Source organism: Cololabis saira, chromosome 3 (genome assembly GCF_033807715.1).
Source record: "Cololabis saira isolate AMF1-May2022 chromosome 3, fColSai1.1, whole genome shotgun sequence".
In the NCBI taxonomy this organism is placed as follows: domain Eukaryota; kingdom Metazoa; phylum Chordata; class Actinopteri; order Beloniformes; family Belonidae; genus Cololabis; species Cololabis saira.
Genome location: NC_084589.1, coordinates 46,916,020 through 46,983,022, shown reverse-complemented (window position 1 = coordinate 46,983,022; position 67,003 = coordinate 46,916,020). Strand labels below are relative to the sequence as shown.

Below are 67,003 nucleotides of genomic sequence, written 5' to 3'. Positions count from 1 at the left end.
GAGAGAGAGAGAGAGACAGAGACAGAGACAGAGACAGAGACAGAGACAGAGAGAGACAGAGAGAGAGAGAGAGAGAGAGAGAGAGAGAGAGAGACAGAGACAGAGACAGAGACAGAGACAGAGACAGAGACAGAGAGAGAGAGAGAGAGAGAGAGAGAGAGAGAGAGAGACAGAGACAGAGAGAGAGAGAGAGAGACAGAGACAGAGACAGAGACAGAGACAGAGACAGAGACAGAGAGAGACAGAGAGAGAGAGAGAGAGAGAGAGAGAGAGAGAGAGAGAGAGAGACAGAGACAGAGACAGAGACAGAGACAGAGACAGAGAGAGAGAGAGAGAGATTTATTTCAGCCAGTGGTAATTCTCAACAGAGCTGCAGGTTTCTCCCCCGGGACGGTGCAGCGCGATCAGGTCTGTACTCCGGCTGAGGTTGCCGCTGCTGCTGCTCCGCGGTCTCATCATCGCCGAAAACATCAGATCAAATTTCTTAAAAAGTCTATTACAATATTTGGATAAACTGAGCCCAGGTTGGGGATCTTAACGGTTACTTTTACGCCTGAAAAAATATTAAAACTTAATAAAGTGGCATATTAACAGCGCTACAGCTGAAATTAAAACAGCTTTTAGCTCTCAGCTTCCTGTTTAGGGTAGGGATGAAAACGAGGGGTAGTGGGAGTATTGGGACAGACCCCTGGGAAGATTTCAAGTGCCCTAAAATCTGTCCCTTCTTTTGGGTTAGTAAAGAAAAGAAGGGCGAGTGAAGAAAAGTAGGGGGAGTATTGGGATTGGGCCTATACCTTTAAGGATTCTGGTAAAACATCAAATTGTCAGTATTATTTTGTGAAATAAAGTAAACATAAAGAAAACATAAAGTAGGAACAACAATGTGCAGCATGTGCATATGGAACTGTGGAGACTCTGTGGAACAGTTTGGAGCTGGAAATGAAAAGTACTAACATAAATCTGTTTAAAAAGAGATACAAACAATTATTTATAAACAGGTATATGGAAGAGGAAATGGGGTAACGAGTGTGAGAAACAAATAAAATAGGGAAAAATGGTATATTATACTTGCTTAAGATATGTTTAGATATTTATGTGGATATTTATGTAGTATATATTATATGTTGAGAGGGAGTTATAATTATGTAATAGATGTTATGTATTTGTTAGGTATGTAGCATATATATATATATATATATATATATATATATATATATATATATATATATATATATATATATATGGATATTTATGTAGTTATATAGATTTATAAAATATTTGTATTTTCTATATATTTATATAATATTTATGTAATATTTATATTTTCTAAATACTTATATGGATAATTATGTGGTAATAGGCATGTTTACGTAGTATTTATATAGACTATATTTATATAGATATTGTGTAGATATAATAATAGCAATAATGTAAATTCATAGAGTTATAAAGGGGTAGGAACTAGGAAAAAGTGTAGACTTCTTCTACTCCTTTTTTCCAACACATGTGAATATGAAGATGTTACTGTTTATTTTTTATTTTTTATATACATATTCCAAATAAAAATAATTAATTCATTGATAAAGTGTGAAATATGAGTCTGGTCCAGAGTGTGAATGGAGCATGAAAGGCAGCACCAAGTAAACAGAACAACAAGTTAGTTCGGGATGTTTCCGAATCCCACATCAGCAGCTGCTTGAGCTGGGGAGTTTCCCATTTAGTTGGTTTGCTTCATCACCACGGCTTTTAACTGGAAACAAAGGGATCTTGTAGGAGTCATACTCATGTGTTCATTCATTCAACTTTCCAGGGTTACGTACCGACTCTGTGGAGTCTGATTTCAGGTTTCCAGGCGAGGTCCAACAGTCTGCGCTGACGGTCGAGCTCTTCTTCATACTCCAAGATGCTTTTTTCAAACACTGACAATATTTCTACAGCAGCTGCTGTTAGTCGCTGACCGATAAACTCTCTCAGATGATTCACCTTAGACATTGTTGAAGAGGAAAAAGAAAGGAAACAACAGAACCGTCCTCTCCTTCTTCTTCTCTAGGTTTAATGGCGGATCACAACCAACGTTATTAGGTTCTACCGCCACCTGCTGTACCGGAGTGTGTAACATCAGGATCATTATTACACCAGGTTACAGTCTAACTTAAAGGGGGGAAAAAAGGAAATACCTAAATAAAATAAGATAACCACATTTAAATCGTATTATCTATCCCTGCATCTTTAAGAAAGACAAGGATTTCCTTATAACAATCCCTCATCACCTCACTCCTCCCTAATAACCTACTAAACTCCATTCCCGTCCCAGCTCGTACATCCTGTCTCTTAAAGCGTTCCTTTCTACCTCATACTTGCCACATTTAAGAATCACATGCTCTACATTCTCTGTGACATCACACTCATCACATTTATCAGACACAGACTTTGACATTAAATACAGAGTTGATTTTAAACTAGTATGACCTAATCTTAATCTAGAAATGATGACTTCCTCTCTCCTACACTTTCCTTTGAAAACCTTCACGTTAATTGACTTCTGTATGTTATAAAAATGTCTCCCTTTTACACCGTTGTCCCACACCTTCTGCCATGAATCCCTCACTGCCTTTCTAATTCATGATTTTGCTTCACCTTTACCAAAAGGAATTTCCATAATTACCTCACTACTCAATTTCAATGCTCTTTTAGCAATATTGTCTGCTTTCTCATTGCCATCAACACCCATGTGGGCAGGAACCCAACAAAACTGCACAGTAATTCCAGTTCTGCATAACCTCCACAACACCATTAATATTTCCAACACTAGATCTTCTCTTATTGTTTTATTTGAAGTCAAACTCTGAAGGGCTGCAGTGGAGTCTGAACAAATGACATAGTTCCTTCTCGCAGTCACAGTAAGTATTTCATTTACCAACTAAAGTAATTAGAACAAAATGCATACATTTTTTCACTGGTTTACTACGACTTCTGTCATTTAGCAGACGCTTTCATCCAAAGTGATTTACATCTGAGAAAACAACACAAGCAAGAAGGTTTAGAAGGAGTTTTATTTTTTATGACACAATGAGAGCTGACACAATTTATATGATAAGCTTCTGATTGTTAATATCAATAAATAAAAGAAAAATATTTTTTAATTCATGTGTTCTTTATTATTTGTCATAAAAAATGTATGTTGTTAAGAAACTTTTATTGCAATGGGCTTCAAAATAATACACATGGTAAGTATTTGAGACATCAAATCATTTAAATATCAAACTGATCAAACTATCAAACTATCAAACTGATTTTGGTGTGAAATATATAGATATACAAGACACATTTAAAGCTGCAGTTTCCAACATTTAACCACTAGAGGGAATAAAGATCCCAAACTAACCCCCAAACTCAGAATGACGGTTCATTCATGCATGAATCACCCACAGGTTTTCTGCAGGGGTTTGAAGCCTCTTTTTCCTCGTATTGTGGCAGGTTGGAATTATATAAAGCAAGAAGTTTAATGCGTAATTAGGGGCGTGGCCTTTTGATTGGCATTAATTTGTCCAACCTGTAAATAAATACGTTTTCTAAGATCTTAGAAAATGTTGGGAGTAAAGAATCAGGCCTGTAATTAGTGAATTGGTGTCTGTCTCCAGTTCTGTACAGTGGGATGACTTTTGCAGTTTTCATTTTTTTTGTAAATGTCCCAGTTCTGAGTGACTGATTACAGCTGTATGTCAGTTAACAATCCATCAATAACCTTTTTGACTATTGTCATATCACCACAGTCAGTTGACACCTTGTTTTTACATTTACTTACAATATCTATGATTTCTCTCTCCTCCACAGCTGTGAGAAAAATTGAATCTGGATTTCTACTTATTAATGTTTCCTTCCATCCATCAGCTGATCCAGGATCACACATTTTTCTGCTTTGGTCCAACACTCACAAAATACCTGTTAAAATTATTAACCACCTCATTCATATCATTAATGACTTCATCCTTATTGGTTAAATATTGTGGATAATTAGTCTGTCTTGAACTTTTCCTTATGGCATCGTTGAGTTTTTATTATTATTATTATTATTAAGACAGATTGTTCACTCTTGGGTTTATGTTGAGCTTTTATAACTCACCACCAGGGGGCACTGCTGCTCTTTCTACATATGGAGAGTGTAATATTCCAGAATTATAAACAATAAAATAATTCATCCATCTAAAATGAAAACTTAATTACATTTTTCATGATTATTTCTAACTAAATATGAGTTGAGGTAAAAAGACATTTACTTGTAAACGGATGTCTGATATAAAAGGGTTAAATCCAAAGTGTGTCCTCTTCCTGGAATCTGATCCCGATGATCCTCCCTCTTCTTCCTGCTCTCTAACCTGCAGATCTGCAGCTTCAACACGGATCTCAACATCAGCTTTAGAATAAATCATGTGTCAGACGAGTTGTAAATCTAGTACAACTTGATTTTATACATGTGATTCAATAATATTGTTAATTTCATATTATGTAAATAATGTGAAAAACGTACACAAATATGTTGTAACATTAGCTTGTATAGTTACAATAACACAGCATGGATCATTTGAATTGCATTGTTTTGACTAGATTGTCCCATGAATTATCACGATAATCTGATGTACGTGCAGCTCAGATTTTAAAATGGATGAAGCCTTTCACAGTTTTCAGCGAACTATGTATATTATCACAATATATCGCAAAATCTGGATACTGCAATATCGTATTGTATCGTGACTCAAGTATCGTGATGTTTATCCCACATCACACTCATTTCCTCATTCATTTAAACCAAATGTTCTTGTTTTCTAAATCAATAAAAACATTTTAAAGGGGAAATAAAAGCAAACCGTATCTGACTGCACTGACTTCTGAAATCTTCAAGGTTTTTTGTTTAATGCTGCAGACATTAAAGTTTATAAAATGGGGACAGATGGTTGGCTGTTCTGTTTCTGACGTGTTGATGGTTGCGTTTCTTCTTTTGTCCTCGTTTCTCTGAAGATTCTTCATGTTTTTCAGAGGAACGTTGTAAAAACTCAACACGTAAAAATATCAAACTTGGACTAACCCAGTGTTTCTCAATCCTGGTCCTCGTGGGCCCTTGTCCTGCATGTTTTAGATGCTACCCTGCTTCAGCACACCGTGATAAAAGTACATGTGTCATCAACAGAGTTGTGCAGACCTTGGTGACAAGACAATTAGGACCATTAATTAGAGTCAGGTGTGTTGGTGCAGGGAAACATCTAAAACATGCAGGACAGGGGCCCACGAGGACCAGGATTGAGAAGCACTGGACTAACCTCAGAACAGATTAGATGGAGAGAGTTTAACAACATGGAGCTGCAGATTAACTTTACAAAGAGAATGTGAGTGAAGAAGAAACAGAAGGGAAAAAGGACGTGTGAGAGAGGCTTTGTAGATGAACGAAATAAACTGTCAGGTTTAAAGAAACTTCAGCAAATACTAACAGCTCTTTATTTGCACCGTGGAGACGGCAAGTTACCAACAGCAACAAATTCTAATGATTTTAAGAAGGAACAGGGATTCAAACAACCTCAATGCAGAACTTTAAAAAGTGTACACAACCACATCGTTCCCTCTGCGTCAAGTTGACGGAGAAGCATAAATCCGGGTTGAACCTGCAACCCTTGTGGGGAGGGGATTAGGCTCATCAGCCACAGGAGGTGGTGGTTGGACTTCTGCGGGTTCTTCTTCTGTGGGTCAGACAGGAGTGGACAGCTGCCCCCGGAGGACGACAACATGAACTTCATATGTCACGAGTCACCAGACTTCTCCGGGTGATTTTTCATGTGACTCAGCAAATCCATTCTGCGGCCAAAACCTTTGTTGCACGTCTTGCACAAATATCGCTTCCCACCCGTGTGCGTGGTTATGTGCTGTTTAAGAACTGATGATTCAGTAAAGGTTTTTCCGCAGGTGTTGCACAGGTACGGCTTTTCGCCGGTGTGGGTCCTCGAGTGAACCACCAGGGCGGAACGTTCTGTGTAACTTTTTCCAAATGTTTCGCAGATGTAGGGCTTCTCGCCTGTGTGCGTGTTTATGTGGCGGTTAAGAAACCGTGAATCAGTAAAGGTTTTTCCACACATGTTGCACAAGTACGGCCTTTCGCCGTTGTGTATCCTCGTGTGAATCACCAGGTTGGAATTTTTCTTGTAACTTTTCCCACATGTTTTGCAAACGTAGGGCTTCTCACCAGTGTGCGTGGTTATGTGCCGGTTAAGATCCGATAAATTAGTAAAGGTTTTGCTGCAGGTGTTGCACAGGTACGGCGTTTCACCAGTGTGGATCTTCGGGTGAATCACCAGGAAGGAAAGTAGCCTGCAACTCTTTCCAGATGTTTTGCAGATGTAGGGCTTCTCGCCCGTGTGCGTGTCCATGTGGTGGTTAAGATCCGATAAATTAGTAAAGGTTTTTCCACAGGTGTTGCACAGGTACGGCGTTTCACCGGTGTGGTTCCTCGAGTGCCTCACCAGGTAGGAATTTTTCTTGTAACTTTTTCCACATGTCTTGCAGATGTAGGGCTTCTCGCCTGTGTGCATGGTTTTGTGGCGTTTAAGATGTGATAAATTAGTAAAGGCGTTGTTGCAGATGTTGCACAGGTACGGCCTTTCACCGGTGTGGATCCTCGAGTGAATCACCAGTTTGTAACGTTCTCTGTAACTTTTTCCACATGTTTTGCAGATGTAGGGCTCCTCGCCCGCGTGGATCCTCGAGTGAACCACCAGTTTGTAACGTTCTCTGTAACTTTTTCCACATGTTTCGCAGATGTAGGGCTTCTCATCCGTGTGCGTGGTTATGTGGCGTTTAAGATCTGATGATTTAGTAAACGATTTTCCGCAGGTTTTGCACAGGTACGGCCTTTCACCAGTGTGGATCATCATGTGATTCTTTAAACTACTACTTTTACTGAACTCTTTCCTGCAAGTGCTGCAAGAAAATACCTTCTTCCCCGTGTGGGTCCTGGTCAGCTTTGATTTACAGTTGCTGTCTGACGGGACAGCAGCATCTTCGTGGTCACCGTGTCGTCTCAATGGTTCCGGATGTGCAGTTTTACTGGAGTCTGAGCGTAAACTTTCAGTCCCTTCCTCATCTTTGTTTTGAGCTTCAGGAGAAGTGTGCAACAGCAGCTGGTCACAGTTTGGTCCTGGTTCACCATTTTCAACTTTCACATCAGCGACATTGACCAATGAGACATCCACCTCTACGTCCTCGTGCTTCATCTCCTGACCGCTGGAGTCTTCCTCCAGTTCTGTAGTCTGTGGATGCCCTGGTTCCTCCTGGTCTGGGCTGCAGATCCTCTCCAGGTTATCCAGGTGCTGGTCACTGAAAACCCCGTCCTCCTCCACCTTACAAACATTTTCTTGTGGGAGTTCTGGAATAACAAAAAGGGACAAAAAGATAGGATTATAACAAGGCAAGGCAAGTTTATTTATATAGCACAATTCAACACAAGGTAATTCAAAGTGCTTTACATTGACATTAAAAGCGGCAAGACATAATTAGACAGTAAATAACAAATAAGATTGAATAAAATTATGAATAAGATGATAAGAAATAAGTAAAATAATAAAAAGCACAAGCTGTTAAAAATAAGGGCAGTAGAGTCCAGCAGATAAGTATTTAATTTAAGAGTACACTTGAGTAAACAAAAGCGTTGCGCGCCGTACATACTGCATACCCTGCGTTGGTGTAACGCGGAACCATAAATCAGCTTTAAATCACACCTGCAGCCCATCAGGAGGAGAGCGGGGCTGCGAGTTCATTGCTGGTTCGTTTTGTTAACTCTGAGCTTTGTTGGTTTGTTTGTTAGTTTGCTGGTATTTTTTTTTCTCTGTGATTTTTGAGTTATTTGTGAAGAAGTTCTGAGTTTCCTGTGAGGAAGTTTTTTTTGTTCCCTGTGGGAGTTTTTCTGTGTTTTTCTATTAAACTACGCCTCGTTTTGGCTAAAGTTTAACCCGGTTTGGTGTCGTGCGATTGGGTTAGAGGTAAAGCCAGTACTCGAGTTGTAAAAAAAAAAAAAAAGAAATCAGGGGGATGGTGGATTTTATCATATTGGGACAGATAATTTTTGCTGATTACAAATAATATAATATATTACAAATAATAGCAGTGACCAAAACAGTTTTCTGAACTTATCAATATGACTCTGTCCTTCACAGGATAAGTAAAATAGATCACTGCAAAAACTCAAAATCTTAACAAGAATATTTGTCTTATTTCTAGTTAAAATGTCTCATTTTAGTAAAAGAATCTCATTACACTTAAAACAAGACTCATCACTGGAAAAAACAACAATTTTCACCTGTTTCAAGTAGATTTTCAATTAAAATAAGTAGAAAAGTCTGCCAGTGGAACAAGAATTTTTTACTTGTAATGAGAAGATAAATCTTGTCCCACTGGCAGATTTTTCTACTTATTTCAAGTGAAAATTTACTTGAAACAGGTGAAAATTGTCAAATAAGTTATTTTTCTGGTGTTATTTTTCTGGTGATGACTCTAAATGTTGAAATAGCAGTAAAACCACATTCATTGATGAAATGACATAAGGGATGGAAAGGGGGGATGGCAGTTTTACAGGGGGGATGATTTGGACCGTTTTTATTTCAGGGGGGGATGATTTGGACCGTTTTTATTTCAGGGGGGATGATTTGGACCGTTTTTATTTCAGGGGGGATGCCACCCCCTCATCCCCCCTCATCCCCCCTCAACTCCAGTACTGGGTAAAGCCACAGATTTGTTTTCTTTATTGTTGTAATCTGTGCTTTAAATAAATCTGACATTGTTTATTATAAAACAGACCAATTTATTGCTTGTGTAGTTGAAAAATACATGAGAATAGGACCTTGAAAAAATAATCGCATATTAAATCGCAATCGCAATATTGAGGAAAAAAATCGCAATTAGATTATTTTCAAAAATCATTCAGCCCTAGGGACACACAACAAGCCAGATCCAGAAGACCTAAGGGGTCTGGGAGCTTCATAAGGAACTAACAGATCAACCATGTATTTTGGTCCAAGACCATTCAGTGCTTTGTAGACCAGCAGTAAGATTTTAAACTCTATCCTTTGACTCACTGGAAGTCAGTGTAGTGATTTCATGACCAGTGTAATATGGTCCAGTTTACTGTTGTTTGTAAGGACTCTGGCGGCAGCGTTCTGGATCAGCTCCAGCTGCCTGATTGGTTTCTTGTTAAGGCCTGTAAAGATGCCATAGCAATAATTCAACCTACTGAAAATGAATGCATGAATAAGTTTTTCCATGTCTTGTTTAGACAGATTTTTTTTTAGGGGCAAAAATGATCACCTCTGTCTTTTCTGCATTTAGCTGGAGAAAATTCTGGCACATCCACTCATTGATTTGGTGAATACAGTTAAATTCAGATTCAGATTAAGATTCAGAGAAACTTTATTTAACCCTGAGTGGCAATTGCAAGAACAACTGAGCAGCAAGACGTTGAAAGTACCAGATAGAATAATATAATAAAAGCAGATAAATGAGGCATGTCTCGTATGTACAAAAAAATATATAAATATAAGAATATCACAAAAAATGTAAAATAGAGTGACTATAGTGGTATAAATTAAATATAAAGTGTCAGTGTAAAGTGTTGACAGTGGATGTAAACAATGTAACAGGAGTATGGAGTAGTCCGGGGGGGCGATGCAGCGGAGGCGCCGCCTGGAGGGGAGCCACTGAAATGCGGGGTGAAGTATGTGGGAGGGGTCGTTGATGATTTTGGCTGCCTGGCTGAGGGCCTGTTGGTTAAAAACCTGAGACAGAGTTCTGACCGGCAGGCCGATGACTTTGGAGCATAATGATGCAGTGCTCTGCAGTCTGTTCCTGTTCTGGTGCTGAGGGAGTGGAACCAGCAGGTCATGGAGAAGGTCATGATGCTTTCCAGGAAGGCATAGTAGAAAGTCATCATGATGTGAGTGCTGACTCTAAAGGAGTTGAGTTTCCTGAGGAGGTACAGCCGTTGGTGACACTTCCTGAGAATCTCCTCTGTGTTGGCGGAGAATTTCAGGAGGTTATCAAAGATGGTGCCCAGGTGGTAGCATATAGATGTTGAATAAGCGGAGAATGGACCCTTGAGGAACCCCACATGTGATCTTGGTTCTCTTAGACTCATGGTTTCCAATTGACACAAAAAAGGCTGTTATAAATTCCCTTATAAGTAAGCTGATACCAGAATATAAGCTGTTAATTTGTTAAACATAAAGCTGTTAATTTGTTAGATATAAAGCTGTTAATTTGCTAAATATAATGTATATTAATGTTTGATTTAAACAGGTTAATATTATATTCAGGTATGTTTAGTTCAGTCTGTTTGAGTCAGGCAATTACAGGGCAGCTAAGTCTAGGTTTTGGGGTCCTCGGAACGTCGGGTGTGTGCGCTCAGAAGAAAAATGTGTGTAACTCCTGGCCGGCTGCAGAAAACTTTAGATAAAGAAAAGTAAAAATGGAAAAACGGTGTCTTTATGCCTTAACCGGAGTACGTCCACGGGTGAAGGGTCCCTGCACATCAGTAACATATAGTTCTTTAATAAAGGCCCTATCTTGCAAGTAATATTTAAACCATTGAAGCACAGTGCCGGTAAGTCCCACCCACTTTTCCAGTCTGCTGAGAAGAATGTTATGATCAACTGTGTCAAATGCAGCACTGAGATCCAGTAATACCAGAACAGAGGATTTTCCTGCATCATTATTCAGATGAATATCATTTAAGACTTTGATGAGTACAGTCTCAGTGTACAAGTCAAAAGTTCTTCCCAGTGTTGATTGTTTGGTTGTATTTGTGAGGTTTAAAGTTTGTCCTGAATCTTCGGTCTTCCCCTTCATCTATGTAGTATATTTGAAAACAAGTGCATTACTCTGTGTGACCATTAGGCGGCACTGTGACAGTACTCGTGTTACTGCGTTGGTAACGAGACAGTTGAAGAATAAAGTTGTTGTTCTAGAAATGGCTTCTTCAGCGTCATATATAACATGGTGGAGTCAAAACTTGAAGTAAAACAAAGATAGGAAGGCAAAATGAAGCAGATGAAATCTCCGATCTCATTTAGTGTAGAAGGAAATCTAGTGGAAAGTTGGAGAGTCTGGATCCAGAGATTTGAACCGTTTCTCTTCACCAGCGGAATCGACGAAAAGTCTGATTCAGTGAAAAGAGCCACGTTCCTACATGTGGCCGGGGACGAAGCAATTAAACGGTATATAACAATTTTGACTTTGATGAAGACGTAGATGACTATGATACACTGAAAGAACTTTTCCGCCAACATTGTGAGCCAAGGAAAAATGTGACGTATTTGAGACACCTGGGGCCTTATGTACTAAGAGTGCGGCGCACAAAAAACGTGCGTACGCCACTTTCAACGCTCACGTCGGATGTACAAAGAATGACGTGAACGTAGAAAGCTGCGGTCTTTCACTCACACATTAAGGCTGGTGAACGCACTTTTCTGAGGTTTTGTCCGTTGGGTACTCTCACTGGTGATGCAGTGAAGTGCAGAATATGAAGGAAATGTAACGTCAACAATAAGTTTACGACCACGTGAAGGACACGACAGTCCCGACATCACCAGATAAATTACACAAGAGTGGAACTGCAACAATCTCACAATCAACCACATGATCTGAACAAACAACTAAAGGCAGGAGCTCAACGATGGAACCTGCAAATCCTGATGGAGCTTTGGCTCCGTTAGAGGAACCTGCTGATGCAGGATCAGGAGCGAGTCCTCAGGCACCACACCGACCTGCTGGTCCAGGACTAAGACTGGACCATCAGCTGGTTCAGGTACCAAGAGGATCTTCTGGATCTCTGCCCTGAACTGGACCAGCTGCTCCGGTTCAGACCAACATGATGTTTCAGCTGGAGCTGCAGGTCGGACATATCCGTCGTCATGACGACCGTATGGGACGAGTACTGGAGATAAAAGCCAGATCCTAAACATCCCATAACTGTGTCTGGACAGAAATACATTAAAATACATTTTGCAGCAAAAACCGCTTCTGTAAAGATGTCTTAAATAAAAAAAAAGGTGTCACGGAAAGGTTGGTTGCGAACTGATGTGATTCAGCATGAAATAAGTTTTTATTGAATGTTTAGGCAACTTTCAGAGTCTGATATGGAGTCAGCTGCAGGTGCTGCAGCAGTGTTTCCTCTACATTCATTCAGCAGTGGCGGCCCGCCACTGCTAAATCATAGCCGCCATTTTTTACATTTTCAACTGGTTAGAGTTGAAGTTGAAGTAACATTTATTTTTTGTTCAGGGATTGTTCTTCAAAAGTTCAGGGATAAAAGCAAATAAATAGGTTTTGAAAGTTACATTTGCTGTCAAGTGGTTATTTGTGTACGCCGTACATTTACGCCGCCGCCACCCCCCCGGGAAGCATGCCCCCACTGCTGAAAAAATTCCTAGAGGAAACACTGTGCAGGATCCAGAAAGTGTCTCTCCGCTGATGGACCGGTGTTGTGCCAAAAAGTGATTGCCTGCCAGAATCTGATTTCTTCTGATTTGTGGCCGCGGGAGCGCGCACAGCAGCCCGCTGAACGACAGCGCTACAACGTCAGAGTTTCAGATTATGAAACTCAAGAATGAGATCAAGTCAGATTTAGGCAGAAAAAACTTTTCATTAACTGTATTTGGCCTTCAATCAATATTTGGCAGGTAAAAAGACCCATTTTCAGGGGAGAAATCAGATTCTGGGAGGCAATCACTTTTTGGCACGACACCTGTCTCTCCTCCTGCGGATGAAACACTCGAGTTACAGCAACTTTGCTCTTTATTTCTCACGTTTGCACCTCGATAATCCCGTTGGAACAAATTGTCTTTATTTCTGCAGCAGAGGAATCAGATCGTGATGCTTCATGTTTTAAATATAAATTGTATATTGTTCACATTGTTATACTTATGAGAGAGGTGATCGCGGACATCCATATAGGATATATTATATCCCTTATAGACTCAATAAACGTGTGCATTGGTCTTAATCCGTTAGTATATAATATGCATGACAATAAAGCGGAACGAGGAGCCGTTTTTCATCCACCAAAAATTCTGGTGTCGGTTCTTAAATTACAAACAAGAAAAGCAGAGTGTAATGATTCACTAAAGCTGCCCATAAACATTCACAAACCCGTAATAAAACCAAAACTCTTCACGGAACGCAAAGCAAAGAACACCATAATGTAGGCGTCAAAGTGAATCCCAGAAGGGCCGGTGTCCTGCATGTTTTAGATGTTTCACTGCTTTAACACACCTGATTCTAATTAATCATCGTCACCAGCTTGTCATCAAAGTCTGGATAGTTCTGTTGATGACACAGTCATCATGGTGCAATGAAGCAGGGAAACATGTCAAACCTGCAGGGACACCGGCCCTCGAGGACCGGAGTCCGACACCCAGCTCAGAGCCGATGTTTTCTTTTTTTATTTGTTTTACCTGTTTTTGCACATTTCTTGTTAGGATGAGCGGTTTTTAATGGATAATTATCTTCATTATCATATTCAAACATATTTGAGGGAGGAGACGGGGCGGAGTGTTGTGCTCCCGCATGTGCGCTCAAATCCACGCTGATTGGGATGTACAGAGAAACCTGCGTGGATTTGGGCGAACGCACAGCTTTGTACATATGAATTTTTGCGTTCTTGTTAATTCCACGCACGGATTCAAGTTGAAATACACGCACTGTTAGTACATGAGGCCCCTGTTCTTTATTCGAGTGCAAGGAAAATCAGAGACTGTCGATGCATATGTGACTGATTTAAAAAAACAAAGTGAAAGACTGCGAGTTTGAGCACCTCCCCGACTCACTGATACGAGATAGAATCGTGTGTGGAATCACAGATGACCAAGTGAGAGGACGACTACTGAGAGAACCGGACCTCACGCTAAATAAAGCAATAGACATTTGTAGAGCCAGTGAGTTGAGTCGGAGTCAGCTAAAAAGTCTACATGAAGAAGTTGAAATTTCTGTCAATAAAGTCACTAACCAAAAACAACGTGACAAACAGAAAGACAGTCGTGCCACAGCACAGAATGTAAAGATGAGAACTCAAGGAAACTGCACAAGATGCAGCTACAGGCATGAGCCAAGGAAGTGCCCTCCCGTGTGCAAAGCCTGCCACAGGAAAAATCACTGTGCCAAAATGTGCAACTGACGCAAGCACACATATAATCATAAAGTGCATCATGTAAACAAGGCCGAGGCAGATGATCAGGACTTCTTTATTGGGACAATCAAAGCAGAAAAACAAGTCTCACAAATCAATGCAGTGGATGCAAAGAAAGAAAAGTGGCGTGAAGATCTGATTGTCAACAAGAAAGTTTTGAAAGTCAGGCTGGACACTGGGGCTGATCGCAAAGTCATGTCTATGAAAGACCTCAGAAAGCTGAGACTGGATAAAAAGGTGAGCAAATCTCACTCCAAGCTTGTTGCTTATGCAGGACACCACGTTCCAGCTTAAGGTAAAGTCATGTTGACATGTCAGTACAAAGATAAAAAGTATGACATGGAGTTTGAGGTCATAAAGAACAATGCACCTATTCTAGGAGGAGAGTCATGTGAGAAAAATGGGGCTTGTCAAAAGATTGCATGCGCTTAAAAAAGAGTGACATTCTAAGTGAATATGAGGATTTATTCAATGGATTAGGCTGCATACCAGGAGTATATCACATTGAGACTAGGGATGTTAACAATTAATCGATTTTCGATTAATTGCCGTTATGAAATTACCCGATTAAAATTAGCGATTACAATTAATTGACAATTTCGTTTAATTTCACCAGCTGGTATTACGCCCGGACCACATTTAATGCGACACAACGCGCTGCGCCGCGCACATAAAGTTAGAAGAAAGAGACGGCGGATATGTTTGGTTTTAGTAACATCATGCTCAGGCAATGAGTCTGCAATGGCCCAGACGGGAGACACATGTAGCTCAGTGCTTAACATTTATTTTTAATCCACTCTATATTCTTCTGGTTGTTCTCCGATATGTTCCCCTAAAGCCTGAATTATGGTTCCGCCTTAAATCGACGCAGAGCCTACGCAGTAGCCGCCGCCGTAGCCTCTGCGTTGTTGTAACGCGGAACCATAAATCAGCCTTCACCCGGTACATACATAGGTTTCTCTAAACATCTGTCCCCGCTACAGTTTTAACTAAAAGAAAATGTGCTCCAATACAGCAGGTCTCATAATTTTATTTTGAACACTGCCAAAACTCTAACTTAAAACGTAACTAGAACTTAAAATTTGCTTGACACAAATGAAAGTTAAATTTTAACACGTGGGAAAAACACCTAACCTTTTAAGTGATGTGTGTTATCAGGTGTAATGGCATTTTTAGGTTAGAAATAAGAATATTTCTTGGTAAGATCCTTAGTTATTTGAGTGAAGGCAGTGAATTTGGTCAACTGGTGTAAGTTCAGGGTTTTAGTAAAGACACAAGTAGGGAAATGTTATTGGCCAGTACCCCCAATATTTGTACATTTGTTAAGTACTGTGTTTAACAGTTACATTCATGGCTGAAAGGTTACTAAGCACTTTGTTACCAAGCACTTTTTTATCATGTGAATGTATGTTTTTTTTTTATATATATAATGACAGCAATGGTGCTGTCAGTTTACTTTATGTATATATAAATCAAGCTAGCTATTATGGCTGCTGCTACTACTAATAGCCTTGAAGTGCACTTTATATTATATTCCTTGTGGTACAAAAATGTCTTTTTGTTACTTTTGTATCAAATAAATATTTGATTAAGGAATAGATTAAAATGTCCTTTGTATTTTATATAAGCAAAACAAATTATGTTTGTATCTCAGATGGGGGAAAAATGCCGCTAATCTAGCTAAACTAATCGATGATCGATCGATAAGGTTATCAACTGTCAATTAATGAAATAATCAATAATTTGCATGAATATGAAGATGTTAATGTTTATTTTTTACTTTGTTTTGTTTGAAATTTGTTCGAAATAAAAATTCATTCATTCATTCATAAAGTGTGAAATATCAGTCTGGTCCAGAGTGTGAATGGAGCATGAAAGGCAGCACCAAGTAAACAGAACAACAAGTTAGTTCGGGATGTTTCCGAATCCCACATCAGCAGCTGCTTGAGCTGGGGAGTTTCCCATTTAGTTGGTTTGCTTCATCACCACGGCTTTTAACTGGAAACAAAGGGATCTTGTAGGAGTCATACTCATGTGTTCATTCATTCAACTTTCCAGGGTTACGTACCGACTCTGTGGAGTCTGATTTCAGGTTTCCAGGCGAGGTCCAACAGTCTGCGCTGACGGTCGAGCTCTTCTTCATACTCCAAGATGCTTTTTTCAAACACTGACAATATCTGTACAGCAGCTGCTGTTAGTCGCTGACCGATAAACTCTCTCAGATGATTCACCTTAGACATTGTTGAAGAGGAAAAAGAAAGGAAACAACAGAACCGTCCTCCTCAAAGGAATCACTGCTCACGTGTTCCGTTCGCTCCAAACTTTCGCTCTTCCGCCAGGTGTTACAATCTGGAGTTCCGGTAGAAATCACGGTTCTACGTATAGTTCCTTCTCGCAGTTACAGTCAGTATTTCATTTACCAACGAAAGTAATTAGAACAAAATGTATACAACATTCTTTCCATCACTGGTTTACTACGACTTCTGTCATTTAGCAGAGACTTTTATCCAAAGCAACTTACATCTGAGAAAATAACACAAGCAAGAAGGTTTTAGACCAGGGTTCGGCAACCCGCGGCCCTTTAGCGCCGCCTAGTGGCTCCTGGAGCTTTAAAAAAAAGGTTTGACCTTTTTTTTTCCTTTTTTTTCTTCTTTTTTGTATTTTTTTGTCTTTTTTCCTTTTTCTCTTTTTTTCTTCTTTCTTCTTTTTTTTCCATTTTTTCTCTTTTTTTCTTTCTTTTTCCTTTCCTTTTTATTCTCGAAATTTTGACTTTTCTCTCGACATTTCGACTTTTTTCTCGAAGTGCATAATGAAAAAAAAATCTTCCCCCAGTTCTAACTACACACAGCATGTGTTGCCTTCATTCTAAGGCTGATACAAGACTTTTCATTTTTTGCGGCTCCAGACATATTTGTTTTTTGTGTTTTTGGTCCAATATGGCTCTTTCAACATGTTGGGTGGCCGACCCCTGGTTTAGAGTTTTAGTTTTTCCGACACAAGGAGAGCTGACGCAATTTATATGATAAGCTTCTGATTTTTAATATCAATAGGCTAAATGAAAGAAAAATGTTTTTTAATTAATGTGTACTTTATTATTTGTCATAAAACATTTATGTTGACAATATAAACTTATATTTAAAACATGAAGCATCACGATCTGATTCCTCTGCTGCAGAAATAAAGACAACTTGTGCGGGCGGGATTATCGAGGTGCAAACGTGAGAAATAAAGAGCAAAGTTGCTGTAACTCGGAGTGTTGCATCTTCAGGAGGAGAGACCGGTCTAGATCCCGGTCCATCACCGGAGAAACACTTTCTGGATCCTGCAGCACCTGCAGCCGACTCCATATCAGACTCTGAAAGTTGTCTAAACATTCAATAAAAACTTTATTCATCATTACTGAATCACATCAGTTCGTACCAATCAACCTTTCCGTGACATCTTAGTTTTATTTTAAAAGACAACTTCAGAGAACCGTTTTTTCGCTGCAAAATGTATTTGAATGTTTTTCTGTCCAGACACAGTTATGGGATGTTTTAGGATCTGGCTTTAATCTCCAGTAGTCCTCCCATACGGTCGTCATGGTGACAGAGATGTCCGACCTGTCAGCAGCTCCAGCTGAAGCATCATGTTGGTCTGAACCGGAGCAGCTGGTCCAGTTCAGGACTGATATCCAGAAGATCCTCTTGGTACCTGAACCAGCTGATGGTCGAGTCTTAGTCCTGGACCAGCAGATCCAGACTAAACCAGCTGATGGTCCAGTCTTAGTCCTGGACCAGCAGATCCAGACTAAACCAGCGGATGATCCAGTCTTAGTCCTGGACCAGCAGATCCAGACTAAACCAGCTGATGGTTCAGTCTTAGTCCTGGACCAGCAGATCCAGACTAAACCAGCTGATGGTCCAGTCTTAGTCCTGGACCAGCAGATCCAGACTAAACCAGCTGATGGTTCAGTCTTAGTCCTGGACCAGCAGGTCCAGACTAAACCAGCTGATGGTCCAGTCTTAGTCCTGGACCAGCAGGTCCAGACTAAACCAGCTGATGGTCCAGTCTTAGTCCTGGACCAGCAGGTCCAGACTAAACCAGCTGATGGTCCAGTCTTAGTCCTGGACCAGCAGATCCAGACTAAACCAGCTGATGGTCCAGTCTTAGTCCTGGACCAGCAGGTCGGTGTGATCTGATCATCAGCAGGTTCCTCTAACGGAGCCAAAGCTCCATCAGGATTTGCAGGTTCCATCGTTGAGCTCCTTTAGATGTTTGTTCAGATCATGTGGTTGATTGTGAGATTGTTGCAGCTCCACTCGTGTGTAACTTATCTGGTGATGTGGGGACTGTCGTGTCCTTCACGTGGTCGTGAACTTATTGTTGACGTCATGTTTCCTCATATTCTGAACTTCACTGCATCACCAGTGAGTGTCGCCAACGGACAAAACCTCAGAAAAGTGCGTACGCCAGCCTTGGTGTGTGCGTGAAAGACCGCAACTTTCTACGTCCAAATCAATTTTTGTATATCCGACCGTGAGCGTAGAAATTGACGTACGCACGTTTTTTGTGCGCCGCAGGTTTTGTACATGAGGCCCCTGGCCCTCACACAGGCTCAAAGGCCTGTGTGGAGAGTACTGTATAAACCTCCATTAACCAGGAGAGTTGTAAATGTAATGTAATGTAAACTTTATTTGTATAGCACCTTACATCGACCTCAAGGTGAACCAAAGTGCTTAACATAACATACAACAAAATAAAACAAGAATAAAACATATGAACATATAAAAACATCAAATATAAAAAGTGTCGCCACACTACTGGGTATTAAAAGCCACCCTGAATAAATAAGTTTTAATTTTAGATTTAAAAAGGCCAAGGTCAGAGATGGTGCGTAATTCACAGGGGAGCTTATTCCAGAGCCTGGGGCCGGAAACTGAAAAAGCTCGGTCCCCCCAGCGCTTCTGCTTTGACCTGGGCACTTCCAACAAACGTTGGTTGGAGGACCTCAGAACTCTACCAGGCTCACGCACCGTTAAAATCTCTGATAAAGAAGGAGGGGCAAGGCCATTAAGAGCTTTAAAAACAAACATTAAAAGTTTAAAATCAACTCTAAAACGAACAGGCAGCCAGTGAAGGGAATAGAGGACCGGGGTGATGTGCTCTCGTCTGGGTGTGTTCGTTAAAAGACGGGCAGCTGCATTTTGTACCAGCTGAAGACGGCTAAAAGAGGATTGGGCAATGCCAACATAAAGTGCATTGCAATAGTCCAATCTGGAGCTGACTAGAGCATGGATAGCTCTCTCCATGTCGTGACGGCTCAAAAATGTTTTGACTTTGGTTAAAAGACGCAATTGATAAAAACTTGTCCTCACGACATTGTCCACTTGTCGGTCAAATTTTAAAAAGCTATCAAAAATAACTCCCAGATTCCTAACTTTGGGACTAAAAGATCCGGACAAAGAGCCAAAGTCAGCCGTCACTGTGTCACCAAACAAAATGCACTCCGTTTTGTCCTCATTTAAATGTAAAAAATTGTGTGCCAACCACTGTTTGATGTCAGCAATGCATTCCAACAGGGAGCTTTGTGCACTAGTGACTTTAGGCTTCAGTGGCAGATAGATCTGTAGGTCATCTGCATAACAATGAAATGATAAGTTATGTCTGGCTATAATGGACCCAAGTGGCAACATATATAATGAAAAAAGAAGTGGGCCTAGAATAGAACCTTGCGGGACACCGCATGAGAGGGAGGCACAGGAGGAGCAGCAATCACCAAGCATAACGGAGAAGGTTCTATCTGACAGATATGACGTAAACCACTTGAGTACAGTGCTGTGAAGGCCAACATAATGTTTCAGGCGGGACAGAAGGACTGTGTGGTCGACTGTATCAAAAGCTGCTGTGAGATCTAGCAGCACTAGGACAACAGGGCACTTGACATCAACAGACAGGGCAATATCATTGTGCACCTTTAACAAGGCAGACTCAGTGCTGTGACGAGACCTGAACCCAGACTGAAACTTTTCAAAAACAGAGTTGTTCTCCAGAAATGATCTTAACTGGGTAAAGACAACTTTTTCTAAAACCTTAGACAGAAAAGGCAAATGAGAGACTGGTCTAAAATTTGACAAAACTGAGGAGTCAAGATGCGTTTTCTTTAAAAGGGGCCTAACCACGGCATGTTTAAAGGCAGCTGGGACTGCTCCTAAATTAAGACAGGCATTGATAAGCATCACAAGACTGGGCCCAACAGTATTAAAAGAACTCTTTAAAATTTTGGCCGGAATAACATCCAGAGGACAGTTAGTAGGCTTCAAAGACTTCATGATGTCAGCAAGGGAGGAGAGAGAAACCAGTTGAAAGTGGTCCAATACAGCGGAATGGGCCGGGGAAGCAGATAAATCCGTACCCGAATAATTGCTGGTAGCCTGCCTGACAGAGTTTACTTTATCAATAAAAAAGTTGAGAAACTTCTCACAAGTAGCAGTTGAGAAATCAGTCACAGGAGAGGTAGGTGGGGTTATAACAGAGTTGATTGTATTAAACAACACCCTGGAACAGTGGCCACTTCTGGAGATGATATCAGAGAGAAACTGAGATTTTGCCTCCCTCACAACTCTCTGAAACTCAGCAAGACAGTCCCTTAGAATCTCCAGAGACACATGTAGTTTGTCCTTTTTCCATTTTCGTTTTGTCTGCCTGCACCGCCGCCTAACGACCCGTGTGGTTTCGTTTAGCCATGGCTCTGTTCTTGGCTTTGCAATTTTTTGCCTTAGAGGGGCCACAGAGTCCAAAATCCCGGAGCAAGTGGTGTGGAAGGAGGACAGAAACTCATCTGGACAAAGAGGGGGGACCATGTCATTCAACGCAAAAAACTGAGAGTCCCTGAATGCAGCAGAAAATTCTTCAGCTGCAGAAGATGTGATGATGCGACGCTGGCGGGATGGAATGAGAGGCTTGCTGACTGGTGAAGGGGCTAGAAATTCAAAAATAACGGGGAAATGATCTGAGATGGCAGTCTCAGAAATCTCATAAAGGGAGATTGACTGCCCGGAATAAATAATTAGGTCAAGAGTATGCCCAAGATGATGTGTAGGTTTGTCCACTAATTGAATTAAATTAAAAGTTTCTAAAAGCCTTTTAAAATCAGTGGCGAACTGATCAGGAGCACAACAAACATGAATATTAAAATCCCCACAAATCAGTAGTTTGTCATACTTGGGGAGAAAGTCTGCTAAAAACTCAGAAAACTCATGAATGAAGTCCTTATTATATTTGGGAGGGCGATAGACAACAGCGCATAACACAGGACTTGCAAACTCCAACACAAATAATTGTAGCTCAAAACTGGAGTAAGTATCTGTGTGGAGAAGCCGACATTTAAAACTGTCCTTAAACACAGCAGCAACCCCGCCCCCTCTACCCGAAAGTCGAGGCGAGCTGAAGAAGGAACACCTAGGTGGGAGGAGCTCTGAGAAGGCGCTGTTGTCACCTGGTTTCAGCCAGGTTTCCGTCAACAAAAGGAAATCCAGGGAAGAAGAGGCAAACAAGTCGTTCAGGATAAAAGTCTTATTTGCCATGGACCGAGTGTTCACCAGAGCCATGCGAATTAAACACTGGTCAGATTGTCGGGAGGCACGACCGACCGGGCGGAGATTCTCCAACACACAGCCCCGTCTGTGGATTCTCACGGGCCGGTGACAGGGGAGCGGATACCCGGCCTCCGGGACTGCCGGCAACAGCCATCGATAGCAGTAATCCGTGGAGCCTTGCGTGCTGTAGCCGGGTTGACGACCATAGTTATGAGTGGATGTCGAGGCCAGGTAAGCTCTCAGCCTATACACTACTCCACCTCTCCTTCCTCGTCTCCTGCGTCGGCCGTTGCGTAGCAACCCGATGGATGAACGCCATATGCACGGTGGAATAGACGCCAGCAACGGCGGCGGCGTCTTTGGCTGTCCATTAAAGTCCTGGATCGGTAGCTTGACCACAGAATTGCGGATATTTAAAAGGGCCAGACGATCATACACCAGTAGCGGTGACACATTATGGACAAAAAACGCCCAAAACAGGACAATACAAAGAAAAAGTAACAGGGGCAGACGGCCAGCCACACACAACGGCGCCATCTTCCCTCTTGTCCTAGTTCTAGTTGGGGATTTACAGTGGAGGCTCCTGCACGGGGTGCTCGCTGTGAATGCCTTTGTTTCTGTTATTAATCCAAATGTTCAGTTTGTTCCTTCTGTGCACAGAGAGAGACGGTGTTTCGTTGTTTCTAAGAGTGTGCTCGTCTTTCTGCTCTGTTTCACCTGCTGAGTCGAATGTTCTAGATGTTTGGTGAGACTTTTTCACACCAGGTGTTCATTTTATGTGTCAGGCACAGTAAAACGAAAAAATCTAAATGTCAATTGTTAAATTTTGTCATTGGTCAAGCCAAATTGGTAATTTATGTCAGCAGGAGAAGCAGACTGGAGGGTTCTGTGGATACTGATGTTGGATACATTTTTTTGTCGAATGTTGAAAGTCAGACTCAGGACTGATTTTCATTTCTACTGTCTGACTAACAAAATAAAGGAGTTTAATGACATGTGGTGTGTTGACAAGGTTCTGTGTTCAGTGGAGGGCAGCATGCTGCTCTTTGGAAATATTCTGAGTTTAAATGTATTGGTTTTGTATTGTTTTTGTTTGTACTGAAAGTTTTTGTCTGTGTGTTTGGTTGGACACGTTTTTGAGTAAATAAAAGTGGTTTGAAAAACAGAGAAAGAATTTCCCCATTGTGGGAGTACTAAGGGAATCTTTCATTTCATTTCATTTCATTTCACACACACACACACACACACACACACACACACACACACACACACACACACACACACACACACACACACACACACACACACACACACACACACACACACACACACACACACACAGTCATTAATATTCATTCATTAAACCACAGTATTCTTTCTTCATCTCATTAATGTAATGTACCATTGCTGTGGATCTTGTCTTTTATAATAATAATTATTAAAAAAGATAACATTTCAAACGTTTTAATGTATTATAATTGTTTTGGGGTTTTCTAGATAAAGAGCACACATATTTGGATATTATACAACTGATTCTGAGAAATCGTTTTTATATTGACATTGATGAACATTTACAATGTGAACATATGACCTTGGTGCTAACTCCTGTCTAAACTTAATTGTGTTTTGCTGCGGGCGGGGCTCCCTTGCTGAAGGGGCGGTGTGGCCTGCAAGGGTGGTGGTGACAGAGGCTGCCTTTACTGGTCTCCGGGCTGTGGATGACGTGTTCCCGGTGGTGAAGGGAGCATGGGAGGTTGGGATGGAGGGGCCTGGTGTCCTCTCCTCCGGTAGGAGTCGGCCTCTCATGTGGATGGTGCAGCAGTGGAGACTAAACTGGGAGGGGCTGCACCACTACTGTCCATCTGACGTCTCATGTCCATCACCATCAGCTGCAGCCTCCGGTTCTCTTGTATTTGCTGCAGCACATACATCATTGCAGGTGGGCCCTGATACGGCTGTGGCCTACCCACATACACAGGTGCTCCAATGTGAATGGGAGATGTCTCTACGAGCTCAGATGATTCTGACCTGGGCGCCGGGTGAGGGGTGTCATCTCTGCAAATCCCTCTCTATACCTCCATTCAGTCTCCTCTATCACAGCGGGGGTTCCTGTAGGGTAACTGAAGCCTGTGGGAGGGTGTTCCCTTCATAATCTTCCATCAGTCTTGGTTGTTGCATTCGTCGGCGTGGACGTCCATCTTCACTTGGGGGAACATTAGCCATTATCACTTCTTAATGACCTTATCCGGCTCCAAGGACCATATGTTTTGGAGGCTTAATGATTAACAGTTGTACACTGGCTTTCTCTGTATTTTAATCATGAAGCGCATGTCAAGACTTAAATGAAGAGGCAGGAAGCGGTCAATTTCCTTTACAGTGCTTTAATCCAGTTTAGAGAGAGCACTTACAGTTATGGTGTGTGTGTGTGTGTGTGTGTGTGTGTGTGTGGTTCTGGAATAAACCATAGAATAATAGAAATCAATAAACAGCAACAAACATATGTTTAACCATAGCACACAATCCAAATAATAATTTTATAAGCATGAACATTATATACATGAGATAATATCACATTTAACTGGCAACAAAGAAAACAATCAGTGACATTCAGATAACATATCTAATTACTTTTCAACGATTAGTGAAGTAAATAACACTGCTGGAAATACTCACCAGCAGAATTATAAAATATAACGCATATGGATGTTCTTAAATCAACCACTCTGTCAGGCAAACCTTCAGACCAGTGCTACATATTTGATTATTAGTACAAATGTGGGGATTTTGAATATCTGATTATATTTAAACCAGATATCTACAGATGTGGGACTTCATGATTTGCTACAAGTATTATGCTGCTTAATTTCATATAAATGGGACTTGATTTGAAGATGTTCATGATTTGCTACTAAAATGTTACATAAGCAATCATTTGAAAATTGGAACAAACTAAATGAATTAAGAATGAAAAATGTTTTGTGTTGAAATATGTTTCCTAGCATGATAAATCAATTTGATAATTATTGTGAGGAAATGTTGAGGCAGCGCTTTTAATGAGTGAATATCAAATATTGTCATCAAAGGGGAACTTTATTCAAAAAGTAGCCCTTCTTAGTACAGTGTAAAATCAACAAGGCCGACGCCCGGGAACCTGAACATGAAGAAGCAGTTCTAGATGATGGATGGATCATCTTATTCATCTTGGTGAGAGCTCACACATAAACAAACCCTTTACCATGAAAGAAACCTGACAGTCCAGTAGTGATGTCATGGCTGGAACAGGAAGTGGGTGAGAATAAAGACCAGGATGAACCCTGGCTGCACAGCAACCTTGTTGTCAGATCTGTCAGCAGGTTGTAACTTCATCTCGGCTGATTGCAGCTCAGTGATTCCTCTCTGACATCACAGTTGGTCACATGTGCAGCAAACTAACTGCAGCTGACATGAAGTGAATGATCTCAGCTGAACTGAGCTGCAGAGAAACAACATGCTGCTGTTCACTGTGAAGCTCTGACTGGAAACAGACAGAAGAACAACATGTGGATCCTGGAATAACAGCAGCTTCCACCTTTAAAGGACTGGAAGAGGAAGACGTTTCAGCAACATGTGATTCAGGTGTTCTGATGGAAACAGAGACAGACATGTACAAACTCAACTATCTGTCCAACAGAGACAGTTTCTCTGACAGGAGGAGACTCTTGAGACTGAACTCAACACAGAGACACTGAAGAACCCGGATTGGACCTGAACCACAACCCAGGATAAAGAGGTTCAGTGAATGTGGTGTTGAAGGTGTGGATGTGGATCAGTCTGTCAGAGGAGATGCTGTAGAAGGACAGAGTTCCAGCAGGAACGTCCACATAGACTGCTACTCTGTCAGAGACTGAGGAAGAGGAGGAGCAACGTGTTACTCTGGTATTGTGCCAGACACAGTACCGACCATCATCAGAACATGACAGACTCCAGGAATGATCGTTCATTCCAAAGCAACAGTCTTTAGAGTTTCCTTTCCTGCTGATTCTTCTGTAACTCACTGATACAGAAACTTTTCCTCTCCTCTGGACCTCCCAGTAACAGCGACCCGTAAGAACTTCTCTAAACAGCAGCTGACACCAGATATCAAACCTGTCTGCATGATCAGGATATGACTGATCCTCCTTCACATACGTCATCTTCCTGTTGTTGTCAGACAGTTTGATGCGTTTGTAGACTGTTTTTGGGTCGATGGTGAGTTGACAGGAATCTGATGGAGAGAACAAACAATCCAGCTGCAGTTATTGTTGATCTGTCATTGATCATTGATTGACGCATGAATGAGTGATGTGACAGTGTGAAGATGGTTGAATGTGTGAATGAAATAAAAACACACTTACACTTCCTCAGACCTGGTGTCATCCATCGTTGTCCAGCAGGCTCCACCCTGAAAGGAGGAGGGGGGTCAGACCAGCTCAGTCTCTTTCAGCAAACATGGACATTACGTGGCTCTCACACACTGATGAAGGAACAGTCCAACACTTGGACAGGTGCACTTGAATGCAGCATCTCTGAAGTCCTGTCCTGTGGTCGTCACGTTCCAGCACAGTTTGAACACATTCTTTTCATCTGATTTCATCTCTGCTGAATCAGCAGCAGGAGGAGACCATGTCATGGATGAGTGAAGGTGCAGCTGTTATTGTGCTGTGATGGGACTGAAAACCACACTGCTGTGGTTCTGGGATGTTTACTGGTTAAGAACGGATCAGAGTTGTGAACTGCATCTATCAGCTCTGCTGCACCAGATGAGCTGCAGCAGCTCCATCTGCTCAAAGATCTCTGCTCAAAGTGTCATGGAAAACATTCAAACATCATATGGTTTGTAACAAAAGGCCAACAGCTTTAAGGAACAGGATGAGAAGAGGGGGATATAAAACATGTAAATGCAGATGAAAGGGTCACATCTCTTTTGTAATGCATACCTTCCTCTACGAGGACTAGCATCCACATGTCGGGTGCAGGTATCTGTATTTTATCTGTGCAATTAATAAAAATTGCCACAACAAAATCCAGAGAGCCACAAAGATGATGTCCACAACAACACGATGAAGAGTCCAGCCACTGATGTCCTTCTGTCTTCATACCTGAGATAGTCCAGTCTCCAGCGGGGATCCTCCAGTCCAGCAGACAAAAGCTTCACTGACTCTCCTGGATGGTTGTAACTCAGGTCCAACTCTCTCAGGTGGGAGGGGTTGGAGCTCAGAGCTGAGACCAGAGAAGCACAGCCTTCCTCTGAGATCACACAGCCTGACAGCCTGCAGACACACAACACAACACACATGCAGAGACTCTGAGAGAACTGCTCTGAGACTGAAGCTGACTCTGTCCTCGTGTTCACCTGATGATGGTGCTGATGGAAAAGTCAGAAGATCAGCAGAAACACATCAACAATCTTTCAATATCAACCACAGTTCTAACGGTCAACAGTCTGACACTTGGTGGATTCTGACCTGAGAGACTCCAGGTGACAGTGTGGACTCTCCAGTCCAGGACACAGCTTCTTCAGTCCTGAATCCTGCAGGTCGTTGTTACTCAGGTCCAGTTCTGTCAGACTGGAGGACTGAGAGCTGAGAACTGAGGACAGATCTGCACAGATGTTCTCTGAGAGGTTACAGACACTCAACCTGCAGAGGAGATTAAAGAGAGATCATGAGGCTATTTAGGAAAGTTTCTTTATAAAATTTAGGGCCAAATCCACAAAGAACAGATTGCGCCCGCAAATAGCGCTGTGAATTGCGCCGCATTTGCGCCCGCAATTTTCTCCGCTTTAAGGTCCTCTTCACAAAAGATTTTGCTCTAATGATATGCCGGCGCAAACACGCCCATAAAGTTTTGCAGCTGAGTGCAATTTTCCCTTGTCTGAGTAAGTGAGCGGAGCTGTTTCCAGTGTTCTCCATATTTCAGCACACAGATTGGTCCATAATGAAAACTGCAGAGAGCACAACAGCCTCAACTTTCACGTATTTGTACTTCTCTAGTATTTCGCATGTATGACATAAGCTAATGAAATGTCAAATGTTAAGAGGCTGTGCGCATTTACGCACAAGGCACAGCACCAGTAACTACATTAACACTGGATCGGGATCAGATCAGGATCTAATGGTAATTCATGTTCTTTGTTTTGCTACACACACCTACAGGTCAGCTGTTAAACACACACATTCTAGATTTATATATTTAAATGGTGGAATTGTTTGTAATAAAGCAGCCCATTACTGTATGGATGAATCCTGAACTCCGTCCTGTTATTTTTATTTTTAAATCCGAGATAAGTCCACAACCCCACTTGATCTGACTGTCTACAGTCATGTCTGACTGTATATTTCACCCTTAATATCATTCAGTATCACACAAGCTTGAATGATATTGAATAGAGAGAGAAACAGAGACAGAGGGGGAGTGAGGAGTGAGTTTGCGCGCAGTTAATACACGCTTCGAAAAGACGGTATTTGCTCCACTATTTTTGCGTGTAGCAAATAGCGCTGGCCTTTGTGAATTAGACGGTTTTTGCAATGAGGCTTATTTGCATAGAAAGGCGGATGTAAAATTTTGCGCCGAATGTATGAATATTACCTAATTTACATGCATGCAAATGGCACCGGCGCACCATGACACTATTTGCTTGGCAGCGCAGTTTGTGGTGCAATTCTCCCTTTGCGGGTGCTTTGTGAATTAGACGCTCTCTTTTTGTCTCATTTGCACCGGTTTAGCGGCCGCAAAAGCCGCAAAATCCTTTTGTGGATTTGGCCCTTACTGTACAAGACAACTCAAAGGCAAGACAACTTAAAATAAAAAGATTTTAAAAAAAGAATAAAAAAATTAAGAATTTAAAAGCAGTAATTAAAGACAGACAGACATAAGTCAAAGAGTTTTTCAACTTGACTTAAGGCTATAGAGAGTTTCAGCATCCCTGATGCATTCTGGGAGTTTGTTCCACAAGTGAGGAGCAAAAACTGAACGCTGACTCATCATTGGTTTTATCTCTGGGTATAGAAAGTAGGCTTGTTCCTGACGACCTGAAGGTTCTGGTTGTTGGTTCATCATGGACCAGGAGATCAGAGATGTATTTTGATCCGAAATCAGGTGAAGAGAAAGTGTACTGTTTAGGTTTAAAACATTTATTAAGAGAATACCCTGTGCTATGCTTAACTGTGGATGATGTTTGATAGAGCAAGTAACAGAAGTGAAGGTATAAGGGGATGTTGTAGAGAGTCAAATGACCTGGAATAGACAAGTTGACCAAATAGTGCAGAGAATGGGTAGAGGTATAGCTGTGATTAAACACTGCAGGAAGTTTTTGCCTAATGATTTGATTAAACAGGTGATCCACGCATCAGTCTTGTCAAATGTAGATTATTGCTCTGTGATTTGGTCCAGTAAAACCAAAGTTAACCTGGCCAGACTGCAGGTAAATCAGAACAAAGCAGCTGGTTGAGTCATTCAGCGCTTTTATCAGACCAGTGGAAGTAATGAATCCCCATCCATCCTGGTGAAGTGGAGAATGTAGGATGCAATATTCATAGATGAGTTTAATCAATAAAGTAGTACTGACGAAAACATCAGAATCATTTTGCAGAAGATTATCATTTTTTTCACACAACAATAATTGGTCGAGTCGGACATCAGCAGGTAATTTTCTGTTGCCTCCATGTAGAAGTAACTTAAACAGAAGACAATGAATCACAGAGCGATGGTGGTGTTGAGTGAATTACCAAACCTTTGGACTTTAAATAATATGATAAGCTTTAAGAAGAAGCTAAAGTTATTTTTGTTTACTCAGGATAATAAAATGGACTGTTAAGAATTGAGCTAATAATCTGTTTATTGTGTTGACACTGTTTCCTTTTCCTCTATTTCTTTTGTGTTTGTAGTTTTGCTGAAGGGGTCTGGGGGGGTGTTTATATTGCTGATTATATTGTTGTTGTTTTTATTTTGAGCATGTGTTCTAGTGTCTGTTGTCTCTGAGTTGTAAGCATTTATGTTTATGTATTTTAATTAATGATAATGTTGTAATTCAGCTGATGATTCTGATGAGACCCCAGAGAAACTGCTGTGAAAGATCAGCAGCTAACGGGGATCTAATAAAACAACCAAACAAACAGTTCTAACGGTCAACAGTTGAACACTTGGTGTATTCTGACCTGAGAGACTCCAGGTGACAGTGTGGACTCTCCAGTCCAGGACACAGCTTCTTCAGTCCTGAATCCTGCAGGTGGTTGTTACTCAGGTCCAGTTCTGTCAGACTGGAGGACTGAGAGCTGAGAAATGAGGACAGATCTGCACAGATGTTCTCTGAGAGATTACAGTAACTCAACCTGCAGAGGAGATTAAAGAGAGATCATGAGGTTATTTAGGAAAGTCTGTGTATTACATTTCATGTACAAGAGAACTCAAAGTGCTTGAAATAAAAAGATTTAAAAAAAATGAATAAAAAAAGTTAAGAATTTAAAAGCAGTCAATAAAAGTCAATAAAAAGGTTTTCAACTTGACTTAAGTCTATAAAGAGTTTCAGCATCCCTGATGCATTCTGGGAGTTTGTTCTTCAGGTGAGGAGCAAAAGCTGAACGCTGACTCATCATGTTTGGTTTTATCTCTGGGTACAGATAGTTCCTGACTGAGGGTTCTGGTTGGTTCATCATGGATCAAGAGATCAGAGATGTTTTTTGATCCAAAATCATTCAGAGATTCATAAACCAGCAGCAGGATTTAACATCTATTCTGGGACAGACAGGAAACCAGTGTAAAGACCTAAGAACTGGAGTTGTATGGTCCACTCTCCTCCACATGTCCTTTAGGTCCATAATGACCGTAATGTGTTATTGAATAAGTTAATGTAACCCTGGTGAAAAGTGTGGAGTGAATCTTGTTACCTGTGGACACGCCCCCTACCCTTTGACTGGGCACTCCCACTGGAAACAGCCTTTGAACCCTGGGCCAATGGATGCAGGCTCCACACTGCACCATCCTCCTCTCTCAATAAATGAGCAGCACCTGCTCAGCCCAGACATACTCATTTGCTCAGACACGCTGTTGCTGCCACCATCACCAAACATTTCCTCTCAAGCCTTGAAGGAAATCTGCAAACCACCTGGATTAGTTCCCACAGCTGAGGTGCTGAATCATAGAAGATTATTGCTGTGGGGTATGGGGCTTCATCCTGCATTGGTCAGGCTTTATTGGAAGCTTTGAATTTCTTTGAACTGATCGAACTGGATGGTGAGCCAACCCTGAACCTTGAATACCTGCAGGAAGGATTTGAACCCCTTGTTCCAGAATTCAATAATCAGGCCCAAGGCAGGCTCAAGCCTGACTTGGACTTTCCTGACTTGACTTGACTGACTTTGACTGTGGTTGAGAACTGAAGTGAAAGTGCACTACTCACGTTATATGTTGTGTCCTTTTTGTAATGTTTGTTTAATCATTTTAACAATATACTGCAGTTAAATTTAAACCTTGGTCTCAGTGTTTCATTGTCCTTCAATCAGCTCCTTGAGTCGAGCTTTGCACAAGCCCCAACTTGATGGTAAACTGATTACATGTGCTACATTAAGCTGCTATGGTTTTGAATCAGCTACTATTGCATGTGGTAAGAGTTATTATTCTAATAGGAAAAGCACTGTTTACTTTAATGGTAGTGATTCCAAGCTGAGAGCCGTGAGCTGTGGGGTTCCGCAAGGGAATTCTTTGGGTCCGCTTTTATTTTCAATATTCAAATTTAAAATAAATTTACTGTTTATTCTAAATCATGCCACCATTGCAATGTATGCTGAAGATTCAACAGTTTATCAGTAAATGGGCGTGCTGAATTAACTGAGATTCAAAGGGTGGAATTAAAATTAACATAAAAATGGATGAGTTCTGAATAAGGTGAAGAGAAAGCGTACTGTTTTAAGTTCAAAATTCAAAAGAAGTGAAGGTATTAGGGGATGTTGTAGAGAGACAATTGTCCTGGAATAGACAAGTTGACCAAATAGTGCAGAGAATGGGTAGAGGTATAGCTGTGATTAAACACTGCAGGAAGTTTTTGCCTAATGATTTGATTAAACAGGTGATACTTGCATCGGTCTTGTCAAATGTAGATTATTGCTCTGTGATTTGGTCCAGTACAACCAAACTTAACCTGGCCAGGCTGCAGGTAAATCAGAACAAAGCAGCTGACTGAACCATTCAGCTTCTTTATCAGACCAGTGGAAGTATAATGAATCCCCATCCTGGATAAGTTGAGAATGTAGGAGGCAATATTCATTGATTAGTTTAATCAATAAAGTAGTTATGACTAACACCAGAAACACTCTACTGAAGATTATCATTTTTTCACACACACAGTCATTTGCCGAGGCGAACATCAGCAGGTAATTTAGATTCAAAATAAAGTCAAAATCAATACATTGAAAGATTCGTCCCACCAAAGAATTAAAAAAAACTACTTTTTTTATTTTTATCTAGGCTGGAGCTATGAGGGTGAGATTTTACACCTCACAGATCATGTGACCCAACAGGGGTAAAAATGAAACTTAATCCTATGACAAAACCAAATAAATTTTTGGAAAGGCCTTGACCTGTAGATTAACATAAATCAGAATGAAGCTCATACATGCCTCCTGCTTTGAAATAATGACCATTGAACCTTGACGCATTTTAAAGGGTTATAATTTTGCGATAAAATGGACTATAGACATTAAACCAACTGTTATGGAAACCTCTTGATCTAATGTATCATGCCAGAGTAGTCATCACTAGGTGGCGCTATAATATAAGGGTAAAACATGTTTAAAATTAATTTTCACATATTTAACAATTATATATTTAAAATATATTTAAACAAATGTGTGTATCATGCCCTTAAACTACTATGTACACTCTTATTTTAGTATTAATAACCTCCATTTCTTTGAAAAAAACAATATTAGCTAAGAACTACATTTCCCTAGAGTCATGCAGCTTTTCCTCTATTTCTTTTGTGTTTGTGTGTGTAGTTTTGCTGAAGGGGGTGGGGGGTGTTAAAATGTGAACAGCAAATGATTATTTGTTCTATCTCACACTGTCCAGAAAGTTTTTGTGTTGTTGAAAAATGGAAAATATTTTTTATTCTTTATTAATTGAGCTATGGATTTGATTTCTCTTAATATTTGGTTGAGAGTGTGATGAGAAAATGTAAATCCTGACTTTAAAAAGAAGGAATGTAAAGTCATAACGTAATTGTGCTGATTATATTGTTGTTGTTTTTTTTTTTCACTTTGAGCAGGTGTTCTAGTGTCTGTTGTCTCTGAGTTGTGAGCATGTATGTTTGTGTATTTTAATTAATGATAATGTTGTAGTTCAGCTGATGATTCTGATGAGACCCCAGATAAACTGCTGTTAAAGGTCAGCAGATAATGGGCATCGAATAAAACAAACAAACAAACAGTTCTAACGGCCAACAGTCTGACACTTGGTGTATTCTGACCTGAGAGACTCCAGGTGACAGTGTGGACTCTCCAGTCCAGGACACAGCTTCTTCAGTCCTGAATCCTGCAGGTGGTTGTTACTCAGGTCCAGTTCTGTCAGACTGGAGGACTGAGAGCTGAGAACTGAGGACAGATCTGCACAGATGTTCTTTGAGAGGTTACAACCACTCAACCTGCAGAGGAGATTAAAGAGAAATGATGAGGTTATTTAGGAAAGTTTGTGTATTACATTTCATGTACAAGACAACTCACAGGGCTTAAAATAAAAAGATTTTAAAAAATGAATAAAAAAAGTTAGGAATTTAAAAGAAGCAATTAAAGACAGACAGACCTAAGTAAATGAAAAGGTTTTCAACTTGACTTAAGTTAATAAAGAGTTTCATCATCCCTGATGCATTTTGGGAGTTTGTTCTTTAGGTGAGGAACAAAAGCTGAACGTTGACTCATGTTTGGTTTTAACTCTGGTTAAAGATAGTAGGCGTGTTCCTGACGACCTGAGGGTTCTGGTTGGTCCATCATGGACCAGGAGATCAGAGATGTATTTTGATCTGAAATCATTCAGAGATTCATAAACCAGCAGCAGGATTTAACATCTATTCTGGGACAGACAGGAAACCAGTGTAAAGATCTAAGAACTGGAGTTGTATGGTCCACTCTCCTCCACATGTCCTTTAGGTCCATAATGACCATAATGTGTTATTGAATAAGTTAATGTAACCCTGGTGAAAAGGGCTGAGTGAATCTTGTTACCTGTGGACACGCCCACTACCCTTTGTCTAGACACTCCCACTGGAAACGGCCTTTAAACCCTGGGCCAATGGATGCAGGCTCCACACTGCACCATCCTCCTCTCTCAATAAATGAGCAGCACCTGCTCAGCCCAGACACACTCATTTGCTCAGGCACACTGTTGCTGCCACCATCACCAAACATTTCCTCTCAAGCCTTGAAGGAAATCTGCAAACCACCTGGATTAGTTCCCACAGCTGAGGTTCTGAATCATAGAACATTATTGCTGTGGGGTATGGGGCTTCATTCTGCATTGGTCAGGCTTTATTGGAAGCTTTGAATTTCTTTGAACTGATCTAACTGGATGGTGAGCCAACCCTGAACCTTGAATACCTGCAGGAAGGATTTGAACTCTTGTTCCAGAACTCAATAAGCAAGTCCAAGGCAGGCTCAAGCCTGACTTGGACTTTCCTGACTTGGCTTGACTGACTTTGACTGTGGTTGAGAACTGAAGTAAAAGTGCACTACTCATTTGACAACTCTAAATACTAGTATTTGAAATGACTAATCTAGTCACTGTCTTTTTTTATGTTATATGTTGTGTCTTTTTTGTAATGTTTGTTTAATCATTTTAACAATATACTGCAGTTAAATTCAAACCTTGGTCTCAGTGTTTCATTGTCCTTCAATCAGCTCCTTGAGTCGAGCTTTGTATTTTTTTACTTTTAGAAGCTGTCCTAGTGTCTGTTGTCTCTGAGTTGTGAGCATGTATGTTTATGTATTTTAATTAATGATAATGTTGTAGTTCAGCTGATGATTCTGATGAGACCCCAGAGAAACTGCTGTTAAAGATCAGCAGCTAACGGGGATCTAATAAAACAACCAAACAAACAGTTCTAACGGTCAACAGTTGAACACTTGGTGGATTCTGACCTGAGAGACTCCAGGTGACAGTGTGGACTCTCCAGTCCAGGACACAGCTTCTTCAGTCCTGAATCCTGCAGGTCGTTGTTACTCAAGTCCAGTTCTGTCAGACTGGAGGACTGAGAGCTGAGAACTGAGGTCAGATCTGCACAGATGTTCCCTGAGAGGTTACAGACACTCAACCTGCAGAGGAGATTAAAGAGAAATTATGAAGATTTTTAAAAGTTGATTATGTCATTTAACAAAGAAATAAATTATATAATATCAATGAATGCTGATTATTTCAACTAATAATCAATAAGTATTGATCATAGTGATCGCTGCATTTCTCTTGTCTTCATGTAAAGTTTCCTGAGATGAATCATTGATGAGAACTGGTCCCACATGAACCTTAACTTAGTTAAACAGTGAATTTAACTGGTTTCCTCCAAGAACACAACACGTGATTGTAATTAAAACAGATGTGTCCGTGTTCATCCTTACACAACTTTCTTGGAGGCTTTGACCACCGGCAGCAGCCTCAGTAGAACCTCCTCTGAAGCTGAATATTTCTTCAGGTCAAACACCTCCAGATCTTCTTCTGATGACAGTAAGATGAAGACCAGAGCCGACCACTGAGCAGGAGACAGTTTATCTGTGGAGAGAAGTCCTGACCTCAGGGACCGTTGGACCTCCTCCACCAGAGAACCAGCGTTCAGTTCATTCAGACAGTGGAACAAGTTGATGCTTTTCTCTGCAGACAGATCTTTACTGATCTTCTTCTTGATGTATTCAACTGTTTCCTGATTGTTCTGTGAACTTCTTTGTTCCGGTTCCAGCAGACCTCGTAGGAGAGTCTGATTGGTCTCCAGTGAAAGACCCAGGAGGAAGCGGAGGAACAAGTCCAGGTGTCCGTTTGGACTCTGTAAGGCCTTGTCCACAGCACTTTGATAGAGCTGAGTCTCTGTGTCTTTTTGTTCCTCCAGCAGGTTGACTCCAGACTTGATGAAGGTCTGATGGACATGAAGAGCAGCCAGAAACTCCTGAACACTCAGATGGATGAAGCAGAAGACCTGGTCCTGGTACAGGCTGCTTTCCTCTCTAAAGATCTGTGTGAACACTCCTGAGTACACTGAAGCCTCTCTGACATCGATGCCACACTCTCTCAGGTCTGGTTCATAGAAGATCAGGTTTCCTTTCTGCAGCTGCTCAAAAGCTAGTTTTCCCAGAGACTCCACCATCTTCCTGCTCTCTGGACTCCAGTGTGGATCCGTCTCAGCTCCTCCATCATACTTGACCTTCTTCAGCTTGGCCTGGACCACCAGGAAGTGGATGTACATCTCAGTCAGGGTCTTGGGCAGCTCCCCTCCCTCTCTGGTTTCCAGGACTTTCTCCAGGACCGTAGCAGTGATCCAGCAGAAGACTGGGATGTGGCACATGATGTGGACGCTTCGTGATGTCTTGATGTGGGAGATGATCCTGCTGGTCTGTTCCTCTTCTCTGAACCTCTTCTTGAAGTATTCCTCCTTCTGTGGGTTAGTGAACCCTCTGACCTCCGTCACCATGGAGACACACTCAGGAGGGATCTGATTGGCTGCTGCAGGTCGTGTGGTGATCCAGAGATGAGCAGAAGGAAGCAGGTTCCCCCTGATGAGGTTTGTCAGCAGCACATCCACTGAGGTGGACTCTGTAACATCAGTCAGGACCTCATTGTTGTGGAAGTCCAGAGGAAGTCGACTCTCATCCAGACCGTCAAAGATGAACACGACCTGGAACTCTTCAAAGCTGCAGATTTCTCTGGTTTCAGTGAAGAAGTGATGAACAAGTTCCACCAAGCTGAACTTTCTCTCTTTCAGCACATTCAGCTCTCTGAAGGTGAATGGAAGCAGTAACTGGATGTCCTGGTTGGCTTTGCCTTCAGCCCAGTCCAGAGTGAACTTCTGTGTTAGGACTGTTTTCCCGATGCCGGCCACTCCCTTCGTCATCACTGTTCTGATTGGTTCATCTCTTCCAGGTGGGAGTTTAAAGATGTCTTCCTGTCTGATGGTTGTCTCTGCTCTGTCTGGATTCCTGGATGCTGCTTCAATCTGTCTGACTTCATGTTCATTGTTGACGTCTCCAGTCCCTCCCTCTGTGATGTAGAGCTCTGTGTAGATCTGCTTCAGAAGGGTTGGGTTTCCTGCTTTAACAATCCCCTCAAACACACACCGGGACTTCTTCTTCAGCTTAGACTTCAGCCGCTTTTTACAAACTGCAGCAAAAGTACCTTAATAAATGTGGAAAACAGAAAGCAATTAGTTTTTATACAATTCAACTTATTTCTCATAAAGAATCGGAATGTGAACCGACGCTGATCAACTCTGACATTACGATGAGCTGTCCAATATTGAGTACTGCAGTAATCTGCAGATAATCTGGAGTTAGCAGGATTCCTGGAAGAGGAAAACCTGGACTAAAATCTTCCAGTTATCTTGTGTTGTTGGTTGGTTTAACATATTTATGCTGTCCTGTACAGGGAGGGTGCTACTCTAGGAGGTGGTACCATGTGGGGGGTGAATGTTGTGGCTGATCTGTGAATGTTGTTCATCTCCTGAGGCATTCTGGGTCATTTATCCAGCAGCTTAAATGTTCATAGAAATCATCTTACTTCTCTGCAGACGCTCAGCCAGCTCCTCCTGCTTCATTCTCCTCAGGACGTTCACTGTGATCTTCACAAACGCCTCTCTGCTGCTCTTCTTCTGCTCTTCATCCTCACCCTGCAACAGATGCTCTAGGGATTCTGGGTAATCTGGACTCAGAGCCCTCTGGATCTTCTTCAGCTCGTTCTTCACAAACAGGACAATGTTGTCCTCCAGCAACTGGAACAGAAGACCACATGAAGGACACAATCAGACTGAAACCACGGAGACAAACATCAGACCCATGTTGGACAGACTGACAGTCCACTGGTCTCCAGAGACCAGCATGGAGACAAACATCAGACCCATGTTGGACAGACTGACAGTCCACTGGTCTCCAGAGACCAGCATGGAGACAAACATCAACAGAACAGGTGGAGAAGCAGTTGTTGTTCATGTACAGACCAGAAATATGGAGTCCAGCTGTGTCTGATGCTGCTGGACAGACGGACCGCTGGGAGGCTCTGAGTTCTGCTGGTCCACTCTGTGGAGGAACCAGGAAGAATTAGCTCACATCATGCCTGTCCTCACAGAGACAAACACCAGCTGAAGGTCCATGAAGTCCTGTTTGGATGAGGACAGTCCATCAGAGGACTGGAGGTGGTGAATGTTTACTAGTCCTGCTGATCCACCGAGAACGTACACGTGACCTCAGTGAGAGCTCTGCACATTCACACATTCACAAGATCCAGTTCTGCTCCAAGAAAAGTTACAAGATCAAAAAGATGGACAACTGATGGAGACATGAAGCAGCTGATGAACTCTGGATCATCATCAGGATCAGTCTTCTGGAAGGTAAGACCTCCAGATGTGTCAACCAGAGGAAAAAGCTCCTGACAGGAGATGAAGATCTATGAGGAGGAAGTTCAGATCACCATCAGGTGATGGAGGACCATAGGGGTCCAGGACTACACGGATCTACTCAGGAAGAAACATGTGGACATTTCCTAACATGAGGACTGATTTGAATACATTTAATGCATTTAAATACATCTCACCTCTCTGAAGAAGAATGTTGGTCTCCTTTAAAGTTAATATATCTATGAGTTGACCGGTCGCTCTTCAAGGACAAATAGCTGGGTTCAAGTTCAAGAGAGTCTCTTTTCTGATGGACCCTGATAGAAGACAACAGTTCAAAATGTAAATATTCTATTTATATTAAAAATAAGTTATACAGATTAAAATATTTAGTCTATTTAAAAAGTATTAAACATTAATCATTGGCAGCGTTTGGATACACTAACCTATTTACAGCAGAACCTTGGTTGCCTTTAAAGTTAATATATCTATGAGTTGAACGGTCGCTCTTCAAGGGCACCCAGCTGGGTACAGGTCTGGGTTCGGGTCCAGGTCCGGATTCAGGTCCAGGTCCAGGTCCAGGTCCAGGTCCAGGTCCAGGTCCAGGTCCAGGTCCAGGTCCAGGTCCAGGTCCAGGTTGATTCCTGTAATAATGATGTTTGGTGATGTGAGTCTTTAGCTCTGACATGCAGAAGAGTCACGGACAGTTAGAGATGCTCATCTCAGACATTTCCTAACATGAGGACTGGTTTAAATACATTTAATGCATTTAAATACATCTCACCTCTCTGAAGAAGAACGTTGGTCTCCTTTAAAGTTAACATATCTATGAGTTGACCGGTCACTCTTCAAGGAAACACAGCTGGGTCCAGGTCCAGGTCCTGGTCCAGGTCCAGGTCCAGGTCCAGGTTGATTCCTGTAATAATGATGTTTGGTAATGTGAGTCTTGAGCTCTGACATGCAGAAGAGTCAGGGACAGTTAGAGATGCTCATCTCACCTCTGAGCTTTGCTCCGACTCTCATGTTCCCCACACAGAGAGGTTTTAGAGGGAGGGACTCCCTCCTCTCCGTCCTCACACTGGTCCATTCTGCTGAATTCACGTCCACATCAGCTCACACACACACCTTCATCAGGAGAGGAAACACACATCACTGGTGCTGCACACAGATCTGCTGATCCTGCTCTGGTTTGTTCCTCTCTTTTGTTTTTTTTTGCTTCTACTGAGTAGTAGAGGTCACTTGGCGCTATTTTAATTTTAGTGTCTTTCGTATCCTTCAAATGTTGGAAAGGGTCTCCAAGTAATCAGCCTGTCCTCCACCAAGTCAGTCCACCAGGATTTACATAACATGACGTCGTCAAATCAGACGTTGGCTACGCCCACTGATAGTAATCAACAGGTTAACAACTTTACTTCAGTTGGGCCGGAGGATAGCATACTGTTGACGTCTGCAGCGGCTTCAATTTTAGATCGTATTACAGTCTCAAATTTTTTCTCCCTTCTTTTTCAACACATCAATGTGTCATGAAGTCACAGCCAAAGAAAATATTAAATTAAGTTAACAGCTGATGAGACAAAACTTGCAGATTCTCACACACACACATTCAGCATTTCTCAGTCATTACAAGATTTAAAAATAAAGGCAAATTATTTTGACAATTTCTATTAAGATGTGGAACCATTCGTTGCAGCCCAAACGTAAATTTCACTTTAAATAAATCAGTTCAGGCTGCAGTGGAAGCGCTTGTATGACTTGCATGTAGATTCTTCAGGTCTGGACATTTAGCAGATGACACCACCCACGATTCTCTATATCAAACCATTCAAAAGTTATGGCAGAAAGTACGAACTATCAGATATCGACCAATCAGATGAAGGGGCGGGGCTAATTTGCAGCAATTATGTTCAAGGACTCAAAACTGAGTCTGATGACACCACACACGAGTCTATGTCAAACCATTCAAAAGTTATTGCAGAAAATCGGAACTATCACATATCGACCAATCAGAAGAAGCGGCGGGGCTAATTCATGCCAATGAAGGTCAAGTACTCAATACCGAGTCAGATGACACCACCCATGACTCTTTAAATCACACCATTCAAAAGTGATGGCAGAAAGTAGGAACTATCAAATATGGACCAACCAGATCAAGAAGAAGAGAACATGACTTAAAGTGATTATAGGATCTTAAGACTAACATCAGTTGGCCTGCTACTCAGAAATGTGTTCCAAAATAAAATGATAAACTAATAGCTGAAGTGAGTTCATATCATAAGTGCTTGTCTGATTATGAAAAAGCGACGTATAAAGTGTGTTGACAGGACATTGTTTCAGCATTGCTGACAATGCTTGATCCATCATGTGGATGGGGGGGGGGGGGGGGGCGGGTTCGCAGACAGCAATGTACGTTAAATTGGAGGCCGCGATTCAAAAAGGTTGAGAACCACTGGCCTACAACACCATCTAGTGCCCACACAGAAAATAAGACATACAATACAGACACACTGTACACACTGGCCCCTAATCGGAAGGAGAAACAAACATGACAATCCTCAAGTGGATATCATAAAGGAGACAAACACCTTCATGTGGCTCACAACAGTCATCTGGACCCCTGATTCCATGTAAAGCTTAGAGATGGGTCCCAATAATACTGGACTCAGTTTTCAACCTCACAGATCTTCCAAGATTATATGGAAATACTTCCAAAACCTTTCCAAATATATCTGTAACAGATGCAGCGTAGAAGAAGTGGAATAGTCCTGTTCAGGCTGGGATGTCAGATTTAGATTTAATTCATGGACGAATTCTAGCTCCCACTGCTTCAGCGTTTTATTATCTCCAGATGACCTTTAGTGTAGCACACACCGACCAAAACAATGTCTTGACTGTTCATTTAAATCTGATATCTTTTCTCTTGAATAGAAGTAAGAGCCAACAAAGTTCTACTCTGGCTGTCTTAGCTGTGTTCATCTGATTAGTTAACTAAGTTAATGCTCATCACAATGTTTTAATCAGCTAAGTATAAGAAAAACATAGAGCTTTACCTGGTTATTTCTGATATCAGGTCTCGGTGGTACGGGTTCCTAGAAAAGTATGTTTTAACATTCAGAACACAGTCGTCCTGGGAGAAGTCTTATCAGTCTGTGTGTCTTGTTTTAAAATACCTGCAGTGTTGTTAACTCAGGTGGAACGAGGAAGCGTCTTAGGACAAAACTCGACTTACCTGTTAGTCAACTAAAACACTTCTTCTTTCTGAGTGTGTGATTCAAAAAGATAGACATAGAATCTCCTCACTCGTTCATATATCAGTATATTACATGAAGTAATTTAAAAGATCCTACTGAGCCTACTGTTATTGGTCTTCTGTTAGTTGTGAATTTATGGTCGTCATTCAAAATAAGACCTGACTCTTTCCCTCCCAGCCTGGGAGGGAAAAAACCACAACCACGGCAGACAACATCACTTCTGTTAAAGAGTTTCAAAGGGTTTTTGTAGAAGAATAAATTATGGTTCTTGAGATTCTTTTTGTTTATTTTTTAAATAATTAAAAAGTTTGGAGTTTCGTGAGAGTAGAAACGTATTCTATTTATTTTGTTCTTTATTTTCATTATTAAAGTTTTAGAAAGAGAGAATGAAGAAAAGAGAGAGGAGAGACACTGATGTTCTTTACTGTCTTTGGTTTGGATTCAGCCCCTAGTGGTCAGCAGGTGAACTACAGTCCTGGGGCCTCATTTATAAAAGAGTGCGTAGAATTCATACTAAAAGTGCACGTACACCCAAAAACCTAATATGGTGGGCGCAAAAAAAAATCTGGATCTATCCAACCGCGTGCACGCACACTTGCACGCAATGTTCGCTTTATGAATCACAGTCCAGCTGGAAGGTTGCGCAGCTGAATCCGCCTCATATCCCGCCCTCGACACGCCCACTTCATACCTTAAAAGGGCAATGCAAAGTAGTATTTGCATATGAATGAGCCTGCTGAGCATGCGCAGTGGCTTCCTGCAGCCTGTTTGGCGTCTGAATGAATGAACGTGTCGAGCCACCGTGCCACTAAATTTCACTGAGACTTAGATCGAAATGTTGAGGATGAGGTGGAGGACAGGAAAACGACATTATTTGGTGGTCACAGTAAAAGTATAAATACCGTAGTATATAAATAGTATAAAATAAAGCGAGTGAAAATAAAACGCTGTGAGGCGCAAGGGCGCAATTTCCACTGGGAACAGGGGAGACATGTCCCCCCCACTTTTCAAACTCATGCTTTTGTCTCTCCCCCCCCCCTTTCTACAGTTTAAGAACTAACGGTATAGGCTCTGCCTGTAATTGCAAATCATCAAGACACTGTGCGAAGACGGGAGGGGAGCCCCGCTCCCCCTCCTCTCCTCAGTGCTGCTCAAGGCTGATTTATGGTTCCGTGTTAAATCGATGCAGAGCGTACGGCGTAGGTTAGGTGGCCACGCGCACCGTACAGTGCGCGTCACCCCGTAACCTACGGCGTAACACTACGGCGTAGGCTCTGCGTCGATTTAACGCGGAACCATTATTTAGGCATGTGGCAGGGTGGAGGAGCTGCAGCCACTCAGGCTGATTAGGGCACAGGTGGGCCCAATCAGCCTCTCCACTCTGCCAGCCTTCATAAGGCATGGCTGCCCAGCAGCAATCTCTCTCCCGAGAAGCTGGGTGAAGGTGCTTCTGCACGTGTTGGCGGTGTTTTGTGTTCTGAAATAAACGGGTCTGCACGAAACTCTGTGTCTCTCCATCCTTCGGTCGGCCCCGGTAGCACTCGCCCTGCTACAAGGCATAATTAGGCTTAACTAGTGTGTGCGTGTGTGACAGACGTGCATGGGACAATTGTGAAATACGGAATAAACTGCTTTCCGTATTGGTTCAATACGGAACGCAACTTTTAATTCCCAATTACGTAACAATTCCGTATTTCAAGGGACGGGTGGCGAGCCCACTCACCTGCAGCTCCAGCAGCACCAGAGTCCTGACTGACGCTGAGCTTCAAACACAGAGGGACACGATCAGCGCTATTATATTATAAGTCTGATATATGTTGTGATATGTGATGACATTATTAAGAGTATGACATGAATCTGGCTTCATTTCACCACCTCACAGCCTGCGTCGCCAGTTCCCCATGTCTTAAGTATGTTCCTACGGGAGGGTCAGGGTTGCCGTAGAGATACGCAGATTTTTCGGTTAGTTTTTTAATTTTAAATCCCAAACCTTGCGTAGAAGGTGGCTTGTGCATCTTTCAGCCCTGTTTTGTGCGCAAGCGAGCTTTATAGGTGAGGCCCCTGGGCATTGCTCCCTCTACCAACCTCGGGAGGGCCCTGCACTGAGCTCAGGTCTCCTCCTTAACCTGAGGAGTGAGCAGCTTCTTTTCACCAGACAGGGTGGGGCTTCTCCGGCCGGACGTAGCGCGTGGAAGGATCACGTTATTCCGGCCAGATCCTCCCCACCCCATCTGGCGACCCGGCTGGCCAGAGGGGGCATGTGTAGCCCAGGACTGCTGGATGTTTTTGTGAGGGTAGCTCACATTGCTACCCAAGGGAACACGGGGAGAACATGCAAACTCCACACAGAAAGGCCCTTTCTCCAACCCCACCCAGGGTGTGGGCGCTGAAGTCATGGGGGAACTAACACGCACTTCAGCGCCCACAGCTCAGAGATGGGTCTCAATAATACTGGACTCAATTTTCAACCTCACAGATCTTCCAAGATTATATGGAAATACTTCCAAAACCTTTCCAAATATATCTGTAACAGATGCAGCGTAGAAGAAGTGGAATAGTCCTATTCAGGCTGGGATGTCAAGATTGAGATTTAATTCCTCGACGAATTCTAGCTCCCACTGCTTCAGCGTTTTATTATCTCCAGATGACCTTTAGTGTAGCACACACCGACCAAAACAATGTCTTGACTGTTCATTTAAATGTGATAACTTTTCTCTTGATTAGAAGTAAGAGCCAACAAAGTTCTACTCTGGCTGTCTTAGCTTTGTTCATCTGATTAGTTAACTAAGTTAATGCTCATCACAATGTTTTAATCAGCTAAGTATAAGTTCCCAGAAAAGTATGTTTTAACATTCAGAACACAGTCGTCCCGGGAGAAATCTTATCAGTCTGTGTGTCTTGTGTTAAAATACCTGCAGTGTTGTTAACGCAGGTGGAACGAGGAAGCGTCTTAGGACAAAACTCGACTTACCTGTTAGTCAACTACAGAAGACACTCCCTCTTTCTGAGTGTGTGATGCAAAAAGATAAACATACAATCTCCTCACCCGTTCATATATCAGGATATTACATGAAGTAATTTAAAAGATCCTACTGAGCCTACTGTTATTGGTCTTTTGTTAGTTGTGAATTTATGGTCGTCATTCAAAATAAGGGTTTCTGTAGAAGAATAAATTATGGTTATTGAGATTATTTTTGTTTATTTTTTAAATAATTAAGGTTTTGGAGTTTCTTGAGATTAGAAACCTATTCTATTTGTTTTATTTTTTCTTTTGTATTGTTAAAGTTTTAGAAAGACAGAATAAAGAAAAGAGAGAGGAGAGACACAGATGTTCTTTACTGTCTTTGGTTTGGATTCAGCCCCTAGTGGTCAGCAGCTGAACTGCAAGTCTTTCCTGATTGGCCTCAATTCACATATCAAGGTGGTGTGGAGGTTTTGCTAAATACTATATCTCCTTCAATGCATTTATCAGACTAATTGTCTTCAGAAAATGTGCTCAAATTAACTTTATGTAACATCTTTATGCTGAGCTTGCATCACATTATTTTATCTCCAGGTAATTACATACTTTCTCTCGCGATAGTACACGTGAAACTTTGATTGATCCGAATGTTAATTGTAATAATGCTAATACGGCACATTGATTGGCCGCAGGAAGGACAGAGGAATGGGGGCTGGACCAGTAAATACATGCATTGAGACTCGGTCAAACTATTTTTAAACAGTAATACCACTGTACTATTTTGTATCCATGTTTATGATGAAGTTATAGAGATGTGAAACATGAACATATCCTGATGCTGAAAACATGGCTTAAAAATACATGTGCTGCACAATCACTGACCTTTATTGACAACTTCAACATTTTCTGAGAACGACATGTTTTTAAGTCAGGTGGATTTTGTCTTAATAAATAAATAGTACAGCTGTTCACCTCAAACATGTTTTATTCTGTGAATCAGACACCAGCAGGCCAGGAAATCACTGGTATACCAGATGTTAAATACCCTGTTATCTTTTTCATGTTCCTTTGGCAAGATAATGTCTGTACTTCTGGTGTGCTGTTAAACAGTTTTCTGTTGTTAATAATAACAAAAACTAGATCTTTACTTTAATGATTGCTATCTATAATGAGCACTGTTGGCTGTGACATCAGCAATGACATCACGTGTCTTTGCTGACATCCCAAGGCTGCATGAAAGAGTTGGTATTTATAACTATGTATCTGATCTACTTATTGATTCTCCGATAACGATGATAACATGTGCTCGTTCCAACATGTATCAACAGCTCCCTCTGCTGTTTACATTGAAGTTTAAATGTTTGGCATTGATTCAGTTTCATTCTGAAGAGTTATCCATGTGCAAAAAGCAACATCATCTCAGGTATCTGAGTCTCTATGTTGCCATGGAAACCATCCCAATCTCACACACTCTCACAGAGCAGTAACATCAGAAATGTTTCACCTCTATACTCCAATACTGACCTGCTGATGTCATCATGTTTTCATGTTCCTGTGGCAAAATCATTTCCCCTTTTCTGGTAATAATGAATAAATAGATCTCCACTTGAACCAGTTCTGTGTATAAACTCCATAAGCACTAGTCTTTGTGACGTCATCAATGAGGTCACATGTCTTTGACGACGTCCTAATGGCTGCATGACAGAGTTGCTGTTTACAACTATGTGTCTGATGCAACAATTATCACATCTACTGTCACTTCCTGTTTTCTTCTTCTTAACCAAACAACACTAACATCTGTATGCTGTCATTTTAGGACTGAAGTACTTCTTAAAATAGATTAATTGCGCTCATATATTTATTATACCCGCTTATATGCTCTGAAAAGCGATTGATCCTATTTCCTATTTCCCCTTCACACTCTTCCATTACACTCTGCAGCTGCTCAGCGCCGTATCTGGGCTGATGATGGACATTAATGGCTTTGCCAGAGGAATCTGTGATGTGGAACAGACGTTGGTGAAGGCGCTCAATGCCAGCGGCCCCAGAGGTCAGCAGGTCAGACCAGGAGGAGATAGGCGCATGTGAGTAACCTGCACAAAAGATGAAATCCAAGTTAAAACTGTGACATTGGCTAAATGTGGAAAATAGAAATACATCATTAATGTCAGCATCAATTTTTACAATGAAGCTACAGTGGCTGGGGATGATCTGGTTCGTTCATCTTGAGTAAACTGCAGTAAATCGCACCGTTTTTGTCTCGATTATCATTGAATTAAAATACAAAAAGTGAATGCGTTGCCCTCACAGCTCATGAGAAATGATTTAGAATCAGAGATGCTCCTCTGCAGTCCTGCAGCTTTGGGCTGTTTCCCCCACGGCCCGTGGTTGTGCTGATTCTCCGCTTCATCCTCCTCCTCCTCCATCTCCGTGGCCTCATGTTTGTGATGCAGGTTCCAGTTCAGCCTTAACTCGTCCAGAAGCTCCAACATTGCAACGCTGGATAAGGTCATGTGTGTCAATGATCTCTGCTCTCTCTCCGTTACCTTTCCTGATGTCTTTTTGCCTCCTCCTCGCAACAACAACTGCAGCCGTTTGTGCGTAAAGTTCACCAGATAGCGCATGCCTTTCAGACGTGATAAATATAGACGCAAAAACAACCGCTGACCAGTTAAAGGTTGGTTAAATCTCATTCCTTGTGCTACTTGATCTAGTTGCATCTACTCCTCCCAATATTTAGCTCGCTCTGACACGAGCGCCCACATCACATATTCGTGCAGGTAAACGCGCTAAATGGATTGTGCGCATTATTTAGTCCGTTTAAAAGACGAAATCCTCACTGAGTCCATTAGTAAATTAACTGCAACATGTCTTTGTGCGTGTTATCGCGTTTGCACACGTTTTTACACGCAACCCTTTAGTAAATCAGGGCCTTTTCATATAACATGTTGTGCAACGTCACACGAACTCACTGATTAACATGTCGGAGTGAAGTGGAGCCTTTTATCCAGTGTCCACACAAGGATTTATAGTTAAGTGAACATTCTCTTTTATTTCTGTATCTCTTTTTTTTATGTTTTATTGAAAGTTTGCAATATACAAACAATGTATAATAATTAGATATTTCAGTTCACAACGTGTCAGCAGCACAGAGCACAGTCATGCATCATCAACAACAACAAGATAATTAGAGAAAAAATAATAAAATAAATTAAATGAATAAAAAGAAAAAAATACATAAGAAACAAAACCTTGGTGTGACAGACTTTATAATATTTTGCATAAAATTAAAATTATATTTGTCACAGCTTAATGATTGAAAATCTCAGAATGGATATCCATCATTGATATACATTTCTTGTTTGTAATTAACTTAAGAGACTTGAGATAATAATCAACTTCAATCAAAAACAACTTAAATAATGGAGACGAGTTTTGGAATTTATATTTATGGATGTGAAATTTCCCTAATAGAATTTAAAGATGAAAAATGTCTTTACTGTCTTTGGTTTGAACATTCTCTGATATGTTTATTAGTACACTAGTATTAGTACACTACAAACAAAACCTTCTTTTTTTTACTGTATTTTCACTTATTTATTCTCTCTTTCACTCACTCTCACATATGGAGGATTTTTTGTGCCAAAATTAAATAAATAAATACATCATTAATTAATTAAAATGGGAATGAAATATATCATTAATTAATTAAATGTGTCATTAATGAATTAAAATTAGAATGAAATATGTCATTAATTAATTAAAATACAATTCATTTTAAGTAAAAATATATATTTATTATTTCAGCATTTAATTAATTAATTACACATTTAATTAATTATTTTGTGTTGCGTGTGAATCATGAAATGTAAAACTGCATTTAATTAATTAATGACACATTTAATTAATGATTTTGTGTTGCTGAATCATGAAATGTAAATGTAAAACTGTCAGTTTCACTCGTCAAACTCAGTGGGCGGATTCCAAACACCTCATTGGTTCCCCTGCACATCAAGTCAAGATGGGAAAGTGCAGAAATAACTCCAACAACTTCGAGCAGTTCCTCTGCTTTACACGCTACATGCTCGGGGTCAGCAGATCCTGCTTCCACATACTCTGCAAGGTCGAAGATATCGCTCACCAACTCTCTACAAAGTTCACGAAAATCCTCCAAACTCACAGCTGTCATGTTTAGAAAGTCCAAAGCAGTGGATTCCACTAGATTTGCGTTAGCCCCGCCCACTGAGTTTGACGAGTGAAACTGACAGTTTTACATTTACATTTCATGATTCAGCAACACGAAATCATTAATTAAATGTGTCATTAATTAATTAAATGCAGTTTTACATTTACATTTCATGATTCAGCAACACAAAATCATTAATTAAATGTGTCATTAATTAATTAAATGCAGTTTTACATTTCATGATTCACACGCAACACGAAATCATGTCATTAATTAATTAAATGCTAAAATAATAAATATATATTTTTACTTAAAATGAATTGTATTTTAATTAATTAATGACATATTTCATTCAAATTTTAATTAATTAATGACACATTTAATTAATTAATGATATATTTCATTCCCATTTTAATTAATTAATGATGTATTTATTTATTTAATTTTGGCACAAAAAATCCTCCATACTCACACACACACGCAGCTAATGTTATTCAGTTAAACACAATTCAGGACATTTATTGTAAAAGCATTTATTTTAATTGGGCTATTTTTAAACACACACACACACACACACACACACACACACACACACACACACACACACACACACACACACACACACACACACACACACACTCACATTAAATCACTTCGTCCCATTCAGTTACACAAAATTCATTATTAATTGACATAATTGTAAAATGAATATATTTCAATCATGGATTATTTACATTCACGCACCGGCACACACTGTGATCGCATAATCGCGTTTGTCTGGAGGGTCTAAATATAGGAAGTCACGAAAATCTCTTTTATTCAGTAGTAGCCCTGTTAGAACAGGAACAATCACCTTTATTACATTTCCTGCATATTCTGCAACTTTTCGCATATTTTGTAACTTTTCGCATATTTCACAACTTTCCGCATATTTTGCAACTATTTTGCAACTTTTGCAATTTCAACGCATAAAATAGTACAAAAACCCTGCATATTTCATCGCTTAATCAAGGATTTTAGCCCGCATTTTTCTGGTGGTATCTTGTTGGTCGTATATCGCTTTAATTTAATCGAGATGCAAAGACTCAGCTTGAAAATTAACCCAGTTGGATGTTTATCCGTCTACATCCCTGAGTGATTTAAGAGGTAGACGTGATCACGTCTGACATAAAAATTGTTCCAGTTATTGATATATTTGCTGGGTTTGAATAATTTAGACAACTTTTATCGAAAATCCTGTGTTAAATGTTGTTGAAACTGCTCTCAGATCAGGTTGGCGGCCCTGAAAAGGAGCTTTGTTTGGTGTGAATGTTGGTTTATCCCCCGAATCCGTACAGGGTGCGTCCCTGTCTCTTGAGCGCGTACACCACATCCATGGCGGTCACCGTCTTCCTCTTTGCGTGCTCGGTGTAGGTGACGGCATCACGGGTCACGTTCTCCAGGAAGACCTTCAGCACACCGCGGGTCTCCTCGTAAATCAGACCGGAGATACGCTTCACCCCCCGCGGCGAGCCAGACGGCGGATGGCGGGTTTGGTGATTCCTGGATGTTGTCACGGAGGACTTTACGGTGACGCTTAGCGCCTCCTTTACCGAGACCCTTTCCTCCTTTTCCTCGTCCGCTCATGTTCAATATGAAGTTAGTCAACAACTGAACTGGAACTCCGTCCACCACATCATTTAGCTCCTTTCTGAGGACGTGATAGAAGACAGGGGCGGACCTAATATTCTTCTCCTCATTAAAGGATGCTGATACCAGGGGCCTGTACTACGAAGTGGGATTTTTGGGTTAGCGAGGTAACTTCAGGTTTAACCCTGGGTTTTCAGGACTACGACGGTGGTTCACTTCTTACCAGGGTACATCGCCATGGTAACTTATGCTGAACAGCTAACCTGCTCCGGAGCAGGTTATGTTCGAGATACAGATCGCCGGGTATAAAAGCACCGCCCACTGACCAATCAGCTCTCTGCCACCAGGGTCTGAAGAAACACCCCCTTCTACTCCATCCATTAAGGGGCGACCTTCATTGTTGGAGAGGGCCAGCTCCTCAGCAGGAGTGTACTCCTGCGTAGGAGGGCCCCCTCCTGTCTTCTTCTTGTCATTTTTTTTTCTGTTTGCTGCAAGTAATGTCAATGCTATTTCATTGTGCTTTTGTATACTGATATCATCCTAAAACAGAGAGTGATAGAAACACTAAAGCCTTGTACTTGTTGTACTTCTAAGATATGAAAGTGAGCCTACTTACCGCTTTGAATTATGTTTTTATATTTATTTTTTATTTGCTCCCATGTGCGTTTCACTCCGCTGGGGTTGCAGCTGAAGGAATGAGGCTACAATTGTCATACACGCCATACGAATACATCTAAGCAACACATGCATTTAACAGAATAGACAACTGTAATTATAGTCAGATCTACTTATGCCCTAATGATGGGGCAGTGATGTTTATATCCCTATGAACTTACGCATTTATACAGTCAGCGATCTTTTGCCAGCTGTCTTTCCTGCATTTTGCAGCTGCAACTGTGTTGCTTTTTGCCTGTATTATATGCCTATACTCATCATATTTCCGTAAAATTATTGTTTGCTCTTCGCTACTGAAATGAGCGGCTCTGACAGCGGACTTCTCCATGCTTGCGATTGGTCATGCGCTGAAAACACCCCCCCTTTTATGTGCACGCGCTCATATCCAGATTGGAGAAACCTGGGTTGATATACCGAGTTGATAACCACCGTCGTGTGACCGCTTAGCGTGATTGCAATTGTCCGGGTTAGTGAATCTGGATAAGGAAAAGATATCCTGGGTATGTTGAACTTGCTTCGTAGTACAGGCCCCTGATCGTTCAGTGTGTTATAGCGCCGCCTACCAGGACACAATAGTTAGTAATGTCTTTTTAAATCGAGTATTATCTGGTACATTTGACGTTTGGAGTTCTCTATCAAATTAACCAATAAAGGATTTTTATTAAGTTTCAAGCATTTCATTTCGAAAATCTATATCAATTTCCCATGAAGGAATAATTTATAGGAGGTATCATTAAATTGTTTTTGTCTTCTGAGTCTACTAAGTTAAAACCACCCAGGACTCCAAACCTGAACACCTGAATTTGAAACTGACCTAACATGTGGAATAAACTATGGCAATACAGAAATCATACATTTGTAAAACAAAAGTATTTTGGTGACTACTCAAAAAAAAAAAACTTGTGGTTTGGGATGGTTTGTTCTTGACTCGACTCCAGAGTGAATTAAAAGAAAAGGTTGTAAAAGTAATATCTTTGGGTGAGGTTCCCGTTTATTTGAACAAAAAGGTAAATTGACAGAACAAAAAGGGTTTCTATTGTCTCTCTGGCTGCCGTGTAAAAACTGTGTGTGTCTCCCACCACCATCATACTCACCTCAAACTAATCAACACTTCTGATCAACAGCAGCTGGGGCAAGGGTTGGGGTAAAAGAAAGTAACTGAAATCATACTGCACCCTAGAGGAAAAGCAAATACCTGCACAACATAAAAAATGTCTCCTACAGGATGTTTAAATGTTTTAATGTCTCAAATACTTACCATATGTATTATTTTGAAGCCCATTGCAATAAAAGTTTCTTAACAAAATAAATGTTTTATGACAAATAATAAAGTGTGACAAAGTGGGTGAGAGCACACCATTTGTCACCATGTCAGTCTACTATCTTAGCCATCCAAATTCAACCGTGCTTGTTTGTTTTGGTTATAGGTCTATCATTCTTTCATGCCATGCAGACACATAGTAACCCAGGTTTGTTTGTGTTCTCAATTATTGCACTTAAAATAATACAGAAAAGTATTGTTAAGTTTAAAGTCGTTTATTTGTTCAGTTTTTTCATTTATCATGAGGTTGATTATGTTACTTACCATACCCACCAGGTTCCAGTGTCAAAAGGAGGGAAAAGTGCAAACACTTCCTCTATTTATACCCTGGTGACATCATTAGTGATGTCACTGGGTTGAACCATGTATGGGGGGAGGTACATTTTGGGATTTGTTTTCTTATTGATTTTGATTATTTTTGGCATGGTTGAAAAGGTATTGGTAACCATGGCCGACGCTATTGTGTGTTTGGTGGTGATTGTGGTTGGAGACAAACTGTTGATGCCTCAGTTGATTCCAGGGAGGCGAGTGGAGTCACCTTTGGAGTGGTACAGCCTGATAGAAGGGCCTACATAACCAGCTGCTGTCTGCTGCCGGAGGGAGGAGAGACCAATGTGCAGCCATGGGCACATGTTGCTTTAGTTTAAGTATTTCTTGGGAAAAAATAAATAACTCTTGAACATTTTTAACATTGCTTCTGAGTCTGCCTCCTTCCATCCATCTACTCTGGTCACACTTCCCCACATTTGGTGGCAGTTGGTGGGTCCCAGGCCAGTAGGAGGCAGTGAAGATGTCAATAAGAAACCAGAAGAAAAATAAAATGGAGTGTCTACCAGAATTGTCACAAGATGTCTGTGACCAGCAAGGGGCAGCAGGTGGTCAACCTCAGGAACAAAGTACAGCAGAACTGTCTAATCTTTTGCGATGCTTAATGCAACAGCAGGCTGACCGGGATGCCAGGACGGATCAGGAGCGTAAGCATGAGGAGGAGAGGTGGAGGCGAATACAACATCAGTTTGCCCAACTCCAACAGGAGGTGCAGCAGGACCGGCAGGAGCGTATGCAGCCGAGGGACGGTTTGGCTGCCACATCCGCCCCTTCCATAGGGCCAGCACCTGAAACAGTTGCCGAGCCATCACAGCCTGCTATCGGAGGACAACATCCCAGTCTGGTGAGGTTACCTGGCTGGAAAAGCCCCAAAATGCAGCCCTATAATGAAGGTGAGGACATTGAGCACTATTTAATCACTTTTGAAAGAATTGCTCTTGCCTGTCAGTGGCCTCAGGATGAATGGGCTCTTCACCTAGCTCCACTGCTAACTGGTAAAGCTTGCGCTGCATATGTGGCCATGGACATTGATGACACAATGGACTATGGAAAAGTAAAATGTGCTGTCTTGCAGAAGTTCGAAATCAGTACAGAGACCTATCGAGTGAGGTTCCGTTCCAGTGCACCAGAGGGGGAAGAGACCCCTAAAGAATTGCAGGTACGTCTCAAGGACTTGTATGAGAAGTGGATGGCCCCCAAAGCAAAGACAAAAGAGCAAATTGGAGACACCATCATCATGGAGCAGTTTCTCAAAGTCCTTAACCCTGAGCTCTGCACCTGGATCAAAGAACGGAACCCAAAGACCTCAAAAGAAGCAGCAGAATTGGCTGAAGCTTTCCTGGCTGCCCGCCGTCCATCACAAGAGTACCTCCCAGCCAAGCCCCGCCCACCCATACCATCTGGTAAACCGGACGGAGGCAATGACTATAGAGTTAGGAACACAAGACAGTTCCTTCCCTCAAATTCAGTTAAACTTGAGCCTAGAAATAAGGCCCTCTTAATGTGCTTTTCATGTGGTCAGAAAGGTCATTTTATGAAAGAGTGTCCTAAAGTACATGTTAGTAATAACTACATGTGTTTTGCTCCCCAGTCATCTGTCAGTGAGGTAGAGAGAGAAGGTCAATTTGAAGAACTTACAATAGGTGTGTTAATTGAAGACAGACCCTGTATAGCTCTTCTAGACTCGGGAAGTAATCGTACCCTAGTCAGACAGGATAGTCTCCCTAAGAATGTCATTTTTTGTGGGGGAACAGTGGATGTCCTCTGTATTCATGGGGACAAGGTAGGATACCCCATAGCTGAGGTATCTATCCAGGTCGAAGGTCAACTCTATCCTCTTTCAGTAGGAGTATTTGAACATCTACCCTATCAGGTCGTGTTAGGCTCTGATATCCCTATTCTTGCCGATCTGATAGCTAAACAATCTCGTGAGACTAGGGCCAGCTGCACCAGTGAAAGTTTGCTAGCTGTTACAAGGTCCAAAAGCAGGCAGGAACAAGCTAGTCTAACAGCGGGATGGGAGGAGTTACCTTTTGCAAATGAGGAAGTGCCTAGTGGTTACACCAGACAGCTTAAGGAAAGGAAAAGCAGGAGACAGAGAAGACGGGATAGAGTAAGGGGAACCAAAGTAGCCCAGTATGTGGATGATCCAGTAGAGTCTGACACTTTTTCCATCCCGGACGATATTGCTAAGCTACAGAGAGAGGACCCCACACTTACAATCTTGTTTTCAAAATGTGTGCCGGAGTCGACCCAAGTGGTAGATAAGGAAGTCTTTGTAGTTAAGAGAGACAAGCTGTATCGCCGTAGCCAGATTGGTGATCAGCTAGTTATTCCCCAGAGTTTGAGGCCAACAATCCTTAATCTGAGCCACTCTATCCCATGGGCAGGACACTTAGGATAGGCAAAAACATTTTCCAGAATGGTTCCCCGTTTCTACTGGCCCCAGCAGTATGCTGACACAGTTAAATATTGCCAATCTTGCCCACAGTGTCAGCTAACAGCTCCAGGCAGGAAAGGAGATAGGGCCCCTCTCATTAACATGCCCATCATTGATACGCCATTCTCCCGTATTGCCATGGACATCGTAGGCCCGCTAGAAAGAAGTAGTGCAGGCCACAAGTACATACTGGTAGTCAGTGATTATGCCACAAGATACCCTGAAGCCTTTCCCTTGAAGAAGATCAAGGCTCGCCAGATCGTCAACTGTCTCATTCAGCTGTTTTCCAGAGTTGGAATTCCAAAGGAGATCATCACTGACCAGGGTACCAACTTTACATCAAATCTGCTTAAAGAGGTGTACAGCATGCTGGGAATTCAAGGAGTGAGGACCAGTCCCTATCACCCACAGACAGACGGCCTCGTTGAGCGCTTTAACAAGACGCTCAAGTCCATGTTAAGGAAGTTTGTTAATGACTCCGGGTCAGATTGGGACCAATGGCTTCCATTCTTGCTGTTTGCATATAGAGAAGTCCCACAAACATCAACCGGATTCTCACCTTTTCAGCTGCTGTACGGACATCCAGTGAGGGGTCCAATGGACGTTCTGAAGGAGGCCTGGGAGGGCCCCACACCACAACAGCAGTGCAGTGAGCTCTCATATGTCCTGAAAATGAGAGACAAACTGGAGCAGTTTCAAGAGCTTGCTAATGGTAATTTGGCTCAAGCACAGCAGCGACAGAAGCACACTTATGATAAGGCCTCCAAGAGGAGAATTTTCCAGGAGGGCCAGAAAGTTCTCCTACTGCTGCCAACGTCTGATAGCGGTCTTCTTGCCAAGTGGCAGGGACCATACACGATCAGGAAAAAGATGGGCCCAGTGACATATGACCTTTCCTTGCCAGACCGACGAAAGAAACATCAAGTCTTCCATGTAAACCTCCTGAAAAGGTGGGTAGACCAACCAAAGAACTCTACAAACTTGTGGGCATGCACAGTGGATGATGAGGAAGAGATTCAGGAGCAGTACTTTCCATCCTCATCTGAGACTCCAGTGTTTCCAGATCTGAGTCATCTCACACCAGATCAACGCCAGGAGCTGCAAGTCCACATGTCAAAGGAGCTCTTCAGTCTGAAACCAGGTTGTACACACCTCACTGAACATCGGATCCGTCTGCATTCACCTGAACAACAGCCCATTAGGGACACCACTTGCCGCATTCCAGCCAGACTTGTCCCTGAACTGAAGCGAGAAGTGGAAGAGATGCTAGCTACAGGAATCATCGAGCCTTCTCACAGTGAGTGGTGTAGCCCTGTGGTATTGGTTCCGAAAAAGGAGGACGATAAAATCAGATTCTGTGTTAATTTTTCAAAACTGAATGCTGTGTCGGCCTTCGACCCCTACCCAATGCCAAGGGTGGATGAACTGATTGAGCGCTTGGGACATGCCAACTTCCTGACGACCCTTGACCTCTGCAAAGGGTACTGGCAAGTGCCCTTAACAGATTCTTCAAAGGACTTAACAACTTTCAGAGTCCCAAGTGGCCTGTTCAGATTCAGGATGATGCCGTTTGGTTTGCACGGAGCACCAGCAACATTTCAGAGGTTGGTGGATGAAGTTTTGAGAGGAGCAGACGACTATGCAGCAGCCTATATCGATGACATTGTGATTTTCAGTCGAACCTGGGAGGAGCACATTCAACACCTTGCTGATGTTTTTCAACGCATTCAGAGAGCTGGTTTGGTCATTAATGCCAAGAAGTGTCACATTGCCAAACCTGAGGTCCAGTACCTTGGCTATGTGATTGGAGGGGGAGGTATCCGTCCTCAGGTGGGAAAGGTAGAGGCGATTGGAGCTTCCCCACTACCCAACACCAAGAGGAGGCTACGGTCATTCTTGGGGTTAGTAGGCTGGTATCGCAGACTTATCCCCAACTTTTCATCCAGATCTGCAATACTGACTGATATGACTCGCAAATCTAGCCCAGTGAAGGTTAAGTGGACGCAAGAAACTGAGAATGCTTTTCACGATTTGAGAAACTGTCTGTGTCAAGAGCCTGTTCTGCAATGTCCAGATTTTACTCTCCCCTTCACTGTTCAGACAGATGCCTCTGGAGTTGGTCTAGGAGCCGTCTTACTACAAGGAGAGGATGGAAACCAGTTACCCGTGCAGTACATCAGCCGAAAACTTTTTGCAAGGGAAACGAGGTATTCAACAGTAGAAAAGGAAGCGCTAGCCATTAAATGGGCTTTAGATACGTTGAAATATTACCTCATTGGCAAAGAGTTTGTTCTTGAGACTGACCATCGTGCATTGCAGTGGATTCATAACATGAAAGACACTAATGCTAGAATCACCAGATGGTACCTGTCTCTCCAGCCTTATCGTTTTCAGGTCCGGTATCGGCCAGGACATAAGAACGTCATCGCTGACTACCTGTCCCGTGACTCCGATGAGTAACGGTCTTAAGGGGAGGGGTGTGTGACAAAGTGGGTGAGAGCACACCATTTGTCACCATGTCAGTCTACTATCTTAGCCATCCAAATTCAACCGTGCTTGTTTGTTTTGGTTATAGGTCTATCATTCTTTCATGCCATGCAGACACATAGTAACCCAGGTTTGTTTGTGTTCTCAATTATTGCACTTAAAATAATACAGAAAAGTATTGTTAAGTTTAAAGTCGTTTATTTGTTCAGTTTTTTCATTTATCATGAGGTTGATTATGTTACTTACCATACCCACCAGGTTCCAGTGTCAAAAGGAGGGAAAAGTGCAAACACTTCCTCTATTTATACCCTGGTGACATCATTAGTGATGTCACTGGGTTGAACCATGTATGGGGGGAGGTACATTTTGGGATTTGTTTTCTTATTGATTTTGATTATTTTTGGCATGGTTGAAAAGGTATTGGTAACCATGGCCGACGCTATTGTGTGTTTGGTGGTGATTGTGGTTGGAGACAAACTGTTGATGCCTCAGTTGATTCCAGGGAGGCGAGTGGAGTCACCTTTGGAGTGGTACAGCCTGATAGAAGGGCCTACATAACCAGCTGCTGTCTGCTGCCGGAGGGAGGAGAGACCAATGTGCAGCCATGGGCACATGTTGCTTTAGTTTAAGTATTTCTTGGGAAAAAATAAATAACTCTTGAACATTTTTAACATTGCTTCTGAGTCTGCCTCCTTCCATCCATCTACTCTGGTCACACTTCCCCACATAAAGTACACATTAATTGAATAAAAGATTTGTTATTTATTTATTAATATTAACAATCAGAAGCTTATCATATAAATTGCGTCAGCTCTCATTGTGTCGGAAAAAATGAAACTCTCCCTGAATTCCAATCTCCGCCCTAAACCCTCAAGCCCTGAACCCTCACAGACTTTAGTGACGTCAGCTGGAAGTGATCAAGTGTGAGAGGGTGTGAGGGCTCCAAATGGTAGAAATAAGAATGGGACAGCAGAAACCGGAAACAGGGCAGATCAAAATGTTACGTACCGGTATTATAAGTTTGGGAATGATCATCCTACAGATGTTTGAAAACAAAGTGGTAGCCTATATAAAGGAGCATAATATTCAACAAAGAACACAATTTATATATGCGCACAGTACAATATGTATTTCCTTGTTAATGTAGTGTCTTTCTTTCAATCTACCCATACCAGTCCAGTATGCCAGGCTCAATCGCTGAGTAATTTCATTTTTGTAAGAGCGTGTAAACTGATGGTATCCTGAGTTAAATATTCCAGCTGTGTTATGACCAACTAATATTACTTTCCATTTTGAGCATGATGTCATTTCATTTTTGTAAGAGAGCGTAAAAATTGATGGTAACCTGAGCAAAATATTTCAGTTAAATTATCACTATTTACTGCAATGTTTTTGTTCAACTTGCTGAAATTGTTTAAATCGTGTGGTCATAAATAAATGAATAACCAAATTACTGCCTGACTTGTTTGTGTTGGATCTAAAACTATCTTGCTAGTATTTACATGTATGCATTTCTGTTAACATAGGGAGTCTTAATTCAAACACTGTACTCAGATTAAAGAAAAGCAAGTCTTGTTTATTCAACACCAGGTAAACTGAGGATTTGTCTAATATAAAATGAAAACAAAAGAAATTGAACCTCAAATTATGAATCAAAAAATGTTGAGGAAAACTACATTTTGTCCACCATCTTCCCAAAAATGTCAATGAACTTAGATAACTGGTCATCCCTCTTCTTTTCCTTCTCCTCCTCCTTTTCATCCAGCTCCCTCAGCCTCTTTTCTTGTCTTTAGTCTTGAAGAAAGTCCAAAACTTCATTTGTCCTTTTTTTGGTTTTCTTCCCTCCGTTTGTTGGTCGCTCCCTGTTTGTAAAGGTAGTAATAGGGCTGTTGAAAAATCATTTTCTGAATTTAAATCACCAGTGGGCTATGTATTTATACTTACAGGTGAACTTCTTTTGTCTCGCAGTCGCACATAAATTATTTTCCTCCGCCCCCTGTTTTGTTTACATTCTCCCTGGTAACCTCCTTTTATGTTACGACGCAATGAACTGTGGGTAATTCCCTTTCCAAAAGTCTGCAGAGATGCAGACTTACGGTAAGTGAGCAGTAAGGGCTCAAAATGTCCGCTGGGAGCCCTCGCGCACTTAACGACATTAGGAATGGGACAGCCCTAAACCCGTAACGACTTTAAGAATGGGACAGCCCTGAACCCTTAACGACTTTAGGAATGGGACAGCCCTGAACCCTTAACGACTTTAGGAATGGGACAGCTCTGAACCCTTAACGACTTTAGGAATGGGACAGCCCTGAACCCTTAACGACTTTAGGAATGGGACAGCCCTGAACCCTTAACGACTTTAGGAATGGGACAGCCCTGAACCCTTAACGACTTTAGGAATGGGACAGCCCTGAACACTTAACGACTTTAGGAATGGGACAGTCCTGAACACTTAACGACTTTAGGAATGGGACAGCCCTGAACCCTTACGCAAGTCACGGGAGCCTCTAAGTGTGTGAGTCTGTGAGGGGGAGATTGGAATTCAGTGAGACTCTCCTAAACCAAGGAGAGTGAAATACAAATTACCTTTTTAAGTGAGGTCACACCTTGGGAAGAACGGCCCTCAAGATACGCATCTTATCAAAATCCAACCAAACAAAGGAGTATTTGAAAGATACCTGCAGAGCCTACCACCAGTGGGGTAGCATAGTGTTAAGAGTCTTAAAATTGATAAAAAGTCGAGATAAACCAGACCTGACTCCGTCTCAAGGTACCCCGTCTCCATGAGACAGGGTTGCTTGATTATTTGTAACTACCTGGTCAATCGCTCAACTAGTTTGATTAGGATACTTGGTTTAGTGTGCTGCATTGTTGGTCTATATTGAAAGTTCTGTTATAGCTGTTACCCTGCTGGAGACCTTGTCACAGATAAGTGGAGGACACACTACTGTGGGTGATCTGACACCAAATATCTATGTTATCCCCCCGTTGTTTCCTCAAGCCAAAAGTGGACTCAAATATTCAAGGAGCTCATGGCGGGTCTTCTTTACCGCCATTACCACCGTCACTTTCAAACACTTTTCAATTTCATGAATCCTAGCCAGACACGTCAGGGGCAACCTTTTCTTCCTGGGGATACGCTTTCTGGTGGGATCTGTGGGATCTCACCCTAACCCCTGATTCTTTACTGGAATCAAGAACTCAGAGATATTCAAGAACAACAAGTAAGGGCTGTGTTCATGATGGAAGCAGGTGTCACGCCCTCGATGAATCACTCCACATGTGGCATTTCTGATGAGATCACACACACTATGTCCCAACATCTGACCGCTGGATGGACATTGTTGGTAGAAACACACAGGAGCCCTGTGAATCATGGGATTTATTCTGTGGTGAACCAAACAATGGTGACCCAAAATAAATGAATACACCTAAAAAAAAAAAATCTCAGTTCATTTATTTAATAATTTTGTTGAAATTCATTAACAACCTTCAATATAAATTGTCACCTTAATTTTTCAGTTAAAGGGGACCTATTATGAAAAACAAGTTTTTTCTTGTTTTAACATATATAAAGTGGTCTCCCCTCACCCCGCCAACACACAGAAGATGAAAAGCAACCGAATTCTGCAGGGTCTGTACACCCCGCCCGGCTGAATCTTCCAGTGTCATGTGACTTCTATGAGCCGTTCAGAATCTGCGCCTATGGGGACGTCACCATAGGCGCAGGGGTTTGGCCTCCACTGGTGAAACCACGCCCACAACAAACTCTGCCGGGACAAGAACTCCGCCATTGTTTAGAAGCGGTGACTGCTTCCACAGCGACAGTTTTTGTATCGACATTTACCCTCATAAAAAGATCAGTAGCAACAGCACGGACCCGACAACTGCACACGAGTCAGCGGTAAGTGACGTTATTTTTTTGTTATTTATATTTGTCTACAAGTATGATATTTGCATGGGCTAAGTATTTAGCTTAGCTCCGGAGCACCGGAGCTGCTCACGGAGCTGCCGGAGCTGCTCACCGTGGCCCCGGTGGCCCCGGTGGCTCCAGTGTTCCCTAACGGAGCCACTCACTCGTTAGGTAACACCGGAGCTCTATTAGTAATACATTTTTCTTCTGTTTATGGTTTCAGATCTGCCAAGCAATGCACCTGAAGCTGTTCAACGACACCTTCAGAAGATGTATGGTCCTTCCTTGAGCCAGCAATAGTGCATACATGTTATTTATATACAACTTATGTTCTTTTATTTTTTTAACAATAAAGTTGCCATTTGTGAACATTCAGTGTTGTGATTTCTTTACAGTTAACACTTTTCATTTGTCTTGAGGAATTGGAGTAAAGAACTGTGGTGTACGTGTTTAGAATTCAATTAAATCTTCCTGTATGAAGACGAGGTGACCCGGTCAGGGAACTAAAGGCTGATTTATGGTTCCGTGTTACACCAACGCAGAGCCTACGGCGTAGGGTACGCGTCCATTTCACGCAGAACTGTAAATCAGGCTTTAAGATCCGTTTACCGTGTACCTGAATGCAAGCGTCCGACTATCGCGTCGAGCTGCGTGACATCGGACGCTCTCTGTCCACACTGAAACCGTTAAACTCGCAGCCAGTTAGGACAGTCCAATACAAAAAAAATAAAATAATGGAATTGATTTTGTCGCCGAAGCTCCCTGGCATGGGACACGCTTTTTGTACGCAGCCGCTGCTCTTCTGCCCGGAGAGGCTTTGTTCCCTCCCCTGCTACACGTCATTCAGGGAGCCAATCAGCACAGAGCCTCATTATCATAGCCTCCCCTCCCCTCAGAATCACTCACAGATAATGAAGTTAGAAGCGATAAAACTAGAGACATGGCCCACAGGCTGAATTTCTGTTTCATGTAGAAAAAACAAGCTTTAGATTGTTTTTAAGACATTCAAGGCATGTTTAAAATATACATTAAATGCCATAATAGGTCCCTTTTAAGAAAAATTATTTATTAGACTCTTCATCCTTCCACCTGTCCCTCCTCCTCCTATCTATCCATTCTCCTCCTCTTCCTCCTCCTCCTCCACAGTTGCAGCTCTGACTCATTCCAGGATCAGTTCAGTTGCGTCTCAGTTGGTTTTGTTCAGACTGCAGAATCTTCATCTTCAACTCTTTGGACTGTTTGAAGAAACTGTAAGTTTGAAATTTGTCTTCAGGATCTTTCCTGTTTGTTTCTGCTCCTCCGTGGTTGGAGAAAGTATTCACTGCAGACTTTGATCATTGTTGTGTATGAAAACAAATCTACATGATTGTTAGATGACAATATTTTTATTGGATTTATTTGTGATCTGCTGGAGCCATTTTGCATAAATGTGATTTATGTTTAAGATAATACTGTAGCACGGCGAGTGCTACGGGGCCGACCGACAGGACAGAGGACACAGGTTTCAGTGCAGGAACGTTTATTTTCTCCAGACACACCCAAGACACACGTGCAGAACCTTCTCCCAGCAGCAGCAGCCCCTTTCTGCTGTGCAGCCATGACTTATCAAGCCAGGCAGGGTGGATTGGTTGATTGGGGCCACCTGTGCCCCAATCAACCTGAGTGGCTGCAGCTCCTCCACCCTGCCACACACCCCCATCGCCAACCTCAGGCCGGGGACCATCCGGCCGAGCCAACTCCCCCCCGCCCCCCTCGGAGCGGGAGAGGAAGCCAGGAACCGCAGACTGCGCCTCCGGGCCTTCCCGGTTTGGCCGGCTGACGAGGCCGGTCGGGAGGTCGCCCTCGGCGACGGGCCGACCACAGAGACCGGTCGGGAGGTCGTCCTCGGCGACGGGCTGACCACAGAGACCGGTCGGGAGGTCGTCCTCGGCGACGGGCCGACCACAGAGACCGGTCGGGAGGTCGTCCTCGGCGACGGGCCGACCGCCGAGAACGCCGCTCTCGGGACTGGGCCCAGGGTGGCCTCGGGCCAGATGGCATCCGCGGCGCGTCCAGGACCACCCCCTCCCCGACGCAGCACTGCTCCAGCCGTTGGTCCGCCTCTGGAGCTTGCACGTCCAGGACCGCCCCGGCGACCGACGTCTCCGCCTCCAGGATCGGCGCCTCCTCGATCGCCGCCTCCTCGACCGCCGCCTCCTCGATCGCCGCCTCCTCCAGGACCGCCGCCTCCTCCAGGACCGCCGCCTCCTCCAGGACCGCCGCCTCCTCCAGGACCGCCGCCTCCTCCAGGACCGCCGCCTCCTCCAGGACCGCCGCCTCCTCCAGGACAGCCTCCTCCAGGACAGCCTCCTCCAGGACAGCCTCCTCCAGGACAGCCGCCTCCAGGACAGCCGCCTCCTCCAGGACAGCCGCCTCCTCCAGGACAGCCTCCTCCAGGACAGCCTCCTCCAGGACAGCCTCCTCCAGGACAGCCTCCTCCAGGACAGCCTCCTCCAGGACAGCCTCCTCCAGGGCCAGCGCCTCCAGGACCGCCGAGGGCCTCTCTAGACGGTCCCGCGCCGCTCGCCTCACGTACGGGCACGTGAAGGAAAAGGAGTCGTCCTCCGAGGACCGCCCTGGACAGTCCAGCACCCCTCGCCGCACGTCCGGGTAGCTGAAGGTGAAGGGGCGGTCCTCTGCGAGCAGAGTAGGCGGGCGACCCCACCCTGCCGGCTGCTGCGCTGCCAGCGTCTCCAGCGCTGCAGTCTGCCGCTCCGCCTGGCTCCGGATCAGGGCCGCCAGGTCTGCCAGTTTCTGTGCCAGTGCCTCCATCCTGTCGGGCCCCACGTTGGGCGCCAGTGTAGCACGGTGAGTGCCACGGGGCCCGACCGACAGGATGGAGAGACACAGGTTTCAGTGCAGGAACGTTTATTTTCTCCAGACACACCCAAGACACACGTGCAGAACCTTCTCCCAGCAGCAGCAGCCCCTTTCTGCTGTGCAGCCATGACTTATCAAGCCAGGCAGGGTGGATTGGTTGATTGGGGCCACCTGTGCCCCAATCAACCTGAGTGGCTGCAGCTCCTCCACCCTGCCACAAATACCTTTTGTAAGACTTTGGTTTTATATTTGTTCTAACCGGTGACTACTCACAAAACAGAATTTTGCATTTCTATTGGCTGCTGTATGTAGAATAAATATACGGTAACTCAGTGAAAGTTAACAAGTCACTGGACCTTTGAGCAACACAGGGTTTTGACCAGCATAATTTTTTTTCTATTTAGAAAAGTTAAGGATTTGGTTCTGTATTCTGTATGGTTTTTCAATTTTTTGGAGTAAACATAGAAAAGAAGAACTTTGCGTTAAGACCTTTCCTTTACGTCATCGGTGTGCTGGGTGCAAAACACTTTATGGTCCAAAGCTGGTGAGGCAGCTGCTGCTGCAACCACAGATCAGAAACACAGTGATGATCAGCTGGGGATTAGTTTTCTTCATCAATCAAACTGTGAGGTGTTTTTATTTTCTGGAATTAAGTTGTCGTCTGTAGCATTAAAGTCAGTTTGGTTCCTGGAAGAAGTTGTTCTTTGGTACTTGTGTAACTACTGAAGATGGCGTATCTTCATCCAGAAGACTTCCTGACTGAACTTCCAATAGTATCAATGTTGACACATAAGCTCCCCAGAGGTTCATGCAGACGGGGGTCAGAAACAACAGGCTGATTAACTGAAACATTTTGATTGAGAGGCGTAAAAGAAGTTTCTTCTCCCAGGTCATAAGACTTCTTAATCAAGACACACCCAGTACTCTGGACTCTGAACTCTGTCAATCATCACACCTCATATCACATTTATTACAGGGTTTCTTGAGATAAGGGACACAACAGGTTTTAAGAATCTTTTTTTTTTTTTAAATGCACACTATATTCATTGGAACTGTATGTTTCTGTAGAGAAGGGTCTTAGCTTTTTAACCATGTAAAAGAACAGGTTCTAAATAAAAACACGTTTAAAAAAATAAATATGCTTTACTTTAGAACTTGATTTGTGTCAATTCCATCAGACACACTCAAGAGTATACAATTTGAATTATTCCAGTCCAACAAGAATCTAAATTCCTAAAGTATGTTGGTATAGTGTTTAGTTACTCTGATATGTAAAATAAAATACAATATATAAACTTATGTTGGGATTTCACACTATTCTGAAAACCCAGATTTCTAAATGTCAGCATTTTCAATCTTTGTTTTTAATTTTAAAATGAAAAAAATAATTTGTTTAGATAAATAAGACATACGAGGATGTAGATCACAGAGAGAGAGAGACAGTGTGTGTGTGTGACTGCCCTGCACTGCTTGATTCAAATTTTAAATTGATATTCCTTAACAATAATACTGCTCAAAATGCTAATAATGAAACATGTATGAGCCCTTTATATGAACATAGAAGTGGATCCCTCCATAGAGATTACCATTCAATGTAATATTCCGTTTCACCACGATATGTTGTCAAAATCTAAAAACTGGTCCTTTAATGTAATATACAGTATAATTATAATATAAGCGCTGGGAAAGTTACACAATACTAAGCAGACCACAGCCTATCCATGCTCCACAAGTCAGAAGTGTAGGGTATACAGTACAAGGTCAAATAATGTAATATGTAATGATTTAATTCATGCTATATGTGTACATTTATGTATAAAGAAAACCCTGAAATAATATTTTAATTCATTACTATGTTCACAAATTATATTATATTAGCATATTAAGAGGTTATAGGTGGATTTTTCAACTCCGTCAGGTGTGCAACCTGACGGAGTTGACGTCTGAAGGAGTTGACAAAAGGGCACATATTTTCCCATCAAAACATGTATTGTTCACTGAAGCTAGCTGGTTTTTCCTCAGTTGCTAGCTGTCTCAATAACCTTACTAAAATACCTTTATTCAATCCACTACTGTTTAAAAACATTATCATAACAGAGATATGGTGTTGACATGTTCCAGCTGTGACCATAGGAATATTAACATTGTTTGTCTAAAATATCCAAAAATGTAAAAGCTACCAGAGTATGTGTGGTAGCGTTGCGTTCAGAACAGGCAGGGACAGAGAAAAGGCTCCTCAGGGAAATAGCTGATTATTCTATTTCCTGATTCAGTGAGGATTGTAAAAGAAATCTGACGGAGTTGACAGAAACTGAGGACAGAACTTTGATAGGCAGGATTTTAGGGAAAATATTGTTTGAAGTTCACTTCATGTATTGTTTTATTTATTTAAGACCACTCTTTGTTATTCACACTCATAGAGTTTTTTAAAGGTTTTTTGGGTGGGTCAATACTGTGACCTCTTGCTGAGGACAGGTATAATAACATGGACCTCTTAACTACAGACCATGCATTTAAACGAATTTACACAGAAAAAGTGTAAAATGCGTTATAAAAAGAACATATACACAGTTCCT

The 67,003-nt window shown here is 42.1% G+C and overlaps 2 protein-coding genes and 1 pseudogene across 5 annotated transcripts in view; 1 reads left to right on the top strand and 2 right to left on the bottom strand.

The window, feature by feature from the left end:
- Positions 1-24,157: 24,157 nt before the first annotated feature.
- On the bottom strand, positions 24,158-41,522 carry LOC133440383 (NACHT, LRR and PYD domains-containing protein 3-like). 4 transcript variants are annotated; one of them, XM_061717629.1, is made up of 15 exons: positions 41,428-41,522; positions 39,379-39,505; positions 39,165-39,296; positions 38,827-39,024; positions 38,581-38,697; positions 37,988-38,066; positions 37,552-37,762; positions 35,409-37,170; positions 34,935-35,108; positions 33,272-33,445; positions 29,967-30,140; positions 27,276-27,449; positions 26,910-27,080; positions 26,166-26,212; positions 24,158-26,035 (listed from the first exon to the last, which is right to left on the bottom strand). In XM_061717629.1, exons 2-15 carry the CDS (start codon positions 39,465-39,467, stop codon positions 25,503-25,505), a joined length of 4,035 nt encoding a protein of 1,344 aa, XP_061573613.1. In that variant the 5' UTR covers positions 39,468-39,505; positions 41,428-41,522; the 3' UTR covers positions 24,158-25,502. The 4 variants fall into 4 exon arrangements, with proteins under 4 accessions (XP_061573613.1, XP_061573616.1, XP_061573614.1 ...); XM_061717632.1 differs by lacking the exon at positions 38,827-39,024; XM_061717630.1 differs by lacking the exon at positions 39,165-39,296.
- An 8,570-nt stretch (positions 41,523-50,092) lies between these two features.
- Positions 50,093-50,402, bottom strand: LOC133440458 (histone H4-like; annotated as a pseudogene).
- A 14,753-nt stretch (positions 50,403-65,155) lies between these two features.
- LOC133440703 (NLR family CARD domain-containing protein 3-like) overlaps positions 65,156-67,003 on the top strand; it is a 12,786-nt gene continuing 10,938 nt past the window's right edge. The window contains exon 1 of the mRNA XM_061718020.1: positions 65,156-65,200. Within this exon, the coding sequence (XP_061574004.1) occupies positions 65,156-65,200 (45 nt within the window). The remainder of the gene's footprint in view (positions 65,201-67,003) is intronic.

What these genes read in the sequence shown, in the direction of transcription:
- LOC133440383 (XM_061717629.1), bottom strand. Translation starts at nt 39,467, where the DNA reads ATGGACCAGTGTGAGGACGGAGAGGAGGGAGTCCCTCCCTCTAAAACC. An exon ending in TGTCACCTGGAGTCTCTCAG is followed by an intron (nt 27,081 to 27,275) that starts GTCAGAATCCAC and finishes GTGTGTCTGCAG; the next exon opens with GCTGTCAGGCTGTGTGATCT. An exon ending in GACACCAGGTCTGAGGAAGT is followed by an intron (nt 26,036 to 26,165) that starts GTAAGTGTGTTT and finishes TCTCTCCATCAG; the next exon opens with ATTCCTGTCAACTCACCATC.